The following is a 72,089-nucleotide window of genomic DNA, read 5'->3' as shown; positions in this document are numbered from 1 at the left end:
CATTTGTAATGCGATGGCCATCGGTTCGACTCCGATAGCTGACTTTTTTCTATCGATTTTTTATGTGATTGAGAGTTTCTCTCCCCATTTTATCAAAATGTTGAATAACTGATCCATCTATTATGTCGTGGTAATTTGTAACTATAAATAAAAAATAATATATTGGAAGAATTAGATCTCTTTCTACAGAACAAATCATAAAAGAACAAATTATAAAACTATATATTATTGGGATATGCCTGATGCGGGTGCGTACTAGAACATGTTTCATAAATATACGCAGTGAAAAATAAAACAATAATAATTCTTAATTATTACATCACACACACCACACGCATACAAGGATACAACATGCCAAACATGATCGCATAATTAAAATTTTACAAAAAGTAAATTTATGCTAGGTATTAATACCTTATGGATAACTTGTACGAGAAGGCCATCAACTGTATACGTTGTCAAACCTCGCTTTTGTTCATATCCACACTGAACAACTCCTTGAGTACAAGCCTTTCCTTCGGAAGTTAATAGCCATGAGTGAAGAAGAGGGATCAAGATGAAGAAGAAGAGAAGTACACAAGGGAGAATTTTTCTCCCTAGTGGTGGTCACGACAATAAAAGGGAACACCCTCTTGTTGGCAGCGAGAGAGAGAGGAGAAGGAGAGGAGGGTTGGGTTTCCAAAAGTCAATCAACAAAATAATGAAACTTATATCTAATTCTCTCCCAATAATATCTATATATAATTCTCTTCAATGAGTTATATTAGAAAGCCCAAATCCAACTCATTATCCCTTAACTAAAAATTAGCTCATTAATCCCTTAGTTTGGTTCACAACTAAAACAAATTGGTTCATGACTAATTATGATTAAACCAAATATGGTTCAACTCTACTATAAGAGATGTAGCTCATTTGTGCTTCCATCATGGTAAATATTTTCATATTTATCTTATGTATGATCCAACCAAACATTTATCTCTTGATCTAAGAATCATATTCTTTTAACTTGTTTTACGTCTTTTAGAAACTCGTCAGTGCGTGTGACTAAATAAGTTCTTGGTTTATCTTGATTATCCATAATTAACTACTTAATTATAGAACAATCATGAGTAACATCTAGTAGTACATCATGATCCCCAATTAGTCGAAAAATTCTATTTGATTTTAGAACTAACTCTAAACCCTTCAGTAGCTACAGTGAGTCATGTCTTATTCCTTTCACTCGTCTTATACCCACTTATTCAGGACATGGTCTATGTGGCTGTCCCCACTAGACTAACTACGTCACACCTAACCTAAGTAGTACTTTCTCGTTCTATGAATTCAAATTACTCGTATATGTGTATAAGAGTCTCGTATTCTTAACATGTGATGCTTTGGCCAAATATTTTGAGTAATAATCCTAATAAGTTACCATAGGATATACATCTCCTCGCAAGGAGTGGTGAATCCCAAATGGGCTATCCAAATATCTTCGAGCATTTCGACTTATACCCAATCATCCCAGGTCCACACCTCAATGAGGTGCTTTCTTAAGATGTCAAAGTATAAGTCTCTATGACCAAGATGACTTGTATACCTCAAGTCGAAGAAAACTTGCACTCGAGCTACAATAAGAGCTTTACAGACGTATCCATATATATAGATAACCATATGAAGTCTTACAGCTAGTCACTCCAATGAACTAGTTATCACAACTAGCATCCACGTTTAACTCTCGACATGCCAATATCTCCGACTAGTGAGAAAATAGTTGTTTGGCGAACTAAGGAGTATAACCCGTGCTAGTCTTACATAATTAATGATGTCTGAATGCATCAATTCGATGACTAGAGAAATTCCAATATGTTTATAATTACACATGTAGAGATAATCACTAGTTGTGATCCAATCATAATTTCTCTCATGCTATAAATTATATTATGGATATTCAGTAAATGAGTTTAAGATAATCAAACATATAATATGTACTCAAATAGTGAATCTATATTTAGTAAAAATCATAAGGTGATTACATTAGGACATCTCTCAAAATCTAACATATATATATTGTCATCGGATTACCTTTGTCCTCAAGCTAATCTAATTTCCTAATTTAATCATTCGACGCTAATGGGACCTTACAACTCTTCCCTCCTTAAAAGAATTTTGTCCGCTAAATTAAATCTTAGACTTACCAAATAGCTCAGGGTAGCAGTTGTGTATGCCCACTTCAATCTCCCAAGTAGCCTCCTCCACAATCTGATTCTTCCATAAGACCTTCATCATCTTGATCTCCTTGTTCCTCAACCTTCAGACTTGTCGATCAAGGATTTAAATCAGCGTTTCCTCGTAGACAGATTTGGTGTCGACTGCATAGACTCATGACGAGTCACATGAGAAGGATTAGAAATGTACTTCCTAAGCATGGAAATATGGAACACGTTATGAACTCCTGATAGGTTTGGTAGTAGGGCAACTCGATAGGCTTGAATTCTAATTCGGTCCAGAATCTCAAAAGGTTCAATGTATCTTAGACTGTGTTTTCCCTCTTTCCGAATCTAAGTACCCCTTTGTTGGAATGTATACTAAAAGCCTAGTTTTTTATATAAACATTTATTTAGAGAAAAGAATCACATTGGTCAAATGCTACATTTATATGCTAAGTGTAGTTGTTCAATTAATTTATATTGTAGATAACATGGTGTGTGGTGTCACACACAGAAGATCATGTTATCAGTTCCTTATAAGTTATAAATAGTAGCTCATTGGAATAGTCATACTGTAATTTGATATTAGTTTATCTTGACTATAAAATTACACTAGTACACTCTGAGTGTATTGAGCAGGACCATTTGAGGTAGTATCTTTTTATACTGACTATATAAAAGAACAATACATATGTTATTATGGAAGTGTGTACTCTTAATCATTATATAATAACAAGCACATATACTTAATATTTATTTATTTAATTTATCAAAGGGTGTGATTTAGCTCGTTAAATCAATAGGCCCGATAAGTTGGGAAATGATATTATTTATATGGTATGTTGTTGATTATAGAATGAAACTGTGTCCTAGTAATCTAGGTTGATGATGCCCCCTTGAGGAGTTCATAAGGATTGTCATATAAACCCTGCAGGTGGACTTAGTCCAACATGACAATAAGGTTGAGTGGTACTACTCTTGGAGCTAGATATTAATTAAATGAGTTGTCAGTAACTCATTTAATTAGTGGACATTCGATATCTTAAACACAGGGAAACTAACACACTCATGATAAGAAGGAGCCCATATAGTACTATGGGATTGGTGCGGTAGTGCAATAATAACTCTTTAGTGGAAGAAGATATTATTGATGAACTTGAGTTGGGTGTTCGGGGCGAACACGGTAAGCTCAAGCTCATCAGGAGATCAAAACTAATTCCTCTTCTCAGTCCCTGTCATAGCCTCTTATTTATAAAGTCTTATACCCACTTAAACCCACCTTCTTACCCATCCCATAAGTGGTCGGCCAAGTCAAGCTTGAAGCCTAAGCAAGGGTTGGCCAAGATAAGCCTTGGATGGATCAAGTGGTGGTCGGCCCTAGCTTGGAGCCTAAGCTTAGGTGGTCGACCACAATAAAAATAAAAAGGATTTTATTTTAAAATCTTTCCTAATGTGGAAGACATGATTTTAAAAGAGAGTTTTAAAATTAAATTTTACCTTTTATAGTTTCTACAAAGGATTAAGAGAAAGGTTTGATATCTTTCATTATTTGTAGATTGAAAGGAATATTTTAATTTTGGAGAAAACTTTCCTTATTGTAATCATCCACATGTTTTAATAGAGATATTTTAATTTATAAAGTTTCCTTTTATAACCAACCATGAAGGGAATTTTTAAAAGAGAAATTTTTATTTTAAAAATTTCCAGAAATAAATTAGGAAGTTTTAATTTTGTGTTTAAAACTTTCATTGTTTGGAGGACTTATAGGGGTCGATCATTAAAAGAATAAAAGGAAATTTTAGTTAAATTTTCCTTTTGTTCATTGGCAAGGGAAAATAAGGAAGTTTTAATTATGTTTTAAAACTTTTCTTATTTTCCAAGACCAAGGAATATAAAAGAGAGGGTAAAGGTGTCTCACCTGACTACAATACATCTATTTCTCTCCTCTCCTTTCCTTGGTGGTGGCCGACCCTCTCCTCTCTTCTTTCTCTCTTCTCCTTTTGTTGAGGCCGATGACACTTGGAGCTCTTATTTCATCTTGGTGGTCGGTTGCTTGTGGAGAAGAAGAAGAGAAAGAAAGCATCCCTTGGAGCTTGGTTAGTGGTCGAAGTTCTTCATCTCTAGGAGATTATTGGTGGCTGAAACTTGCAAGGAAAAGGAGGCTTGGGTGGATTCTCATCTCGGTAGATCATCGCCCACACGACGTCCGAGATAAGAAGAGGAATACGATAGAAGATCGTGAGGTTTATTGGCTACAAAGAAAGGTATAACTAGTTGTCTTGTTCCGCATCATACTAGTTTTCTTTGTACGGATTTTGAAATACCAAATACAAGAGGCTAACGATTCTAGGTTTCGAATTTATGATTCGATTTTGTGTTTCTTTTATTTTTCGATCTTGTGATTCGATTGTTCTTAATGGTTAAACCTAGGGCTACTATAAGGAGATTAAATATTGAATTTCATTGAAAGGTTTTGTCTAGGAAGTGGTGGATGATCTCATACCCAAGAAGGCCTAGTGCCTCGTCATGTTTAACCTGAAAGCCGACCTCTGAAATAAATATTTAATCAAATTTGTAACATGGGTGGATTTGGATTAATAATGTTAAGCATCGTTTGCTATTCAAGTCTAAACCTCTAAGAACAGATAAGTTGAATTTAGAATCAATAATGTTAAGTTCTGTTTACGATTCCAAATTTAATTTCTAAAGAACATAATAGGTTGTTAGGAATGACTCAGGACTTGTACAAAATTTTTGTACAGAGGAACTAGTACGATATTCCGAGTAGCAACCAACACCCTTCATTGGTGGCACCTTTAGGAAAACATGGTCTCCCACCTCAATATCCAAATCTCTTCATCGTTGGTCGGCATAACTCTTCTAGCGACTCTGTGCTACCTGCATTCTATCTCAGATCTGAGCCACTAGACTCACTATGTGAGTCACAATATCTGGACCTAAAATTGCCCTCTCACCTACCTCGTCCCAATGTAGTGGAGTTCTGCATCTCCTTCCGTACAATGCTTCATATGGAGTCATACCTATAGTAGCTTGGTAGCTGTTGTTGTAAGTGAACTCCACCAGGGGCAATCTTGACTCCCAATTTCCCCTGAAGCCAATCACGTAGGCTCGAAGCATATCCTCTAGAATCTGAATAACCCGTTCCAATTTACCATCTATCTTAGGGTGGAATGTCGTGCTAAAGGCGAGCTTCATACCTAATCCTATGTGCAAATTTCCCAAAACTCAAAAGTGAATCTTGGGTCTTTGTCTGACACTATTCGAGTCAGAATTCCATGTAGATGGGCAATCTCTCGGATATATAATTATGCATACTGCGTCATGGTGAACGTTGTCTTTATTGGTAGAAAGTGGGTTGATTTGGTCAATCGATCCACAATCACCCATATGGAATTGGATCCCCTTGGTGAGGTTGGTAATCCTACTACAATGTCTATGGTTATATCTGTTGGTGCAATCGACCTAGGTTTTGATGTGTGTGTCAAAGAGTTTAAGTTAGGCTTTCATATGTATTTGATATGTGTTTGAGTCATGCAGGACTTGGAGTGACCAAGTTCGGGAAGCTCATCCAAGGGCTCGGATCGTTGAGTCGGTGAAGGATGGTGTGGAAGACATCCAAGGGACCGCGCGGACGAGGAGAAATGGAGTGGAGCCGAAGGAAGTGGACTTCAAGGCAGCGTGAAAGATGGCACGGAGAGGAGCCGCGGGCTCGGGTGCATCTGAGGGACGAAGGCCGAGGAAGAGGACTTCAAAGGCGACTCCGGAAAGGATGAGAGGAGTGAATGTACTGGGACCAGTCGACTGGTCATGAGACCAGTCGACTGATCCAGCTTCACAGAATGCACAGAAGCATTCTGTGCTTGTCGACTAAGGGGACCAGTCGACTGGTACTAAGACCAGTCGACTGGTACATGACCGTTGGCAGAAAACGGGCTCTAAAGAGAGCCGTTGGTGTTGCCTAACGGCTAGCACCAGTCGACTGGTGCATGGACCAGTCGACTGGTGTCAGGGTTTGAGTTGATTGGTGATCAACTCTTTCCTCTTATTTAAGGGGAGCTTTGGGGCATTGAAGGGGTTACTGATACTCATTGTAAACCTTCTGAATCTTGCCCAAAGCTTCCAAGCCAACTCTCTTCCTTCTAACCCTAAGTTTCATCTTGTAAAGAGGAAGAGAACTTTGTGAGAGGTTTGCTCCACCGAGAAGGAGAAGCTTTAGCCGGAGATTGCCGGGGACTGATCCACCAAAGGATCAAGGGCTCGTCCACCTCAAGGACACGTCGTGGAGTAGGAGCAAGCAATCTCCGAACCACGTTACATCGAGCGTGTTAGCGTTTGTATTCTCGTTTGTGTTTCTTTGTTTTTAGTTTCTATATTTCCGCTTGCGCAAACTAACATATTGTAGAGAAGAAATCGATTTGGGGGTGACCTAGCTATCCAACCCCCCCTTCTAGCCGGCCACCGATCCTCCAACAATTGGTATCAGAGCAAGGTTGCCCTTCAACGGACTAATCGCCAAGAAGAGCATTTCATCAAATGGCCGGCTCAAACATTCATCCACCCAAATTCGAAGGCGACTTCTCTTGGTGGAAGAAGAGAATGGAGGTATTTTTCAATACCGATTTTGACATATTGCTAATCATGAGAAATGGGTTTGAAGAGCCAAAGGATGAACGCAATGAGACAATCGACATAACAAGATGGACCAAGAAGCAAAGAGAAGAACATGTAGCGAATTCTAAAGCCATACATCATCTACAAAATGTCCTTCCCCAACAAGAACTAACGAGGGTTGGAACCTACTCAAGCGCTAAGGAGTTATGGGAAAAGCTAGTGGAGCTTCATGAAGGGACATCGGAAGCGAAATTGGCAAGAAGAGATCTCCTTCGAACTCAACTCAACAATATCAAGCTTGAGAAAGGAGAAAAGGTATCAATTTTACATTGTAGAATTAAGGAGATTATTAATGGACTAACAAGTGTAGGTGAGACACTTTCAAATCGAGACGTGATTACGAAAGCCCTAAATGCTTTTCCAAGATCCACAACTTGGAGTTCCATTGTAGATACATATTACATATCAAAGGACCTAGAGAAATCCTCTCTAGATGAACTCTTCTCAACAATGGAGCTTCATGAAACAAGAGTTGAGGGATTGGATGGAGAAGCTCATAGATCAAGAGGAGTAGCCCTTGTGGCAAACAAGGGAAAAGGGAAGAAGAAAGCTCTATCTCCATCATCTTCCGATTCCGAGGAGTCAAGTGCCTCAATGGATAGTGACCAAGAGGCGTATATGGTAAGGAAGATGAGAAAAGCATTTAAATCTTTTTCTACTAACAAATCTCATGCTAGGAAAAGCTCAAGAAGTAAAAGTAGAACAAGGAGGGTAATTTGCTACAATTGCCAAGGAGAAGGACACATAAGAGATGATTGTCCTCTCTTGAAGAAGAAGGAAGGGAAGAAGAAGGAGGGGAAGAAGACAAAAGAAAAGGGGAAGAAGGCTCAAAACCTAAAAGCAACATGGGATGATCCTTCATCATCATCGGAGGAAGAAGAGCATCACATAGTCAATTTTGCTCTAATGGGGATTGATGATGTAGCCTCCACCTCATCCGAGCAAGAAGAAGGAAGGAGCTCAAGTGAAGATGAAGAGGGGAGCTCAAGTGAAGGGGGAGGTCAAACTTCGGATTCGGACTTCTCGGTAAGTGAGGTACATAATCTTCCTCCCCATATCTTAGTTAAAATTATTTCAAGCACAAATGATGACTTGTTCAAGGCAAAAAGGAAAAACAAGTCTTTGAAACATGACATTTGCATGCTTAAAGAAAAATTAGAATCCATGCCTATTAGGGATGATGATTTGCATGCTTCCTCTACAAGTTCAAATGATTCATGTTTAGAAGAGGAAAATAGGAAATTAAGGGAAAAGGTAGAATACCTTACCAATGCCCTTAGAAAATTTGAAATTGGCTCAAATACCTTAAATATGATCATTGGGAGCCAAAGGGCAAGTTTTAAGAAAAATGGGATAGGATACAATGAACCAAATAATGAAAAGACCTACCATTGTTTACTTGCTAGGGGGCAATCCAAGACAAAGACCATAGATAGGAAATGGATCCCCAAAGAGTACTTGGTCAACCCAATTAGAAAGAATTTCTATTGGATGCCAAAATCAATCCTCAAGGGTTAGAGGATTTTATGGCAAGTCAACCATGGAAGTCAATAATTCAAATTTTTCCTATATGGTTGACTTGAGACCTTAAGGGGGAGGGCTTAGCCTTGATAGAGATTTATGATCAAAAGGGCTAAGTAGAGGTTACCTTTATCTCACAATAATTATTTTCTAACCATGAATGTGAGATATTAGGATGATACAAATAATTCACTTATGCTTATGGCATTTTGATGAGTTATGAAGTGTATCAATGTTTAGTGATCATAGGCCAACTATGGGGAAAGCAAATGTTTAATTAATGGACATCTTGCCCAAAGATCATAGTTGGATATTTTAAATGTTTTGAAAACAATTCTATGTTTTATTTACTATGGTATAGCTATATTAAAACATATGATTGAAAAACTGAGCTTGAAATTGATACAAACTTGATTAATTTTTAAAGTGTTTGAGTTTTTATCAAAACTTCAAAAATATGATGACTTTTCATAAAAACATATTTTTCTTAGTTAAAGAATATTATAAGAAATATGTGTCCAAAATTTCATGATTTTTCGAATTTTCTGAAATTTTTTATGGATTTCTGAAGTTGGCTGCCGTAGGCTGAAATTGATGTTCAGTTTGTGCCAGTCGACTGGTGCAGATACCAGTCGACTGGTACCAGCCTTTCAGCATTCTGTTGGTCTTTAAAATCAAATTTTCGGTTCAAATTTGGTTGGAACTGATACCATAGTATGTGTACGTGTCTGGTACAATATTTTTGATGGTGTCAAAGGGGGAGAAATGGGTAGGTTTAAGTTAGAAATCTACTTGGGTGCAAATCTTTGAAAATTAAGATTAAGAGCATGTGTTAAGGGGGAGCTTGGATTTTATGCTTCATATTTACATATTGCTTATACTTTTCAAAGTTGTTATTGGTGTCTAACTTAAACATATTGCCACACATCAAAAAGGGGGAGATTGTTGGTGCAATCGACCTAGGTTTTGATGTGTGTGTCAAAGAGTTTAAGTTAGGCTTTCATATGTATTTGATATGTGTTTGAGTCATGCAGGACTTGGAGTGACCAAGTTCGGGAAGCTCATCCAAGGGCTCGGATCGTTGAGTCGGTGAAGGATGGTGTGGAAGACATCCAAGGGACCGCGCGGACGAGGAGAAATGGAGTGGAGCCGAAGGAAGTGGACTTCAAGGCAGCGTGAAAGATGGCACGGAGAGGAGCCGCGGGCTCGGGTGCATCTGAGGGACGAAGGCCGAGGAAGAGGACTTCAAAGGCGACTCCGGAAAGGATGAGAGGAGTGAATGTACTGGGACCAGTCGACTGGTCATGAGACCAACGATCCGATCCAAATGTAACGCATGTACATTCGCTTATCGATTAGATCAATGATCGTCCTAAGACCACCGATCGGGTACATGACCGCTGGCGTAAAACGGCTCTAAAGAGAGCTTGGTATTGCCTATCTAGCACCGATCGGTGCATGGACCAATGATCGGTAAGTCGGGTTTGAGTTGATTGGTGATCAACTCTTTCCTCTTATTTAAGGGGAGCTTTGGGGCATTGAAGGGGTTACTGATACTCATTGTAAACCTTCTGAATCTTGCCCAAAGCTTCCAAGCCAACTCTCTTCCTTCTAACCCTAAGTTTCATCTTGTAAAGAGGAAGAGAACTTTGTGAGAGGTTTGCTCCACCGAGAAGGAGAAGCTTTAGCCGGAGATTGCCGGGGACTGATCCACCAAAGGATCAAGGGCTCGTCCACCTCAAGGACACGTCGTGGAGTAGGAGCAAGCAATCTCCGAACCACGTTACATCGAGCGTGTTAGCGTTTGTATTCTCGTTTGTGTTTCTTTGTTTTTAGTTTCTATATTTCCGCTTGCGCAAACTAACATATTGTAGAGAAGAAATCGATTTGGGGGTGACCTAGCTATCCAACCCCCCTTCTAGCCGGCCACCGATCCTCCAACAATATCCTCCTACTTCCATGTGGGAATCGGAAGTGGTTCTCGTAGTCTCACTGACCTCTGATGTTCGGCCTTCACCTACTGGCAAGTAAGGCACTTGTGAAATACTCTGACTATGTCTTTTTTCATGCCCAACCACCAATATAGTGGTTGCATATCTTTGTACATCTTCATACTTTCGGGGTGAACAGAGTATGGAGTGGTATGTGCCTCAATCATAAGGTCTTCTCTAAGTATACCAACCTTAGGCACCCAGGTGAAACCCTTATTTTTCACAATCCCATCAACTGTCGAGTAAGTGGTGCGACCCTTAGCTTCATCTTTACATTTCCATTTCATTAGTTAAGGATCTGATGCCCGCCCCATCCAAATCTGGTTCCGTAGGTTCGATGTAACTGTCAGAGTGGATAAACTAATTTGCTCTTTTAATATAAACACTTCTAGGCTCATCCGTTGTAATTCTTATATTAGATGTTACTGGGTTGTCAACTGTGACAACATCGCAGACTTGCGACTCAAGGCATTTGCTACCATATTAGCCTTACTCGGATGATAGTTAATGTCATAGTCATAGTCCTTCACCAATTCTAGCCAGTGTCTCTGTCTCATGTTCAATTCCTTCTGGGTGAAGAAGTATTTTAGGTTTTTGTGGTCAGTGAAAATTTCACAACATTCACCATAAAGGTAGTGCCTCTATATCTTTAAAGCAAAGATGATTGTCACTAATTCTAGGTCATGCGTAGGATAATTTTGCTCATGCACTTTTAACTGACACGAAGCATAGGGGATGACCTTCTCATTCTGCATCAACACAACCCCTAAACTATTCTTGGAGGCATTTATGTACACCACAAACCACCCAATGCCACATGGTTGCAAGCACCGGTGTTGTCATCAATCTTTCTTCCATCTCCTCAAAACTCCTCTCGCACTGGTTCGTCCATTCATATTTTACCACTTTCTTGATCAGCAAAGTCAGTGGTAAGGTAATCTGCACAAAGTTCTTTATGAACATTCGATAATAACCTAGCAGCCCTAGAAAGCTTCGGATTTTAGTGTTATTCCTTGGAGTTATCCAATTTCGGATTGCTTCTACTTTAGTTGGATCCACTTCTATACCTCTTTTCGAGATGATGTGCCCCAAGAATGTAATCTATACTAACAAGAAGTCATATTTACTGAACTTTGTGTATAGGCATCTATCCTTTAGCATCTATAGCACCACAGTTAAATGCTGACGATGCTCTTCGCAGCTACAATAGTAGATTAATATATCATCAATGAAGATAATAATAAATTGGTCCAGGTATGGCTAGAAAATTTAGTTCATCAAGTCCATAAAGGCTGCTGGGGCATTGGTAAGTTGAAACGGCATAACCAGAAACTCATAGTGGTTGTATCAAGTTCTGAATGCGGTCTTATGGACACCCTTTTCTTTCACTTTTAATTGATAGTAACCGGACCTCAAATCGATTTTTGAGAATACCACTGTACCTTATAGTTAGTCAAATTGTAGGTGCAGCGGAGGTCGACAAGAGGGGGGGTGAATTGCCTGAAAAAATTAAAACTACCCTCCTCGGAATTTTCAACTCAAAAGAGCAATAGCAATAATAAAATAAATGAAACAAAGAAACAGAAATAAACCAGAGACTCAGGAGTTAACCTGGTTACAACCAAGGAGATTGTTAATCCAGGGCGATGAAGAGCGCACTAGAAAAAGTCTCCTTCTCTGAAGGTGGAGAAGCTTTTTATACTTTTGAAGCTTAGAACTATTGCTAGAAATGACTACACAGTTGATTGCTTGAGTTGTTGATTATTTTCTAGCTCTAGGGGGATTTATATAGCTCTTGGAAAGTCTATCCCTAGGGTCCAAGGCTCCTCCAATAAGGTTCAAGGCGCCTCCAACTCGGTGTAGCGGATAGAACTCTATCCGCTACGAACGGTCACATTTGACCAGGCTGAAGGCGCCTCAAAGCAGGTCTGAGGTGCCTTAATTCTTAAGGCACCTCAGACTGAGGCTTGAGGCGCCTCAGCTTGAGGCGCCTTCAACATTGGTTGAAGGTGCCTCGAGCAGTCTTCATAGCTCCGTTTCTTCTTTGCTTTGACTTCCGAGGCTCTGTTCTTTTGGGTGATTCCGGCCAACCGAAATAGGGCTCACCCGAACCCAATTTCTGGCCTTCTCCTCGAGCAGTCTTCCTCCCCGGCTTAACATCCCTCGAACGTCGTGCACATTTTTCTCGCCCACCGGTGTACTCTTCTGCAGCTCTCTCTTCCTTCGGACGCACCGAGCCCGTCGGCTCCCTTCCCGTGTCGTCCTTCTCGCTAGCTGCATCTTCCGCTCGACTTCCTGCGCTCCTAAGCTCCTGCACACTCAGACACAGGGATCAAACAAAGCAAGACCTAACTAACTTGGTTGATCACATCAAAACACCCGCGGGGTCCAACAATCTCTCTCTTTTTGATGTGCATCAACATAAGTTCAAGTTAGGGTAAAAAATAGATAAATAGTAATTTTAAAGAGAATTACTAAACTAACATTTTAAGCATAAATTTGTAATAAGTAAAATTGTAACTAAATAAAAGTTTAAGAAAATTTTTTTTTGAAAAAATTATCTCCCCCTAGACTTATACTTATCTCTCCCCCTTTGATCATAGTAAAAATGGGGTAAGAGTATGATATTTTAAAATATTTAGCAAAATTTTTTAAGTTTGAAAGATTCTGAGTAAGATGAATTTTCTAAAAATAATTTCTAAGTAAAAATGAATTTTTTAGAGTCTTCAAAAAAAATTTCTAAGTAAATTGAATTTTTTGAATTTTTCAAAAATAATTTCTAAGTCAAAATTAAATTTCAGAGTTTTCCAAAAAAATTTCTAAGTAAACTGAATTTTTAGAATTTTTTTTAAAGTAATTTCTAAGTTAAAATTAATTTTTAGAATTTTCCAAAAAAATTTCTAAGTAAACTGTATTTTTAGAAAAAAAATGTTTGAAAAACTTTCTAGTTTAATGCTTTTTCAGAAAGTTAATTAAACATTTTATTTCAATATTTCAGCTTCCAGGTCGTGGCGAGGCACTAGGCCTTCTTGGTTATTGGAGCAACAACCACTTCCTTAGGCAAAGCTTTATAAAGAAATTCTTTGTTTAATTTTCTCTCTTGAAAGACTTAATTAAATAAATTAATTTAGCACAAATTTTGGAACCCAATAGAGGTTCCTTCCTATAGGATTATTCAAAAATTTAGGAAGTATATATTTCTTGGGCATTCTTCTAAGTTGACCCTGATGGATTCTAATGTACCAATTCAATTTTCTATAAATTCTAATTTTTGATTTTGGAAATTTATTTAAACATGCATTATTTTTTAATTTTTCATTTTCTGATTTTAGATTATCGTACATCTCAAGTGGACATGCTTTTGCTAATTTCATTTTCAATTCAGTATTTTCTTTTTCTAATTTAAACAAATCTTTAGAAAGAGATTTGATAAATTTAAATGACTGAGTAGGGGTTAGAGCACGTACCTTACTTACCTGATTTGGTAATGCTCCCCCTTCATCGCTACTTTCTTCTTCTGAGGTTCCTCCCCCTTCATCTATGCTCATCTCTGAGCTTGAGTCATCTTCGAAGAGATGGTTGGCCATCGGTGCTAATCCTGAGAATTCTTCGACTTCTGATTCAGAGGATGAAGAGTCTGACCAAGTGGCCTTCAAGTTCTTGTGCTTGGAGGATTCTGGATTCTTGTACTTTACATTTTCTTTCTCTTTCTGTTTGCTCTTCAATTTCGGGCAGTCATCCTTGATGTGCCCTTCTTCATTGCAATTGTAGCAACAAATTGTCCTTCTCTTTTGATGACGTTTACTCGACTGCGATCTAAATTTATTAGATTTGAAAAACTTATTAAAACGTCTTACCATTAATGCAGCTTCGTTTTCGTCAATCGAGGCTTTGGAGTCAGAACCGTTTGCTCTTGCCTTCAAAGCAATGTTCTGACTTGTCTTTTCTACTCTAATGGGCTCTGCAATTCGAGATTCATAAAGTTCAAAAGTTGAAAATAGATTTTCTAAAGTACTTACCTCGAAGTCCTTAGAGATGTAGTACGCATCTACTAAGGACACCCATTCTTGAGTTCTCAGGAAGGCGTTGAGCGCGTATCGGATTGAGTCCAGGTTTGTTACTTCTTCTCCAAGGTTGCTTAGTTGAGTTATTAGCTCCTTAATCCTTGCTTGGAGTTGCGCTACCTTCTCGCCGTTGTTCATCCGAATGTTTGTTAACTAGGTCCGGAGGATATCGCGCCTCGCTAGCTTAGCTTCCGAGGTACCTTCGTGAAGCTTCAGGAATTTTTCCCAGAGGTCTTTCGTGGAGTCATAGCTTCCGATTCGACTTACCTCTTGTGGTGGCAACACGCTAAGTAGGTGGAATTCTGCCTTTCCGTTGGCAACAAACTCGGCTTACTCCTTCTTGCTCCACTTGTTAGTTAGAGCCCTAGAGCCAATCATTTGATGATTGTATGGACTCATGTATATCATATTCTTGTATATTAATAAAGGCATTTGTTTGGTTATTATACTTATTTATATTAGTGCCAAATAGACTAAGTATAATAGCGTCCTTGAGTAGAAGGTTCATACCTATATCAATCGATTAGTTGAATCGATAGTGAGATGATATAGGGAACACTACTCTAAATCATTCCAAGTCGAGTATTAGCATTCAGGGACAATGTTAATACAATAAGACTAGCATGTAGGTCAGCTCGATGACTTGATCTCACAAGTCATGGATATAGAGATATCAAGCTGACACATGGGTATGCATTAGAGAATGTATACTGAATGACCCGCCATGAGAAAGTATCATGGATCGTTATATGTGTGTCATATACTTTCTCATGTTGCTATTAGTATGACTATTAGTCCTTAGACCTGAAGTCACCATGGATCCCTACATAAGGAGTTATGTACTTTAGTTTCGTCAAACGTCACCCGTAACTGGGTGGACTATAAAGGCGATTACTGGGTATATAACGAATTATGTAGAGGGATGTGAGTGATGTAGATGGAATCTATCCCTCCCATATGACGGGAGCGACATCGGTATTCTTGATAGAGTGAGACCACTAAGTGCATGGCCATGCCCAAATGAGTCAACATTAGATGTTGAGCTCATTTGATCGAGTGAGTCTACTTGGAGTTCAAGATTTAGATTGATTAGAAGATGACACGGTCTATGCCTCATATTGATCAATCTAGATGTCTAGGATAGAAGGACACTTGTCATTATTTTGTGAGTAGTCACAATTGGTAGTCACAAGGTGATGTCGGATCTCGATATTCTTGTAACTTGGGTAGTAATGATGTGTTGCTAGATACCGCTCATTACTTATGCTCCTAAATGGGTTTAGGGCATTGCCAACGTTACAAGAACCTATAGGGTCACACACTTAGGACAATTAGGTGGAGATTAGGTTCATATGATGAACCAAGAGGATTAGATTCATTTGATGAATCAAATTGGATTAAGAGTAATCCTAATTGGGCTAACTTGAGTTCGACTCAAGTTGATTCATGTGTTAAATGAGTCTAATTTAGATTTTGACTCATTGAATCAATTTAATTTAATGAATTAGATTCATTATATTAAGTTGGCTCGAATCAAATGGTTGGATTAGATCTACCATGGTAGAGATTGAGTCAAGTTTGACTTGACTTGAGAAGGAAGACCAAAGGTCAATTTTGACTTGACATTTTGCCACCTCATTGGTGAGTTGGCATTAGGTGGACCAATAATGATGTTCCACATCATCATGGGTGCCACCTCATGGAAGTGACAAAGCCACTCTCTTAATGGTTTCATATTAATTGCAATTAATGCAATTAATGTGATTTTATGGTTTCATATTAATTGCAATTAATGCAATTAATGTGAATTTTGAAATGTGGCCGGCCACTTTGTTTTGGGTGAAGAAATTCATTTTTCATTCACTTGTGTGCATCTTCCTCCTTCTCCCTCTAAAGCTCTCCCTCTCCCTCTCCTCCCTTGGCCGAACCACATAGGTGCTAGCACACCTTGGTTTTTGGTCATTTCCATCTAGTGTGTCTGTGTGGATACTTCTAGAGGACCGGCGCTTGACGGTCTTGAGATCCGGTATCATTTGGACGAGCGGGAACGCGAAGGGCATCGCATCAAAGGTATAAATGGGTTATCCTTATGTAGATCTACTGTAGATTAAAGTTTTTCAAACTCGTACTCGTATTTTCGTTCGGTTTTACCTTGCACGAGATCCGTGGCTTGGGCGATTCGGGGTTTCCGCGACGCGAAAAGCGGTTTTCGCGGCCCGAAAAACCCAACACCACTGATGCTCTTCTTTGTCTTTCGGAACTTCAAAATCATATTTCATAGTTAGTAAAATTTCGAAGTCGGTTTTGAAAAATACCTCCATCCGGCGTTTCCATGTTGCGAAGTCTCCGTCAAACTTCGGGGGATGAATATTTGCTCCAGCCATCGTCTTGATCGTTGTGCTTTAGTCGGCGGTTAGTCCTTCTGAGACGGTATGACTCTGATACCAATTGTAAGTGCAGCGGAGGCCAGCAAGAGGGGGGTGAATTGTCTGAAAAAATTAAAACTACCCTCCTCAGAATTTTCAACTCAAAAGAGCAATAGCAATAAATAAATAAATGAAACAAAGAAACAGAAATAAACTAGAGACTCGGGAGTTAACCTGGTTACAACCAAGGAGGTTGTTAATCCAGGGCAATGAAGAGCGCACTAGAAAAAGTCTCCTTCTCTGAAGGCGGAGAAGCCTTTTACACTTTGGAAGCTTAGAACTATTGCTAGAAATGACTACACAGTTGATTGCTTGAGTTGTTGATTATTTCCTAGCTCCAGGGGGCTTTATATAGCTCTTGGAAAGTCTATCCCGAGGGTCCAAGGCGCCTCCAACAAGGTTCAAGGCGCCTCCAACTCGGTGTAGCGAATAAAACTCTATCCGCTGCGAACGGTCACATTTGACCAAGCTGAAGGCGCCTCAAAGTAGGTTTGAGGTGCCTCAGTTCTTGAGGCACCTCAGACTAAGGCTTGAGACGCCTTCAACATTGGTTGAAGGCGCCTCGAGCAGTCTTCACAGCTCCGTTTCTTCTTTGCTTTGACTTCTGATGCTCCGTTCTTTTGGGTAATTCCGACCAACCGAAATAGGGCTCACCCGAACCCAATTTCCAGCCTTCTCCTCGAGTAGCCTTTCTCCCTGGCTTAACATCCCTCGAACGTCGTGCATGTTCTTCTCGCCCACCGGTGTACTCTTCCGCAGCTCTCTCGTCCTTCGGACGCACTGAGCCCGTCGGCTCCCTTCCTGTGTCGTCCTTCTCGCTAGCTGCGTCTTCCGCTCGACTTCCTGCGCTCCTAAGCTCCTGCACACTCAGACACAGGAATCAAACAAAGCAGGACCTAACCAACTTGGTTGATCATATCAAAACACCCGCGGGGTCCAACACAAACAAGTCGTCAATCCTGGGCAATGGGTATTTATTTTTAACTGTAACTCAGTTTAGCTCCCAATAGTCGATGCATAGCCGCATCGTCCTATCCTTCTTGCGAACAAACAACATCAGCGCTCCCCACAGTAATACACTTGGTTGGATGAAACCCTTATCTAGTAGCTCTTGCAGTTGCTCCTTCAGCTCTTTTATTTTTGTAGGCGCTAATCAGTATAGTGCATTAGACAAAGGAGTAGTTCCAGGTATCAAGTCAATCCCAAACTCCACCTCCCTGACAAGAGGAAGTCCTGAAATGTCCATTGGAAATACCTTTGGAAAATCACGAACCACCTCCACTTCGTCTAGTCTTTGTCTCTGAGTCTCGGGGTTAATCAAGATATTTACTAGAATTCTGCCACCCCCTTTACTTAGCATATATTGGGTTTTACATGCTGTAATGATGTGAGGAAGATTCAGTTTCGAGGTCGCATTGAAAATGAAGGATTCATTGTTTGACAGTTTCAACTTGACGAAACGTTGTTTGCAATCAATGAGAGCCTCGTGCCAAGTCAACCAATCCATTCCTAAAATCACGTCAAAGTCAGCTATATCCAGCACAATCAATTCGATATACACGGTATGATTTTGCATTAGCATCCTATAGTTCTTTACCATTATATTACTGTGCAGTTCTTCTCTCGAGGGCAAGGAAATACTATACCTCATTGTCATTCTAGTAGGTGTAATACCCAGCTTTGCGACATATGCCATTGATATAAAAGAATGGGTAGCTCCAGAATCTATTAATGCATGGGCCGATAAATCAACAACAAATATCATACCTATAACGATGGCAGAATCTAGATCTACCTGCTCTTGAGTCATAGTAAATACTCTCCCTTTGATTGGTTCCTTCAGTTGAGGACAATCTTTAGTAAAATGTCCTGGCTTCTTACACATGTAACAAATATTCGAACCTATCAAACATAGGCCAAAATGAACTTTCCCACACTTGGAACATAGAGTTCTGTCGTTGACCTTAGATATAGTGCATCAGTTGATCGTGGCCCCTGGGTTCGCTGTCATGGCTAAGTCTGGTTTTGTTGCTGCTTGCCTTGGAGCTAAGCAGAAAAAGGCTTATTTCTACTTGACCCTTGTTATTCTCTTCCTTGGTAACTTTACCTCTTATTCTGCCCTTCCATTATCATCTCGTTCTTATCTCTCTCTGACATCAAGGTCTGATCCATTTCCTCCCTGAGGGTAGTAACCCGGCTTTGCCTGACATCATGTCTGATCGTAACTCTTAACCCTTCGATAAAGTGTTTTAGCTCCTCTATTGGTTGCCTCGCAATCATGGGCATGAAGTGATGCCCTCTCTCAAACTTCTTAATATATTTAACCACCGACATGTCTCTGTGACAAAGCTCTAAGAGTTCTCTTGCTAGGTGGGTTTTACTGTCAGTTGTGAAATACTTCCCATAGAATACTTCTTGAAAACCATCCCAGGTCAATGTAGCCAAGTCCACCACAGAATGTGTACCCTTCCACCAAATGCGAGCATCATCATGTAGCATGAATATTGCACACCTGACCTTGTCAACGTCGGTGAGATGCATAAAGTGATAGATCATCTCCAATGATCGGATCCACCCTTCCATAACAATTGGGTCAGTGGTACCCTTAAACTTTGTCGGACCTAGCTCCCTTAATTGTCTGTACACTAGGTTAACACTTGTAGTGGGACGGCGGAGTGCATTCTCATCCTCTCTAGCCCTCAGCAGTTCTTGGATCTGTTCCCCGTCAATTCGACTATGTTCTTGCAAGAGCACTGTAAGTCCGGTCAAGAACTGATTGTTTTATCCACCACTCTCACCGTTGTTTCTTTTGGCAGCCATACTCCTATATGTTCAAGTATCTACATCATTATTTCAAGTATATACTTAAACATAGCAAAATTTATTACTATTACTTTGGCATATAAAATCTAAATCTTACAGACTTGAAGGCAGAAGTATCCAAGTCCTTATGAGATTGTACACACATACTGTCCTTTAGAAACGACCACTATGATACTAACTGAAACAACCCTAATCACTTACCCACAAATGAACCATACAATATCAACAATACACTGCAGGTGATTTACTAGAAACTAAACCAAAAACTCCAAGCTGAAAGGAAACAACGTTACGTCATATATTTGTCCAAGGTTTTAAAAGAAAAATAAGAAAGCATATCTCCCAAGAAAAACATTTGTGATCTCCTACCAATGCAAGCCAACAAGCAGTCTCCCTCTCATACTAACATAACAAGTCAAAGGAAAAGGATTAATAACTGACACTTAGCGCCCCTGGATAGTGTGTGATGCATTCAACCTCATCTCCTCAGCTACTCCGCCTCCGTGCTCCTGGTCACTTTGGCATAGCATCTTCCACACCTGCAATCATAATAGGATGAGTCCACCGACCCAACAAGCATAATCCACTAGTAGGTGTATGACATAAATAACAAATTGGAGCAAACAGTAGGAAGTATAAAATAGAAATTTACTATACATGAATGAAAATATAAGGTTAGCTTTAGAGAAGGAAAGCTAGAGAACATGGAGCATGATTATAATAACATGAAAGAGCAAAAAAATAATAATATAGGTATAACCTAATAAACATGTACTTAACGGAAATTAGTGGTAACCGTTATTCGAGCCCATTTATTTAGTCCATGATCAAACTCTAGAGGTACCTCTTAAGAGACTTGTATCCATATGGTTTCAGTCGGCATATATCACATTATCATTTCTGTATAGAGGAGCCCTCCCCGGAGCTCATCCTAGGCACCCATCCCTACAGTTACCACATCTATACCTAATCATCCAACATTCACCATTATACCAAACAAACATAACTTAATTCATGTTATACATTCCAAGTAAACATATATTTTCAATGTATCATATGGAACCGACGAAACATCTAAATATCATAAGGAATCAACCAAACATCTGTTGGTTAGTCCTAGGAAAATTGTACCGGTTCTACTGTACAAAAATTTTGTACAAGTGTCGAACCTTTCCTTAAATAACCTATTGTGTTCTTTAGAAGTTAAATTAGGAATCGCAGATGGAACTTAACATCATTGATTTCAAATTTAACTTATTTGTTCTTGATGGTTTAGATTTGAATCACAAGCGGAACTTAACACTATTGATTCAAATCCACCTATGTTATTAATTTCATTAAATATTAATTTTCAAAATTGGCTTCCAGGACTTCATGGTGAGGCACATGGCCTTCTTGGATATGGGAGCAACCACCACCGCATAGACAAAGCCTTTTAAGGAAAGCTAATATTTAATTTGCTTAAATAACTCTAGGTTTAACCAAAAAGAACAATCGAATCACAAATTTGAAAAAGAAAAGAAAAGAAACACAACTTCGAAATAAATCTGAAAACTCTAGAATCATATGCCTCTTATGTTTGGTATTTCCAAAAATAACTATACAAAGAAAACTAGTATGATGCGGAAAACAATTACTAGTTATACCTTTCTTTGTAAGCAAATAACCTCTTGATCTTCTACCGTATTCCTCTTCTTATCCCGGACGTTGTGTGGGCAACGATCTACCGCGATGAGAATCCACCTAAGCCACCTTCTTCTCCAAGCAAGATTCGACCACCATAATTCTCCAAGAGAAGTAGAGGTCCGACCACCACCACCAAGCTCCAAGGGATGCTAGAAACAAAAACTCCTTTCTCTCCTTCTTCTCCTAGCTAGAACCGGCCACCATGGATTTCTCTTGTGTTGATGTCGCCGGCCACAAATGAGGAAGAGAAGAGAAGAAGAAGAGAAGAGACCCTAGGGCCGGCCACACTAAGGAGGAAAAGAGAGGAAGAAAAAGAATAGAGTCGTTAGCCATGAAGGCACCTCTACCCCCTCTTTTATAATCCTTGGTCTTGACAAATAAGGAAATTTTAATAAAAACTTCTTTAATTCTTTTGCCATGAAAAAGAAATTTTAATTAATTAAAAATATTTTCTCACATATTATGGCCGGCCACTATAAAATCCAAAACAAGGAGAGTTTTAATTAACACAAGAATTAAAACTTCCTAATTTATTTCCGGAAATTTATAAAAAAATTCTCCAATAATTTTTCCCTTCATGGTGGTTTGTAAAAAGGAAATTTTATAAATTAAAATCTTTCTTTTAAACATGTGGATGATTTCCAAAAAGGAAAATTATCTCTAAAAATTAAAATCTCCTTTTAATCTACAAATAAGGAAAGATATTAAATCTTTTCTTAATCTTTTGTAGAAACTTATAAAAGAAATATTTATTTTTTTAAACTCTCTTTTAAATCATGAACATGGTTAAAAAAGGAAATTTTTCTTAAAATTAAAATCCACCTTTCAATCTATAAATAAGGAAAGATTTTAAATCTTTTCTTAATCTTTTGTAGAAAGCTATAAAAGGAATGATTTAAATTTTAAACTCTCTTTTAAAACCATGATATCCACATAAGAAATAATTTTAATAAAAATCCTTTTTTATTATCTAGTGGCCGACCACCTATAATTGGCTCCACCATTAGCTTTGGCCGGCCCTAGCTTGGGCTTCAAGCTAGCTTGACCGTCCACCTTAAGGTGGTTAGAAAGGTGGGTATAGGTGGGTATAATTCTCTATATACAAGAGGCTACGATAGGGACCAAGAGGAGGAATTGGTTTTGGTCTCCCGATGAAATTAAGCTTCCCGTGTTCGCCCCGAACACACAACTTAACTTCATCAATAATAATTCATACCACTAAAGAATTATTATTGAACTACCGCACCAATCCCAAATTATATTTTGGGCTCCTACTTATTATGAGTGTGTTATTCTCCCTGTGTTTAAGATGTTGGATGTCCACTAATTAATTGAGTTACTGACAACTCATTTTAATTAATATCTCAGTCCAAGAGTAGTACCACTCAACCTTATCATCATGTCGGACTAAGTCCACCTGCAGGGTTTAACATGATAACTCTTATGAGCTCCTCTTGGGGACATTATCAACCTAAATTACTAGGACACAGTTTTCTTCTATAATCAATAACACACACTATAAGTAGTATCATTTCCCAACTTATCGGGCTTATTGATTTATCGAACTAAATCTCACCCATTGATAAGTCAAAGAAATAAATACAAAATATATGTGTTTGTTATTATATTAGGATTAAGAGCACACACTTCCATAATAACTAAGGTCTAGTTCTTTTATCAAGTCAGTATAAAAAGAACTTACCTAAAATGGTCCTACTCAATACACTTAGAGTGTACTTGTAACAACCTAAATTTCCTCATTTTGAGTCCTAATAGTAATTAAAGATATTTAGAGATGCTTTAGAAATATTCTAGAGATTTTTAAAAATTTTTAGAGTATTTTTATATAATTTTTGGAGTTCATTTGGTATTTTTACCAAAAGAAATAAGTTGCAAAAATAAAGAGGTTGAGCCGAGATTCGAACCGGAGACCTCCAGTTAAGCAAAGCCTTAAGTTGTCTCGGATGACCAGGAACCCAGCAGGGCCGTACTGATTAAATATATAGCAAAATAAACTTAAGCAGTAATAGAAAACATAAAATATTAAGTATAAAAGAGTTTCGGCTGAGGTTCGAACCCGCGACCTCCGACCCGGTCCAAGCGAAGCGCGATGGCCAAGCGCCAAAGCGGGCTGTGCTGATCAAAGAGAGGACGAAATATATTTAAGCAATGGTAGATAACAAGATACCCGAGTTATAAAGAGAGAACTTAGGTCTTCCCGTGACCTAAATTCTTTTCTCTTCTCTCGACTGCGCACGGCGTCTCTGCTCGGGCGAAAATGAAGCCGAAGCTAGGTTTCGTCTCCGGCGACCGACCAAGGGTCAAATCCGAGAGTTCTTTCTGCCATCACGATCCTCTCGTCGAGGAGAATCTGTAGACACGAAGAAGAAGCCGAAAACTTGCAAATCTCCGAAACCCTAGAAGCTTAATTCGGATTGTAAGTCCAAGAAACCAATGTAAGTGCTTCCTCACTTGCAGTAGAGTAGTTCCGGATTCTTATTCTTCTTATTTTCGAATTTTGTTGTGGAGATTTTGGTTTAGGGCTTGCTGCCATGAGATTCAAAGAAAGAACAAGAAAGAGGATGATTTGTATAGTTTGGGCATGTAATTTAAATCCTTCCACCTTTATAATTAGTACATCAAATTTAGACATGCTTTAGATTGGTTTATATTTGGCCTTTCGATTTTAGATTTGTGGTATCCTTAGTTTTGAAACATGCTGTATAGTTGTGGCTGTTGAAACTTGTAATCTCCAAAACCCTAGAAGCTCCTCCTTTCGATTGTAAGTCCAAGAAGAAAGTAAGTGCTTCTCACCTACAGTAGGAGTAGTTTCAGACCTTTGTTCTTCTTGAATTCGAAGTATGTTGTAAGATTGTGGGTTTTGAAATTTCTGCCATGGATCTCAAAGGAGGAAGGTAATTAGATTAAGCATGTAGGTATGTGTTTTTTTTATGGATCACTACCGAATAGTAATGTTTGGGTTGTATGGAAGCTAGCAATTTTCTGTTTTCTTTTGTTGTCGTTGCACATAGCAAGAAGAACAATTATGTTTTGGGTTTACAGTAGCAATTTCCATTAGAATTGTTATTTGTGACCTCAAACGGATTTAGTTTTGTGTCGAAATATTGAGCATGAACATAATAGAAGACCACGGTATTACCTTAAGCATTGTAGTTAGATTTCTCTTGTTAAAGCATGCTGTTCGATTTTCTTTGTTATTTAAATCGTTGTGACTTAGCTGTGCGTGAACAGCATGAGCGTTCAGTTGGATCTCTTGTATCTGATTCACCATGCCCAACAACCCCTTTAGATTTCAGATGTCGAATTTTGTAGTTCCAATGAGTAGGAACAATCGTGACTGGAGTATGCACCCTTAGTTTCTTGTGCTACTTCAATAAGCAGGGAATGGTTATATGTTAACATTTTAGTTTTAGAATTTGATAAAGCCTTTCAGTTTTAGAATTTGATAAAACATTTCAGTTTAGAATTTTTTTTTAAAGGCATTTCAGTTTTAGATTTCTTGTATCTGGAGTCAATTGTTGTAAGAATAGCTTCATATCTTGCTCCGGATTTTTGTACATATACCTTTATGAGTAATTATAAGTAAATGAAGACCAAGGTCTTAATTTTGATTCCAAATTCCAGCATTTGAGGATTAGCAGCACGTCTAGTGCTTGAAGAAATGCCAAGACATTATATACTAGAAGTATAAAAGATAAAAGGTATTTTATTTGAAAAGGCTAGTACCCGACTTCCGAGGTTGTCGTTAAACAAATCCAGGTGACCAATTCCGAGGTCTTGGCCCTGGTAAGACCAAGGTCTTTACCCTTGTAGAACTGGTGGCTCGCTACCTCAGTTTTACTAGGGAGCGCGCAATGGTACTACGCCTGGGCCCAAGAAAGAATTGATTATTATTTTGAAGTATAAAAGTATAAGATTTTAAACAAGTGAAATAAGCTTCACATGAGTTTAAAGTTCAGCAAGTTTACTTTCTGATATGCCGACATGTTGTTTGGATTTGCTTACATGTTTAGCATTTTAGTATGCTATGTTTCTTTTGCTGTTAGATGAGCATGAGTAGTATTTCTTCCTGAGCATTCAGTTTTAGATTTCTTCCAGTTACATGCATATTCGAGTTTTTGTGAGTTAGATAGCGCTTACTAAGCAATTTTGCTTATAGTTGCATTTCCTCTTACTGCAGATAAAGGAAAGGAAAAGTTATAGCAAAGGAAGGCGACAAGGAGGTGCGGATGGATGTGTGATGTTTGGACTATGGAAGCCTTGGGAATTAGTTTAAAGTTCATTAAGATTTTGTAATGAAGATTTTATGATTTAGAACTCTTCCTTTTAATTGTTATGAACATTAGTTTCATTATTTGAGTGGTATTATTGTTGCATGCATGATCAGATTAATATATATTTTGTTTAGCATGTTCAGATTGATGTATAGATTTAGATGTGAACATAAGCTTGAGTAATATGTATAGATGAGTTATTTATGTTTTCCGCTGTTACATACTTACATTTACATGTGAGCAACATAGTTAAGATAAGTTAGTAGTCCAGTAGCGCTCCACCCTCACAGACTAGTAGTGAGGAGGGTGGGGTGTTACAGTACTAGTGTAATTTATCAGTCAAGATAAACTAATCCCTAATCACACTATGACTTTACCGATGGTTTGTTCCTTTCCATCTTAGTCGTGAGCAACTGTTTATAATTTATAAAGAACTGATAACATGATCTTCTGTGCATGACACCATACACCATATTATCTACGATATAAATTAATTGAACAACTACACTTAACATAAATGTAGATACTTGACCAATGTGATTCTTATTTCTAAATAAATGTTTATACAAAAGCTAAGCTTTTAGTATACACTTTAACAACATCTAGGTATCATAAGGAATCATTGAAAATCTAAGCATTATAAGGAATCAACGAAGACATCTAAGTATCATAAGGAATTCAATGAGAAAGTCCACATAATTTAATCATTCTATGCTAATGGGACCTTACAATTTTAATCTAAATTGAAAATTAAATTAATTATTTCACAAAACTCATAAGGTTCCCTGATTGATAATCTAAAAAAGGGTGAGATGAATTTAGGTTAAAATAAAAATTAGTAAAATTAAATTAAATTAAATTTAAATTAAATTAAACTTAAATTAAATTAAATTTAAATCAAATTAAACTTAAATCAAATTCAACTAACATCAAATTAAACTTAAATCAAATCTAACTTAATTAATCAAATTCAACTAAAATCAAATTTAACTTAAATCAAATTTAACTTAAATCAAATTCAACTAAAATCAAATTCAACTAACATCAAATTAAACTTAAATTAAATTAAATTTAAATCCAACTAACCTTAAATCAAATCTAACTCAATTAATCAAATTCAACTAAAATCAATTTCAACTAATATAAAATTAAACTTAAATCTAATCTAACTCAATTAATCAAATTCAACTAAAATCAAATTAAACTTAAATCAAATTAAACTTAAATAAAATCCAACTTACTTCAAAGTAAATTTAAATCAAATTAACCTTAAATCAAATCAAACTCAACTAATTAAGTTAACCTTAAATCAAATCTAACTCAATTAATCAAATTCAACTCGGCCAAACTGCATAAGAGTCTGGGACATATGTGTGAGAGCATGCTCACTTATAACTCAGTAGAACGACATAAGAGTCTGGAATATAGGTGCTAGAGCACTTATAACTAGGTCGGATGACTTGAGAGTCTGGAATATAAGCGCGAGAGTATGCTCACTTATAACTCAACCCGACGACTCAAGAGTCTGGGATAGGTGCGAGAGTATACTTACTTAAACTCGGTTGGACGGCTCGAGAGTTTGGGACATTAGTGTGAGAGCACACTTGCTTATAACTTGGCCGAACTGCTCAAGAGTCTGGGGCATAGGCGCGAGAGCACACTCGCTTATAACTCAACCAAACGACACGAGAGTCTGGAATATAGACGCGAGAGCATGCTCGCTTATAACTCGACCGGATGACACTAGAGTTTGGGACATTGGCGCTAGAGCACACTCGCTTATAACTCGGTCGAATGACTCGAGAGTCTAGAATATAGGCGCAAGAGCACGCTCGCTTATAACATGATTAGATGACTCGAGAGTCTGGAATATAGGGCTCTTGAAATAAACTTGCCTGCATTTTCATTAAGTGCAAATATTCAACATGATGCATTAGTTAATTACAGGCATACTCTTAAGCCCTATAGGGCTACAGATGATTTACGCTCCAAGGCTGGTCAAATTCTTTCCATCTGCATCCTGGAGGTAATAGGAACCCGAGGCGAGCTTTTACAGTACCTTGTATGGTCCATCCCACTATGGCTCTAGTTTGTTGATATCCCTGACCAGCTTAATCTGCTTCTAGACCAAATCCCCCACCTAAAAAAACATTGGGATAACTTTTCAATTATAATTTTACCTCATTCGTTGATGGTATCCCATTAGTTGAACTGTTGTCTTGTCTTTGATCTCCTCTATCAGATCAAGCTTTATGAGGCACTGACTAACATTGCCTTCATATTATAGTTGCCTTTAATCAAATTCCATGCCAACTTTGATTGGGACAATTGCCTCACTACCATAAATAAGGTTAAAAGGAGTTATACTTGTCGCTTCTCATGGAGTGGTGCGGTAAATCCACAATGCACTAGGCAACTCCTTGACCCAGCTTCCTCCCACATGATCAAGCTTAGTTTTAAGCCCTTTGATGATTTCTCTATTAGTGAATTTCTCCTGACCATTGCTTTGGGGATAGATGACTGATGTAAAAATTTGTAAAATGTCATAACCTGCGCACCATTCTTGTATCTTCTGGCCTTGAAATTATCTTCCATTATCTGAAATAAGCCTGTATGAAATTTTGAATCAACAAATAAATATTTTGCCAGAGGAACTTGATGACCATGCGCTCGATTATCTTAGCAAGCGACTCAGCTTCCACCCACTTGGAAAAATAATCCATCGTCACTAAAATGAATTTTTTTGAGCACACACCATTGGGAAAGACCCAACAATATCCATGCCTCATTAGTCAAACGAACAAGAGATGATTGAGGTCTTCAACATTTCAGTAGGGTGGTGAGGAATGTTGTGATGTTTCTGACATGATATCAAGTTGCTATCAATTGAGCCGAGCAAGATTACAGAGTGGTCAAAAGTACATGGCCAATAAAATTTTCCTAGCAAGCGACCAAGCACCTGAGTGACTTCTACAGAAACCTCGATGAACTTCTTGTAGGATGTACTGCACATCATCCGATCTGACACACTTAAGTTAAGGAAGAGAGAAGCCCTCTTGTATAGATGATCCCCAATCAAGGTGAATCGACCGACCATTTTCTTAATCATACGTGCTTGCTCCCGGTCAGCTAGCAAGATTCCTTGCTGGAGAAATGAAATTAATGGCACTCTTCAATTAGTTTGTAATTCCAACTCGACCTCTCTTTCGATGTGAGATATTAACAGTGTTTGCTCTACAGGCTTGTCCATGCCCCCAGGGTTATGGTGCAGCAGTAGGGTATTTAAATTGTCACCCAGGCACTCGTGATTCAATCCCTATCCATGATAAATTTGTAGAAATTTTCCCTCCAAATAGGATGTCAACCAAAGGATACTAGCTTCTAGGCTGCCCACCATGAGTGCTTCTTGATTTATCCTAGTGGTCGGTGGGAAAATTCTATGGGATCGAGCTGGGGCTAGCTGGGTTTATCATTTTTTTTTCTATAGGTTGTTCAAAGTCTATGGAATTAGAGAACCAACAATTTGGCTAGCTCATCTACCTTTTGATTTTCTGATCAGGAAATCTTCTATGAAATAACTTTTTGGAATCCTGCTCTCAACTTCTCAAATACCTCCGCATATAACTTGAGTTACTTATTATTGATTTCAAAATTACCTGAAAGTTGTTGAGCTATCAACTGAGAGTCTGAGTAATTAAGACTCGGGGGCCCCCCACATGCCTTGTAGCCTATAGGCCGACTATCAATGCCTCATATTCTACTTCATTATTAGTATACCAGTAATCTAGCTGAACAAATAATTACAATCTGTCCTCCCTAGGTAAGATCGTAAGAATGTCTACTCCACTTCCTTGCCGGGTGGACAACCCATTCATATATATTTTTCAGGCTTTCCCTGACTTTGAGATTTGCATTTTAGTTACAAAATCAGCTAAGACCTGAGCTTTGATGACTGCTCAGGATTGGTATTGTATGTCATACTCACTGAGTTCAGTGGTCCACTTAATCAATCCCCCTATGGCATCTGGGTTGATGAGCACTTGGCCCAGGGTGCTACTAGTCAACATAATGATCAGGTGAGAGAGGAAATATGGGCACAATCTTCGAGCGGCTAAGACCAGCTCATATGCCAATTTTTCCAGAGTAATGTAGTGACATTCAACATTCTTTAATAAATGACTCAAGAAATATATAGACTATTATTTTTTCCCGCTCTTGCCTTACTAATATTAACCCGACGACACTCTTCGTAGTGGAAAAATATACCTACAAAGGCTCATCCACTATTGGTTTAGCAAGTACAGGTAGGGTGGACAAATAGTCTTTTAACTCCTCTAATGTCTTGTCACACTCAGCATCTCATTGAAATTTGGTGACTTAGTGTAGTATCTTGAAAAAGGATAAGCTCTGGCTGACTAATCTTGATATGAAGCAAGACAATGTTGTGATCCATCTAGTCAATCATTGTGCCTCCCTTAGATTACGTGAGGAGCCATGTCTTGTAGAGCTAGCACCTCACTCGAGTCAGCTTCGATTCCTACTCTATAACTATGTAGCCTAAGAAATATCCACTCTTGGCTCCAAAGAGATATTTACTGGGGTTGAGCTTAAGCCTGTACTCCCTTAAAATTTATCAAGTTTCATCTATGTCAGTACACAAATTGATCGCCCGGAGTGGCTTTATTAGGATGTCATCCATGTATACCTTTATATTGAGTCTGATATGCTTATAGAATACTTTGTTCATGAGCTATTGATAATTAACTCCTACATTTTTTAGTACAAATGGGATAACATTGTTGTTGGTGCAATCGACCTCCAAAGTTTTAATATCTGACAAATATGTTTAATGGAGTTTGATCAAGAAAAGTCCTAGTTGTGGCTAGGCAAGGGTGAGAAGTCAACCGAGTGACTAATCCTAACTACAATTAGGTAAGGGAAGTCTTAGTTGCGACCAGGTAAGGGAAGTCCTAGTTGCGGCTAGGTAAGGGAAATCTCAGCAGATTATGGACGCCAAGTAGAAGGATTCGATAGGTCTGGAGTGTTGGGATGTATACTATAAGCCTAACTTTTATATGAACATCTGTTTTGAAATATTTTAAAATGAGAATCACTTTGGTCAAATATTTGCAGTTGTCCATTTAATTTATATTATAGATAATATGATATATGGTGCCACACAAAAGATCATGTTATCAGATCCTTATAAATTATAAATAGTAGCTCACAACCAAGATGGATTGGGGCAAATCATTGGTACAGTTGTAGTGTAATTTGGTATTAGTTTGTCTTGACTATAAAATTACACTAGTACACTATGTGTGTATTGAGCAGGACCGTTTGAGGTTGTTTCATTTGTACTGATTACATAAAAGAACAAAACCTCTATTATTATGGATGTGCATCCTCTTAATCTTTATATAATAACAAGCACGTATACTTAATATTTATTTCTTTAACTTATCAATGGGTGAGATTTATTCGTTAAATCAATAGGCCCAATGAGTTGGGAAATAGTATTGTTTATATGGTATGTTGTTGATTATAGAAAGAATCAGTGTTCTAATTATTTAGGTTGATAATGTCCCCTTGAGGAGCTCATAAGGATTATCATATAAATCCTGCAGGTGGACTTAGTCCGACATGATAATAAAGTTGAGTGGTACTACTCTTGGAATCAAATGTTAATTAATTGAGTTGTCAGTAACTCATTTAATTAACAGACATACGATATCTTAAACACAGGGAGATTAACACACTCATAATAAGAAGGAGCCCATATTGTAATATGGGATTGGTGCGGTAATTCAATAATAACCCTTTAATGGTATGAGTTGAGTGTTCGGGCTGAACACAGGAAGGCCAAGCCCATTGGAGGCCTAAACCAATTCCTCCTCTAGGTCCCTGTTGTGGCCTCCATATAAAGCCTCGCATCCAACCATCTACGTTGTTGTTGTTGTGGTTTTTGGTTAGCCTCCTCCTTTCCTAGGGTCGACGCCACCTTCCTCCATTCCTAGGGTCGGCGCCACCTCCATCTCTTGCTAGGGCTGGCGCCACCTCCATCTCTTGCTAGGGCTAGTAGTTCCTCCTCCTTGCTAAGGTCGGTGACTCCTCCTTGCTAGGGCCGGCGGCTCTTGCTTTCCTTGGTGGGTGGCGTCTTGGAAAAGAAGAAGAAGACGAGAAGGTGCCTTATCCTAGAGCTTCTCTTGGTGGTTGGCGGTTTGGAAACAACGAAGGGAAGGGTGTTTGTTATCTTGGTAGATCGTCACCTACACGACGTCCAAGAAGAGAAAAGGAATACATCCAAAGATCAAGAGGTTTTTAGCTACAAAGGAAAGGTACAACTAGTTATTTGATTCCGTCGCGTAATTAGTTTAGTTTTCTTTGTATCGATTTTGAATACCAACACAAGAGGTCATCGATCTTGTACTTCGATCAAGGTGTGCTTTGATCCGTCAAGAACTTGCTTGATTGATCAAACACATGTCTGATAAAAAATGCAGGTTGCTAGGAAAAGTTCTATACTTATACAATTTTTGTACAGGGGAAATTGAAACAGAACGGAATTCCAGCGTCTTCATGGAGGACCTAATATCGAATCCTTGGTGGGCTGATCCAATGTTGAGTCTTAGTGAGTGAAGCCAGATGGAGAAAATCCTAAGGCGAGGTAACCTTAGGTCCTGGTGAATAAAGCTAGGTGGAGAAAACCCTAGAGGGAGGTAACTCTAGCAGTCGACCGAACCAGCAGATCTCGGTAAATCTAAGTTTAGCTTTATCATAGTATTCTGTATTATAATTATTGTTGTTGGCTAAGGTAGTATTATAGAAAAAGCCTTAGTGGTTTAAGGATCAGACACTGTGCAGAGAAAGTCCAAACAGGTATGGATGACCATGTTTGGCAGGTAGGTTGAGGTAAGCAACTGATGAAGAGCGACAGTGAGGTCGTGTTTTGAAAAGGAACAAACCCTAAGTTACTGATCCAACTGAAGAAACCGGGAAGATTTGCAAGTTGAGATCAAGATAGTTCTAATATCAAATATTATTCATGCATCTTACTACTCATACATTATACTGTGTTAACCTTTGTTTTGTAGGAACATATTTTGTTTCTCTATTTTGCAGGAACTTGTTGGTACGGGAAGCATCCTACGATCGAACCTGTGTTTTGATTATGTCAAAGGGTCTAAAGTTAAGTTGTCTTGTTATCTAACGAGATTTGTTAAGTTTACAGAAAGTCCTAAGTTGTCTTGTTATCTAACAAGATTTGTTAAGTTTGCAAAAAGTCCTAAGTTGTCTTAGGCAAAAGTCCTAGTGGATTCTAGGCAGGTGGAAAATCTTAGGGGGTGGTAACTATCACAATATGAAACTATTTTACAAAGCCCTCAGGGCCACATATACCTCGGCCAACACGACCGAAACAATAACAATAAACATAATTAAACAACCTCGCAGTTTATATATATTTCAGCCTCTGACTGACACAACTATACAGTTTATATTTGAAAACCACCTACTCCACTACAATGACAGAAATCTTAAAACCACAACAGAGAAACCAATGCAATGGAAAAAGAAGTGTAGTAGACCAAAAACTCGAAAAAACTCCTCGAGTGCAAACATACAAATCACACACATATATATGAAATGTAACAAGGAACCAAAAGACTAAAGAGTAGAAAACTGACACGACACGAAGTGAGGACTAGCGACTGGAACCTCATGGCGGCCTCAACCTGAAATAGATAAAATCAACGGGGTGAGTCCAACACTCAGCGGATACCAAGTTGACATGCATAGTAAACTATAACTAATAGTAATAGTCATGAAGTACAGTCTCCTAGACAAAAACTGGAAATGCAAAATAGAAAAGGCTGAAGAGAACTGTACTCACTAGGGCCTCCTATCAGAATAGTAAAGTCGTCAGACTGAAAATATCATGTCTCCTATATGCATGTCAATCATATGCATCCACCAAATATGCAGCAAACACAAGCAATAAATGCAATCATGCATATGATGCAAATGACATGGTCACCCCTGACGCCAGTCAGTCATCTCACACACGATGGTGAGATTGAATGGGTAGGGCTATGACAACTGTGCACTCTACCGTCACTGCTCCTGAAAGTGACAGAGTTGGCAGGATGCTGTTGGAGTACGCCTATCCTCCTACCCCAAATCATAAGTGGGGGAGTGCAATGCTCTCATCTCCCTGAGACAGTCCAGAGGAGGGATCCCTGACGTGCTACCACGCTGCGTCACGCTACCCATGAGTGGACCAGCGGAGCACTGACAGAAAAAACTGCCACACACCCTACCTGATATACCACTAACCCATGAGTGGTTGTGTGTGCAGATCCATGTAATTGGCGATGAGCTCAATAATAATGGGGCTACCAATCGCTCAGCATGTAATCATGCAAGATGGTGCATGACACTAAGCATGAAGATCCTGCCCATATCTATGTCCATAAAATATGCACCCAAAGAAAATACATGGATCAAATAAGGAACTCTGGGTACACGTGTCAGATATGGTAAATGTCTAGTCCGGTATATCATAAGGCATGGTATGTCACTACCACTATGAGCATAAATAATCAGGGTAATAATAAATCATAAATGCAAAACAGATGAAAGGATGCAATAGGTATCATGTAGTGACATACAGAAACAAAGATGAACATAATTATTACTAAAGGTTATAATCTACTAAGCATATCAACATGACATTATCAAAAGAGATAAGTAAAGGTACCCACCTCCGATATCACGCGTGCCAAAGGTAATCTCACGTAAGACAACTCGTCGCAAATCAGAGTTCTGTAATAAATCATACATGTATAGTTTCATTTAGCTTCTCCCATATATATCAAATAGCTAGCCAATTTCTTATTTACCAGAAACCCTAATTTATTCATTAAATCTCGGTTAACTAAATAACTCGGGTCTAATCTAAAGCTTAGATTAGATCCATAATTTAACCCCTAACTAAATATAACTCACAAGTTAATTAGGGTTAGTTCCATTAACCCTAACCCTTCTAAATAAACTCCAATAAGAAATGAAATTAATTCTAAAACTCACCTAAATCCTCAGCTGTAGACTCACTGCTAGAACAGTTTTGTTGACGAAACCTATTGCTGGAGTATAGCAGAGTTGCTGATTAAGTTCAAACACCCTACATCACAATCCAACTAAATGTGTATATGAAATCAACTTCAAAACTTACCCAAATACGGATGCTCCACTGTTGACCAAATCTTACCAAAACCAGATTCGTAACCTCCTCCCCAAAGCTACTGTGGTGGTGAACCAGAGCAGCGAGAAGCGGTGAGAGAAGACCGGCTGGTGTCGCGATGAAGAGACACCAAGAGTCGACGGTCTAGGGCACAGGGACGATGACACTGGGTCGGATCTGGTGGCCAGCGACAGTGCTAGGGCACAACGCGTTCTTGCCGATGAGGGAAAGAACGGAGATCAATACCGAATAAGCAGTGCTCAGGTGGTGTTCAGCGGCTTGGAGTGATCCGTTGGACTTGATTCCAGCGATATTTGCTAGGGCTCGAGTTAAGAAATAGGCATCGGGAAACCAGGGCACAGCGAGGAGGCGGCCAGCACTGTTCTGTGCGACGGTGGCGCACTATAGAGGAAGAGGGCGACACCTAGGGCATCGGCTGTGGCCTTCGGCGTTCGACAAAGAGGGCGTCTGCGTGAGGAGAACTAGGGCACAACAACGTGAAGAAAGGGGAGAAGGGTCGGTGGTGTCGCGGGAGCAAAGGGGAAGAGGAAGAGGAAGGATCGGAAGGCGGCTCGGGGCTTCCTTGGTTGAGGGGTCTTGTATGCGGGGAGAAGGAGAGGTGTCGATGGGTTTGGGGGAAGATGAAGAGGAGAAGAAGACTGTTGGTGCAATATCCCTCAGGTCAAGGGTGACCTGGTTAACCAAGCTGAGTCTTGGTTAGGGTTTAGATGTTTGACAATAAGATATTGATCGAAGAAGAGTCAAGTAGGTCAAGGTTGACCGGATACTTGACTGGGAAGTCCTAACTGGCATGTTAGGCAGAAGGAAGTCCTAGTGAGTGAAGCTAGGCAGAAGGAAATCCTGGTGAGTGAAGCCAGGTGAAAGTCCTAGTGAGTAAAGCTAGGCAGAAGGAAATCCTGGTGAGTGAAGCCAGGTGAAAGTCCTAGTGAGTGAAGCTAGGCAGAAGGAAATCCTGGTGAGTGAAGCCAGGTGAAAGTCCTAGTGAGTGAAGCTAGGCGTAAGGAAATCCTGGTGAGTGAAGCCGTGAAAGTCCTAGTGAGTGAAGCTAGGCGGATGGAAAACCCTAGTGAGTGAAGCTAGGTGAAAGTCCCGTGAGTGAAGCCGTGCAGGAAAATCCGGATGGATCAAGGATGATCGGACATCCGGTGTTGGGAAGTCCAAGTAGGTCAATGGAGGACCGGACACGGCACGACGTAAAAGTCCGTGGGTCAGGGATTGACCGGACACTGGTGGGGAGTCCCGGCAGTCAAGGAGTGACCGATGCGAGGCATGATGTACCAACAGTCAAGGTTGACCGGATGTTGGTTAGGGAGGTTTGGGACTTGGTTTTGGGCAAATAGCGTCGGATCGATCCGTGGATCGATCCAGATGTGGATCGATCGCTGGATCGATCCGCTCATGACGGAAAGCTCGGATCGATCCGTGATCGATCCAGGTCCCGATCGATCACCGATCGACGGACGATGCCGCCGCGATAGCGCCGGATCGATCCGTGGATCGATCCAGCGCCGCTTCAGCAGAGCGCTCTGGATCGATCCGTGATCGATCCAGCATCCCCGATCGATTCGAACATTTGAATCGATCGATCCACCGCTGCCGTGTTTCCGCAGCGCGTGGTCTTCTGATCTCACACGAGCTCTTCTCTTATTCATTCCAACTCCTCCACAGCTCAAAGATCAGATCGCCAGCTCTTGAAGGATCTGGAAGCTTTCAAGTCAAGAGGCGGATCAAAGGCAAGAAGAGAAGCTAGGTTAGGGTTTCAGACTCATTGTAAGCTTTGCGCTTGTATTTTGTTTCCTTTCCTTCTTCTTGTACCGAGAGTCTTGTAGGGCTTCTCCGCCCTTGATAGTTACCAAAAGGAGTGTTTGCAGGGTGTGTGAGTGTGTGGATCCTTGGACTAGTCACCTCTTGTGAGGTGGATACCAAGTAAACCAACCGTGTTGAGTGTTGTTTCTGTATTTTCCGCTGCACATCTTGAAGAAACAAGCAACGCCGAACAACGAGCACGCGACGAGCTATTCACCCCCCCCTCTAGCTACTTTTGGTCCTAACAAGTGGTATCAGAGCAAGGCCGCTCTTCACCGGAATCATCGCCGGAAGGGTCAAGCATATCAAGAAAAGCTAGAGGGTGAAGAAGTTGGAGCAAATTCTTCAAGTTCAAGACTTTATCAAGCTCAACTTCAAGATGCAATTCCAAGATGGACTTGGATTTGACACAAGGGTGGCTCCACCATACACTTCTACGAGTTTTGATTCTTGGAAATCAAGAATCGAAAATTTTCTTATGATGGAGATAGAGCAATGGTTTGCTCTAATGGAAGGCTTCAAGGCTCCAAGAAATTCAAAAGGCAAAGTTCTAAAGAAAAGCAAATGGAGCCCGGAGCAAGTCCAAAGGTGCGAGGCAAATGACAAAGTGACCAAGCTTTTGGTCAATTTATTGCCAAGCACCATCCTTTGCAAAATTGGAGAATTTGAAGATGCAAAGGAACTATGGAGTAAATTGGCCAAGCTTCATGAAGAGATCCCCTCCACTGTACAAGAGCAAGAAGAATCCAGAGAGGGTGACTCTTTGGAGCAAGACCAAGAGGAGGACTCCGAAGTTGAGAGATGCTCAACCTCCGAAGAAGAGGAAATCCAAGAAGCTTCATCCTCAAGGGAATGCACCGAAGGGAACAAGGAGGGAGCATACTCCTTGTTTCATATTCAAGATGATGAAGCCTCCACCTCTAGGATTGAGGGGGAGCAATCCTTGGTGACGCCGGATCAAGAAGAAGGAGAAGCTTCTACATCCGGGTCGAGAGAAGAAGAGGAGGAAGAAGCAACTACCTCCACAAGTCAAGAAAAATCAAATGGAGGAGAATCAAGGTCCGATCAAGAGGAAGCTTCTACCTCCGGATCCAAAGGAAAAGATGTCACCCCTACACACAAAGGTATAAATATTTCAATTAAAAATAAAAATCATATAATATGTTTTGAGTGTAGGGAAAATGGACACTACAAGAGCAAGTGTCCCAACTTGGCTAAGAAGAAGGGCCAAGTGGCACAAAAGGGCAAGGTGAAGCCCAAGGAGACCATTCCCGGAACAAAGAAGAGCAAGGAGCATATCATATGCTTCTCTTGCGATCAAAAGGGGCATTACCGGAGTCAATGCCTCAAGGGGAAGAAGATGGTCAAGGCTCAAGGAGGCATTAGTCAAGGGGGAGCCTCCAAGATAAAGAAGAAGGTAACATTTATTGAGCCTACTCCTTTACATTATGGTAAAAAGCATGATAGTTCTAATTTTTATCATTTTAATGCGATTTACCATAAGAATAGGAAGCATGAGGGCTTTAAGGAAAAGCATGTGGCCCTACATGCCAAAACTACCCAACCTAAGGTTAGGAAGGTAGATGGACACTTGGGCAAGAACACTAAGGACCATAGTTATAAGCCTAGAAACAAAAATGCTCATGGGTGTAATGAAAAATCAAAATCTAAGGATTTAATGATAGAAAATCAAGTCTTGAGGTCAAGACTTGACAAACTAGAAAAGACCCTAAAAAGGATGGAGAATATCCTTAAAGGGCAAAATGAGCAAAATCTAGGTTTAGGACAACAAGGGTCATCCAAGGGCCATAGAGGTTTGGGATACAAACCTAAAATCAAAAAGGATGTACCTACTTACCATAGGGTTTCATATAGCTATGGAACCAACTCTAAGTCTAGAAGTCAAGTCAAGGATACAAGGGAAGTCATCCCTAGAAGTATCTTTGCAACAACAAATGTGACTAAGACTTCTAAGAAGTCTAAGAAAGTCACTAACAAGGTCACAAGGGAGGCTATCCCTAGAGTTGACCTAGAAAAAGTGACCAAGGCTTCTAAGAAGCCAAACAAGGTCACTAGGAAGGTATCTAGGGAAGTTATCCCTAGTGAATACCTAGAGCATCCAAGGAGCACCAATAAGTTTTGGGTTCCTAGGAGCATCTTCTCTACCCCATAGATGGGTTAGAGAGTGTCAACTCTAAGAAGAAGGGTAGTTAACCCAACTTTGAAGAAATTGACACTCAAGGAGCATTTTCAAGGTTATTATTAACCTTTGAAAATGAAGTGGATTTATATTTACTCCTTGAAAGAGTAAAATGTGCCTAATGGTGGAAGAATTGATTTTAATCTTAAATGACACATATTGGGAAATTCATAAGAACTACCAAGTTGGGATTTTGGTATGTTCTTAGGAAATTTAAGGCAATCCGGGCATTAATTTAAAAGTGCTACTCTTGTGGAAAAATGAAATATGCCAACATTTGAGGAATATGCTTAATTTCGACTGGCATAAATTAATCAAGGGAATTAGAAATGCCAATTTAGGTTTTGGCATTTTCTTGAAGCACTTTAGGGCAATCTAGGTTTAAGTTGTAAGTTTAGCTAAGGTTTTAAGGATACTTAGATAGTTAATCTAGGTATATTTTATTTATGCTAAATCTTGCCATGATTGTTTGCCCATCATATGCCATGACATCATGTCTATTTTTGCATTCATGTTTTATTATGAAAAATCCAAAAATACCATATCATGACATTCATACATCATGTAGTTATAGGATATTTTCTTTTGAAAATTATTTCTTTTTGATGTATGCCATAACATTATCATGCATTAAGTTTAATTCCTTGTAATTAAGGACAAAAGGCATTTAACAACACGTATTAACAAGTGACATCCTAGGTGGGTGTCTAATATCTCCAAAATGCCTAGACAGATATGCATGATCCCTAGATTAGGGCAAAATCAAAATCTACATCTCACAAAGACCTATAAGATGACTTGTATGTGTTTTTAGTACACATTAGATACAAGTGAGATGTTAGGATGATGAACAAAACTCAAGATGTTGATTTAGTGCATTCTTTTGAGTTTTAGGTTCATCAAAACACATAGTTATGTGTTTTCCCATCATTGGGAAAGCTAATGTACAAGTCATGTGCATTATGCCCAAGGAACATGATGGGATATTGGTTTTGAAAATGTTTTTAAAATGTTTTTGGAAAACCTTGGTGAAGGCTATCTTTTGATAGTAATCACCATTGAATAGTTAGACACAAACTTGAAGAAAACACTAAAGTTTTTGCAAGTTTTCAAGTTTGTGTCAATCTTTGAAAATATGATGTATTTTCGTAGAAAACTATTTTTCCTTGATAATATATGCCCTAAACAATGTCTACACGAAATTTCATATTTTTGGATTTTGTAGAATTTTCTAGGGTTTCTGACCGAAATGGAATTTCAGCAACTATCGAGCTCCGATCGATCCATGGATCGATTGAGTGCCTGAATCGATCCATGGATCGATTCGGGCAATCCACGCGAGGACTCACCGGATCGATCAGCCGATCGATTCAGTCGCAATCTATCGCTGGATCGATTCAGAAAGGTTCAATCGATTGGAACCCAACTCCAATCGATCCAAGTTGCTGATTTTGGCTGGGAAAGCCTGATTTCAGCACTTTGAACCTATTTTAGTCTAGGTAACCATTCCAAACCCTTAAAATACATTTGTATACATAAAAAGGGTGTTTTCATGTGAAAACAAGGATGGATTGGTTAAGGAAGGCTAAGTTGAAGTTTAGGTTGAGGTTTGTTTCAAATTTTGAACATTTGAACCTCAAAACTTCTAAATCTGGGTTTCCTAAAGGTTTAGGGATTCCAAGTCATTGTTGGTGCAATGACAGAAGTTACCACCATGTCTTTAGGGGGAGGGACTCTTTAAAGACATGAAAATTATTTTTCATGAACCTTGGAAGGTGGTTAACCTTCTGTTGTGAAATTGCTCAAGGTTGAGCATTTAAACTTGAAATGGGGGTAAATGGGGAGTGGATATCCTCATCATTTCAAGTGGTAACTCAAGTGGTTGAAAATGCTCAAGGTTGGGTATTTGTCAACATTGGGGGAGAAGTTAAAGATAATGAAGGGTATGGGACCTTCAATATTGAGTTGATCACAATGAGTGAAATTGTGATCACGATGAGCAACTCTTCAGGGGGAGAGTCTTCAACAAATGGAGTTGTTGAAGTGTGCCCAAAATTGGAGCATAGGTTGATGTGTCCAAAGACGGGTTGATGTGTTTTTTTGGGTTGATGTGTGCCAATAGGGGGAGAATGAAAGGAAGTAAGTTAGGTTTTCATTACCTAGAGGGAGTTTGCCCTCTTAGGGGGAGAATGAAAAGCTTAATTTATGGGTTCATTACCTAGTGGCATGAAGAAGGAGGCTATAGGATTAGCCTAACTTACATGTGGGATTGTAAGTGTTATTGTGGTATTGTCAAACATCAAAAAGGGGGAGATTGTTGGTGCAACATCCCTCAGGTCAAGGTTGACCTGGTTAACCAAGCTGAGTCTTGGTTTGAGTTTAGATGTTTGACAATAAGATATTGATTGGAGAAGAGTCAAGTAGGTCAAGGTTGACCTGACACTTGATCGAAGTCCTAACCGCATGTTAGGGTGGAAGTCCTAGTGAGTGAAGCTAGGCGAAGGAAACTCGTGAGTGAAGCCGGTGAAAGTCCTAGTGAGTAAAGCTAGGCGGAGGAATCCCGGTGAGTGAAGCCGGTGAAAGTCCTAGTGAGTGAAGCTAGGCGAAGGAAATCGTGAGTGAAGCCCGGTGAAAGTCCTAGTGAGTGAAGCTAGCGGATGGAAAACCCTAGTGAGTGAAGTTAGTGAAAGTCCCGTGAGTGAAGCCGGGCAAGGAAAAATCCGGATGGATCGAGGATGATCGGACATCCGGTGTTGGAAGTCCAAGTAGGTCAATGGAGTGACCGATACTTGGCACGACGAGTAAAAGTCCAAGTGGGTCAAAGGGATTGACCGGACACTTGGTGGGGAGTCCTGGCACAAGGGAGTGACCGGATGCGAGGCATGATGTACCAACAGTCAAGGTTGACCGGATGTTGGTTAGGAGGTTTGGGACTTGGTTTTGGGCAAAATGCGTCGGATCGATCCGTGGATCGATTCAGATGATCCTCGGATCGCTGCTTCTTCGCGCGATAAGCGCTCGGATCGATCCGTGGATCGATCGAGGTCCGATCGATCGATCGGGACGATGCTGCTTCGCGCGATAAGCGCTGGATCGATCCGTGGATCGATCCAGGCGCGTTTCCAGAGCACAGAGGCGCTCTGGATCGATCCGTGGATCGATCCAAAGCATCCCCGATCGATTCGGAACATTTGAATCGATCGGGATCCGACCGTTGCGTCGTGTTTAAAGCCGCAGGCGAGCGTGGTCTTCGGCATCTCTACACGAGCTCTTCTCAGATTCATTCCAACTCCTCCACAGCGCTCTCAAAGATCAGATCGCCAGTTCTTGAAGGATCTTGGAAGCTTTCCAAGTCAAGAGGCGGATCAAAGGCAAGAAGAGAAGCTAGGGTTAGGGTTTTCTGTACTCATTGTAAGCTTTGCGCTTGTATTTTGTTTCCCTTTCCTTTCTTCTTGTACTGAGAGTTTTGTAGGGCTTCTCCGCCCTCGGTAGTTACCGAAAAGGAGTGTTTTCATAGTGGAGGGTGTGTGCGTGGTGTGGATCCTTGGACTAGTCACCTCTTGTGAGGTGGATACCAAGTAAACCAACCGTGTTAGCGTTGTGTGATTTGTTTCTGTATTTTCCGCTGCACATCTTGAAGAAATAAGCAACGCCGAACAACGAGCACGCGACGAGCTATTCACCCCCCCTCTAGCTACTTTTGGTCCTAACAAAGACGACGCGAGAGAAGGGAAGAAGAGGAAGAAACAGGGATGACGTCGGGTGAGAAACTGAGGAGAAGAAAAAGAAAAACAAAAACAAAAGAAAAAGAAAAATAAAACTTTTCCTCGTTCAATGGGGCAGCCTAAACAGGCTTCCCCTAGTCCCAATATTTATCCCCATAACCTACATCATACGACCTCCAAAAAATTCTCAAAATATTTCTAAAAATTTCGAAAAATTCTGTTAAGGTTATTCCTCTATTTAATCTTATTATTTAATTAATATTTGTTGTCATATTTTACATTCTCTCCCACTAATAAAAATTTGGTCCTCAACTTTTCATTATTCACCATCAGTAAGTACTAACAATAAATAGATAGTATGAATGCTGAACGAAAATTAACCCACATACCTCAAGTGAAAAGATGGGGGTATTGAGCTTGAATCGTATCCTCGAACTCCCAGGTAGCCTCCTCGTTAGAATGATGTTGTCATCCAACTTTAACCAGCCAGATAGTCTTGTTCCGCAGTTGACACTCTTTCTAGTCCAGAATCCATATCGGAACCTCCTCGTAGGTAACGTTAGGTTGAATGGGAACTGGTATATCTGACAGTATATGTGCTAGGTCGGCTACATATCTCCTCAGCATAGACACATGGAACATATCGTGAATGCTTGCCAGTGCCGGTGGTAGCGCTAGACGATAAGCTACCGCTCTAATCCTCTCCAAGATCTAGAAAGGTCCAATGTATCATGGAGCTAACTTGCCTCAGAGGTCAAATCTCTTCACCCCTTTTGTGGGTGAGACTCTCAAGAATACATGGTCGCCAGTAGAGAATCCAGGGGTCTATGTCTCTGATCAGCATAACTCTTTTGGTGGTCCTGCGCCTCTGACATCCTTTGTCTAATAGTGCGGACCAACTCTGTCTCCTACTGATGGGTGTCCGACAAGGCCTACCATATAATGCTTCAAACGGTGCAATCTGGATAGCCGAATGATAGCTGTTATTGTAGGTGAACTCTACTAATGGCAAGTGGTCCTCCCAACTGCCTCCAAAATCTATAACACAAGACCTTAGCAAGTCCTCTAGAGTTTGAATGGTCCGCTCTGACTATCCATCTGTCTACGGATGGAAAGCTGTACTGAAATGGAGCTGAGTGCCCAAAGCCTATTGCAGACTCTGCCAGAACTGGGACGTGAACCGTGGGTCTCTATCCGATATAATATTCAATGGAGCACCATGTAATCTGATAATCTCCCGACAATATATCTCTGCCAATCGATCCAGAGAATCAGTCTTCCAGATCACTAAGAAGTGTGTGGATTTGGTTAATCAGTCAACGACTACCCAAATCGCATCGTGGCCTCGTTGTGTCCTAGGCAATCCCACCACAAAATCCATAGTGATGTGCTCTCATTTTCACTCTGGAATCGGAATCCTCTGAAGTAATCCGACAGGTCTCTGGTGCTCAGCCTTCACCTGCTGACAGACAAGACATCTAGCTACAATTCCGCAATGTCTTTCTTCATGTCGTTCTACCAATAGGAATACCTCAAGTCTCGATACACGTGGGTCCCACCTTGGTGGATAGCAAATCGAGAGCGATAAGCCTCCTGAAGTAACTTCTCCCTGACTGGGTGAGATAGAGGTATGCATAATCGACCTCGAAAATATATAATACCCGCATCATCTCAGATGAACTTTGTCTGATGCCTGGAAGCTATCTGGCTGCCAATGGACTGTAAGTGCTGATCACCGGCATAGGCCTCTCGGATCCTCATCTTGATCGATGACTGAGCAACCATGGAAACCAAAATACCCTGCTCTGTCCATCCCTGCTCCTCAAGGCCCAACTTAGAGAAACCCTGAATCAAGTCCGTGACCACAACTTAGTGGCAAGCTAAAGTCCCTCTGGACTTTCTGCTAAGTGCATCGGTAACCACATTAGCTTTCCCCGGGTGGTAGCCAATAGTATAGTCGTAATCCTTCAGGAACTCAATCCATCTTCTCTGTCAGAGATTAAGTTCCTTCTGTGTAGATAGATATTTGAGACTTTTATGGTCAGTGAGAATCTCAAATGTAATACCATATAGGTGATGTCGCCAAATCTTCAGAGCAAAAATAATGGCGGCTAGCTCCAAATCATGTACTGGGTAGTTCTTCTCATACTCCTTCAACTGGCGAGAAGCATAAGAGACTACTCTGCCATGCTGCATTAGGACAGCGCCCAAACTCTGAAGAGAAGCGTCGGTGTAGAGTATGAATCCATCCTCTCCAGAAGGTAAAACCAAAACTGGCGCTAACACTAATCTCCACTTCAACTCCTGAAAACTTGTCTTGCAAACTTCTATCCAAGTGAATTTCATGCCTTTCCTGGTCAGGCGTGTCAATGGCATAGCAATACGAGAGAAACCCTCGATGAAACGTCTATAATATCCGGCCAATCCCAAGAAACTCTGGATCTCCTAAACTGATTTTGGCTGCTCCCAACTGGCGATAGCCTAGATCTTCTGAGGGTCTACTGAAATACCTTGGCTGTAAACTACGTGACCCAGAAAACTAAGGGTAGCCAAAAAACACACTTGCTGAACTTCGCGTATAAACGATGTCGTCGAAGAGTCTCCAAGACTATGCGAAGATGCTATGCATGCTCCTCCTTGGAACGCGAGTAGATCAAAATGTCATCGATGAAGATGACAACAAACTGATCTAGATACTCCAGAAAGATGCAGTTCATAAAATCCATAAACATCGCCGGAGCATTGGTAAGCCCAAATGGCATTACCAAAAATTCATAATGTCCGTATCTAGTACGGAATGCTATCTTCTGTATATCAGATTCTTTAACTCTCAGCTGATGATATCCAGACCACATATCAATTTTAGAATATATCGATATACCTCTGAGCTGATCAAACAAATCCTCGATCTGTGGTAAGGGGTACTTAATCCTGACGATCACTGCATTCAGCTATCTGTAATCAATGCACAACCTCAGAGTACCATCCTTTTTCTTGACAAATAATACCGGAGAACCCCATGGAGAAACACTAGGGCAAATAAATCCCCTGTCCAATAACTCCTGGAGTTGGACCTTTAGCTCATCCAACTCTTTTGGTGTCATACGATAAAGAGCTTTCGATGCTAGCGCGGTCCCCGGAATCAGCTCAATAGCAAACTCCACTTGCCTTCGGGGAGGCAAGTCTGGTAGCTCATCTGGAAATACATCCGAATACTCTCGGACCACTGGAATGTCTGAGAGCTGGGAACTACTACTGTCATCAGTATTAATCAAAGACAATAAATCCTTGACAACCATGTGATAATAGCTTCTGAGCCTGCATCGCAGAAATGATCGATATGCCGTCATCCCTAATGCCAATGAAATCCCACGAGAGTTGGTTCGGAGGTTGGAATGTGACCACCCTCATCTGGCAATCAACCGTGGCATGATATGCAGACAGCCAATCCATGCCAAGGATAATGTCGAACTCGACCATTTCCAGTACTAATAAAGCAACCATGAGTATCATATTGCCAAAGTCTAACGGGCAACCTCTGACCTCCTGAGTGACGTCCAATGTATTACCGGATGGTAGGGAGATAGTCAATCGCTCGGTCTAAGAGTAGGTAGTCTACCTATGCCCCTCATGAAGGCACGAGAAATAAAGAAATGCGAGCTACCAGTATCTATCAACATATCAGTGGATAATGCATAGAGTAAAATCATACCGTGGAAAATGGATCCGTCGGCCTGCTGTGCATCCTTTCTGGTAACCACGTGAATTCGTCCAATCTTTGGCCTACCATGCTCAGTGAATTAAATATCGATGCTGAAACTTAACTTTGTAATAGTCTGCTACAATGCATTTCAGTTGCTCCTAACCAAGATAGGTTTTCAATCCACTGTTAGAATGAGACATTTCAAGTGTCCGAGGTGTTAGTATTGGTTCCTAGCAGAACTCTAAATGGAGGAAGCCACTAAATTTTAGTGGTTGTACTAATCACCAACCCTAGACGTAGGAGGAGGAGGACTAGGCAAAGGAAGAGGAATCACATAACTCATGTAAATATGTTGTAGAGGAGGTAAGAAAGGGTAGGGAAAGCAAAGGAATGAATGGAGAAATTAAATACAAGAAGAAAAGGATATTTTAGGAAGTCCAATCGGTTATCCTTGTGGAATAGTATAGGTACAAGCCCATACCAAACAGACCCAAATGAATGCATGGTCCATTATTCTATATTTATATGATACTGTATGAGTGGATACGATGGACGACGAGTACGGTCGGAGCAGGTACCTCTGAAACCATCTGAGTTTGAGAGCTCGACGCGCCCGCATTACCATGTGGAGTCTGTCCCTGACCAACAGGCTCGACTCCAGTAGACATCTCTGGCGACTCGATCGCCAGGGATTCCAATGTCCTCTTACGTGGACGTCCAGCACCACGTCTTGGAGCGGGAACACGTGCATTTCGCCTCATATCTGTTAAATTATTACCCGAATATTAATACAAGTACCAAAATTATAAAATGAATTATCGTACCTATTTGTCATCTGGAGATGTTTTGTCGCTGTCCAGTCCCCATTTATGACCTTGGAACTCTGAAATAAGAAAATCAACAAAAATCCATAACGAAATTCCAAAACATGAACATAACGAAAATCTATATAAATCCGGAAATACCTAGATTGACTCATAAAACTGGGCTCTGATACCAAAAATATTGATATCAGATTAACTTAAAAATCTAAAACATGAAGAACAGAACCCGCTAACCTAGCTCTGATACCAAAAATATTGTCACGCCCCAGGTAGTCCCTGCCAGAAGAAATTTCGGTAGCATCTCCCCTGTACGGGTGACAATATGAAACTATTCTACAAAGCCCTCAGGGCCACATATGTTGGGGCAATTTTCTTAGGTCAAGTTTGACTAGTTTAACTAAGCTTGAGTTAAGTTAAGCTTGAGTCAGGATTTGAGTTTTGATGTTTGACAATATAAGGAGATTACTGAAGCAATCGCCCGATTATGGAGATGGTCAAAGGGTTGACCAGGTTGATGAGAATACAAGTCAAGTAGGTCAAGGTTGACAGGAAACTTGACTAGGAAAGTCTTAACTAGAGGTTAAACATATGGAAGTCCTAACTGGAGGTTAGGCGTATGGAAGTCCTAAGTGGAGGTTAGGTGTATGGAAGTCCTAATTGGAGGTTAGGCGTATGGAAGTCCTAATTGGAAGTTAGGTAGTGGAAAAGTCCAGTGAGGAGCTAGGCAGGGGAAAGTCCTGGTGAGGAGCCAAGCAACGGAAAGTCCTAGTGAGGAGCTAGGCAGGAGAAAGTCTTGGTGAGGAGCCAGGCAATTGGAAAGTCCTGGTGAGGAGCCAGGCAATTAGAAAGTCCAAGTGTGATCTTGGCAAAGGAGAAAGTCCTGGTGAGGAGCCAGGTAATTGGAAAGTCCAAGCATGTGGTCTTGGCAAGGTAAGTCCTAGTGTGACTTGGCAAGGAGAACTCGACAACTAGGATGAGGCCGAAGAAATCTCTTGAAGGCAAGGCGTGAAGGATGGAGAGATATCCGAGGGATGCAAGGCTGATGGAGGAGGCTAGAAGGCTAGTTCGAGGTTGGTCGGGTGTGACCAAATGCTAGGCATGGAGACCCAACAGGTCACAGTTGACCAAGAGTTGGGTTGGAGATTTTGGACTTGAGTTTGAGTCAAGTTCAGGCTGGTCAATCGATCGGGCGATCGATTGAACTAGGGTCCAATCGATCAGTGGATCGATTGGAGTGTGCTGCGAAGGAAGGAATGACCCAATCAATTGGTTGATCGATTGAGACCATAATTCATGAGCACAGAGGCCTTCCCAATCGATCGGGCGATCGATTGGGAGCTGTCAATCGATCAGCTGATTGATTGGGCAGGGGAGTTCTTGCGCCATCGCGAGAACACAGAAAGCTTCTGAATCGATCCACCGATCGATTCAGATGTTCCCAATCGATCGGTTGATCGATTAAGATTCGATCGTTGGGCAGGATGCAGGTGATGGACAAATGCGATGGATCGGTGCTGACATGGCAATCGATTGGGGATGGATTGGATCGATTGGGAGCACTGTTTAAAGCTTGGGCGGAGCATTTTCTCTGCAGATTTTTGTGATCTATTTTCTGCGAGCTTACAACGATCTTCAGCGACTTTCTCCGATCTTCACCGCTAGTTCTTGAAGGCTCTTGGGAGTGTTCTCTCAAGGTTCAAGAGGCAACAACAAGCACAAGTAAGCAAGAAGAGAGTGTCTTTATGTGTATTTATATTTCGTCTTCTTGTTTTTGTGTTTGTGTTGTGGGTGAGTTTGTACGAGGCTTCTCCGCCTTCGGCTACGACCAAGAAGGAGGTTTTTGTTAGAGTGTATACTAAAAGCCTAGCTTTTGTAAACATTTATTTTTGAAATAAAAGAATCACATTGGTAAATATCTGCATTTATTTGTTAAATGTAATTGTTCAATTAATTTATATAGTAGATAACATGGAGTGTGGTGTCACACTCAGAAGATCATGTTGACGATTCTCTATAAATTACAAACAGTAGCTCACGACTAAGATGTAAAGAAACAAACCATCAGAATAGTCGTAGTGTAATTAAGTATTAGTTTATCTTGACTAATAAATTACACTAATACACTTTAAGTGTATTGAGTAGGATCATTTAGGTAAGTTCTTTTTATACTGACTTAGTAAAAGAACTAGACCTTAGTTATTATGGAAGTGTGTACTCTTAATACTAATATAATAACAAGAACATATATTTAATATTTATTTCTTTAACTTATCAAAGGGTGAGGTTTAGCTCGATAAATCAATATGCCTGATAAGTTGGAAAATGATATTACTTATAGTGTGTGTTGTTGATTATAGAAGGAATCTGTATCCTAGTTATCTAGGTTGAGAATGTTCCCAAGAGGAGCTCATAAGGATTGCCATGTTAAACCCTGCAGGTGGACTTAGTCCGACATGACAATGAAGTTGAGTGGTACTACTCTTGGAGCTAGATATTAATTAAGTGAGTTTTCAGTAACTTATTTAATTAGTGGACATTCGTAATCTTAAACACAGGGAGACTAACACACTCATAATAAGAAGGAGCCCATAATGTAATTTGGGATTGGTGCGGTAGTGTGGTAATAACTCTCTAGTGGAATGAGTTTTTATTGATGAACTTGAGTTGTGTGTTCGGGGCGAGCACGAGATACTCAAGCTCATCGGAAGGCCAAAACCAATTTCTCCTCTAGGTCCCTGTCGTAGCTAGCCTAATTAAAGTCTCAAGCCCATCCAAAGAAAGGCCCGTCTTGGTGTCCAAGAAGGGGGCCGACCCATTGCTTGGTGACCAAGCAATGGCCGACCACATCTCCTTTTAATAGGGCCGCCCCTATTGCTTGGTGACCAAGCATGTAGGGTCCGACCATAATTATTTCAAATAGGAGGGGTGTTTTGAATTTTTAAAATCTTCTCTTGATAGAAAACTATAAGTTTTAAAAGAGAGATTTTAATTTTTAAAACTTTCTTTATTTGAATTAGGCCACATGTTTTAATAGAGAGTTTTAAAAGTTTTAAAACTTTCATTTTTTAACCATCCTCATGGTTTAAGAAAAAAAAAAGGAGATAAGTTTTAAAATTAAAATTTTCTATCATCATGTTAAAAAAAGAAATTTTATTAGAGAAGTTTTAAATTTTAAAACATGGTTTTAATTTTTAGAACTTTCCTTTTTGAACTCCTACTTTAGGAAAGAGAGCTTGTAAATTTTATAAGAGGATTTCTTCTTATAAAATTTTTAAAAATTATATTTCCTTTATTCCCATGATGAGGTGGCCGGCCACCTTGCTTGGTGCCCAAGCAAGGGGCCGGCCATAATAAAAAAAATTAAAATCATCACAAAATCAAATTTGGTGATTGATTCAATCAAGAGGAAAGAAAAGGAAAAATTAAAAGGAAAAAGGAAAAACTCTTGGATAATTTTATTTTTTGTAAAATGTTTTTCCTTATTTGCCATGGGCAAGTAATATAAAAGAAGGGGTGAGGGGGCTTCATGAGATACAACTCTTATTCTCTTGCTTGGAGATCTCTTGGTGGCCGACCCTCTCCCTTCTCCCTTTCCCTTTGCTCTCTTCTCTTTGGTGGTGGTGGTGGCCGGATTTTAGAAGAAGAGGAGGAAGCTTTTTGGTGGTGTTCATCTTGGAGGATCGTCGCCTACACGACGTTCAAGGCGAGGCGAGGAATACGGCATAAGATCTCGAGGTCATTAGCTTACAAAGAGAAGGTATAACTAGTAATTTTCTTCTGCATCATACTAGTTATTTTCTTTGTAAGAATTCTAAATACAAGAGGTAATTAGATCTAGTTTATCAAATTTATTTTTCGAGTTTGTGTTTTCTTCTTTTTCGAATTTGTGATTCGATTGTTCCTTTTGGTTAACCTAGAGTTATTTAAGGAAATAAATATTAGCTTTCCTTAAAAGGCTTTGCCTAGGCGGTGGTGGTCCATATCCAAGAAGGTCATGTGCCTCACCATGCAGTCCTGGAAGCCAATTTTGGAAATTAATATTTATGGAATTAATAATTTAGGTAGATTTGAATCAATAGTGTTAAGTTCTGCTTACGATTCAAATCTAAACCATTAAGAACAGATAAGTTAAATTTGGAATCAATGATGTTAAGTTCCGTTTGCGATTCCTAATTTAACTTCTAAAGAACATAATAGGTTATTTAAGGAAAGGTTCGACACTTGTACAAAAATTTTTGTACAGTGGAACCGGTATGTTTTCCTAGGACTAACCAACAATTGGTATCAGAGCTAGGGTTTACCTCTGTGTGTTTAGAATTCAAATAGTTTATGCACATGTCATACATAATTTAGGCAGGAAAATAGTAGGATGTGTTAACTCTTTGGTTGCAGGCTCCAACTATTATGACTTATTGATATTATGTGTGATTGGACCCTTGGACATGTCAAGGGCATTATTTGTGTGCATGATTGTATGTATAAAATACAACAGGAGCTGTATTATTTTTAGAATTTTATTTTTTTGTTCGATCTAGAATACATGTACATTCCCTCGTGGAATATAGGATCGATATATGTAAAATTCTATTTTTGGCACGGATCGGATTCTTGCGAGGCGTGGTACTTTTGGAGCACCAGAGGCGCAGCGGAATAAAAAGCAAGATGGATGCGATGACTCGACCCGATGGCAGTGGCTAAAGATGGCAGCAGCTAGGGTTGGAGCACATGGAGGACAGTAACAGAAAAATGCCATAATAGTTGGATAATAATTTTCATATTTATTGCTTTTATTTACTGTGATGTGTGTATATGCATTTGATGTATGCTAGGATAGTTTAAAATTCCTCACTTTAAATAACTAAGTGGGAGAGAGATTTATTTTAGTAAATTCCACGGTCTCCATTACTAGTTTGTAAGTGATGCAAACAAACTTGCGCGTTGGCTCTGAGTGCCTTCCTCCATATCGGATGAGTTTGTTTACGGATCACTAGATCAAACTTCCATTTTGGGTGACTATAGGAAATTAATTAAGAGTGTGTGATCTTCCCCATCGGAAGGGACACAATCTTATTAATGGACTTAGTGTTAAGTAATGGTATACACTTAGGCATGTCTAATAGTATCCTCCCCATCGGAGTCACTGCTATTATTTGTGTGACCGAAGGAAACCAACTATTAATTTTATTTGTCAAAAAGTTAGGTTGAGAAGATAATAAAATTAATGGGTTACACCCTCCTTTTACAAATGTTGAATTTATATACGTCCACACTATCGTAACATACAAAATTCATGGTGTTTTGAGGTGTTGGTTAATTTAAAATAGTATTGTTTGAGGAATCAATATTATTCTAAATTTAGAGTCCTGACCAAAGTTATTTTTATGATTCTTAGGATGACTTTCAACCCACTGGCCATTATACTGAAAGAAAACAAACTTACTGGACCCAACTACATAGATTGGAAAAGAAACTTGGACATTGTCCTTACTGCTGAGAGCTATAAGTTTGTTCCGACTGAGGCTTGCCCTGATGCACCTGACGGTGACTCTACCCCAGAGGAGATTGAGTATCATAAGAAATGGGTAAAAGCTGATGAGATGGCACAGTGTTACATTTTGGCATCAATGTCAAATGTATTGCAACATCAGCATCAAGATTTACCAACAGCTTATGATATAATGAATAATCTCAAAGAACTCTTTGGGAACCAAAGTCGGACCACTAGGCAAGAGGCAATGAGAAAGCTAATAACAGCCACCATATCTGAGGGGACACCCGCAAGGGATCATATCCTCAAAATGATGGTTTATCTGAATGAAATACAAGTCCTTGGAGGAGAAATCGATGGGGAAACCCAGGTTGATATAATTCTCCAAATGCTACCCATAAGTTTTGAGCAGTTACGCCTGAACTATAACATGAACAAAAGAGAGTATACGTTGGTGGAACTTCTGACAGAACTACAAGCAGTAGAAGGAATATTTTGTCACATTTCTTAGATTCACTATGCTGAAAATGGTTCTACTTCTAAGTCGAAAGGCAAGAAGAAGAAGAAACAGGTCTTTTCAGCGAAGAAGGTGAATAAACCTCAAGGTACAGGACAGAAAGCTGGAATGAAGAAGTCGAAGGGCAAGTGCTTCATCTGCAAGCAGTCTGGACATTGGAAAGTGGACTGTCCTCGTAGGAACCAGAACAATAAAGGTATATCTCATACTCTAGTAGTTGAAACATGTTTAGTGGTGTTATCTACCAGCACATGGTGTATAGATACGGGAGCCACTGATCATGTCTGCAATTCTTTGCAAGGGTTCTAGGAAACCTGGTGACTATTTGATGGAGAGATAACTATCTACAATGCTACTAAGGTGGCGGCTATTGCAGTGGGAGACATCTACTTATCATTTGATAGGAATAGGAAATTGGTTTTAAGAAATTGTCTTTATGTACCCAGTTTTAGAAAGAATTTAATTTCAGTTTCTAAACTGTATTTGGATGGATATTCAGTTTCCTTTAGTAACAATGTGGTTATAAAGAGAAATAAAGTGATTATCTGTTCTGGTGCATTGGTTGTCAATTTATATACTTTAAATCCAATTTCTCGCACAAGGAAAATATGGAAATTAATAACACATCTTCTAACTCTAATAAGAGAAAAGAACCTTCGGAAATGAACCAAACGCATCTTTGGCATCTAAGGCTTGGTCATATTAACTTAAGTAGAATTCAAAGGCTTATAGCCGATGGACTCTTGGGTCCATTAGAGTTGGAAAACTTTCCAACATGTGAATCCTGCTTGGAAGGTAAAATGACCAAGAGACCTTTTAAGGCCAAGGGGTATAGAGCCAAAGAAGCGTTAGAATTGGTTCATTCTAATTTGTGTGGTCCTATGTCTATCCAAGCTAGAGGTGGTTTTGAATATTTTGTCTCTTTTATAGATGATTATTCAAGATATGAATACATTTACCTAATGCGCCGTAAGTCTGAGTGCTTTGATAAGTTCAAAGAGTACAAGGCTGATGTGGAGAAACGTCTAGGTAAAAGTATCAAGACACTACGGTCTGATTGTGGTGGCGAATATCTCTTAGGAGAGTTTAGGAATTATTTATCAGAGGCCGGGATTCAATCCCAATTGTCCGCACCTGGTACACCCCAACAGAATGGTGTGGCAGAACTAAAGAATAGGACTCTTATGGAGATGGTTAGATCAATGATGAGTTATTCAGAATTACCGAATTCGTTTTGGGGATACGCTCTGAAAATAGCAACGCACATTTTGAACTTAGTACCTTCTAAATCAGTATCTTCTATTCCCACAGAATTGTGGAATGGGCGGAAGCCCAGTCTAAGACATATTTGGATTTGAGGTAGTCCAGCACATGTGCTGAAACCAAATGCTGATAAGTTAGAATCTCGTACAGAAGTTCGTGTGTTTGTGGGTTATCCCAGAGGAATGAAAGGTGGTTTATTTTATAGTCCTAAAGACCAGAAGGTCATTGTTAGCACCAATGCCCAGTATTTTAGAAGAAGACTACATAATGGATCACAAGAACAGTAGAAAAATTGTTCTAGAAGAACTTAGAGAGGACACGTCTACTTCAGTACCAACAGTACAAGATGAAGTACCACAAGAGACTGCAACACGTGTCACACATGATATAACCACAGACGGTGCCTCGTCGTAGTGGGAGGGTTGTAAGGCAACCTGAGAGATTCATATTTTTGGGAGAGTCTTCGGACTTGATCCCAGGTAAACATGAACTTGATCCCCGAACATATGACGAAGCACTCCAAGATATAGATGCAGTATCTTGGCAAAAGACAATGAATTCCGAAATAGAATCTATGTATTCTAGTAAGGTCTGGGGGCTTGTAGAACCACCTAATGGTGTAAAAGTCATTGGATGCAAGTGGATCTACAAAAGGAAAAGAGGGATAGATGGGAAGGTAGAAACCTGCTGGTTAATCCTAGGAAAACATACCAGTTCCACTGTACAAATTTTTTTTGTACAAGTGTCGAACCTTTCCTTAAATAACCTATTGTATTCTTTAGAAGTTAAATAAGGAATCGCAGACGGAACTTAACATCATTGATTCCAAATTTAACTTATCTGTTCTTAATGGTTTAGATTTGAATCGCAAGCGGAACTTAAAACTATTGATTCAAATCTACCTAAGTTATAAATTCCATAAATATTAATTTCCAAAATTAGCTTCCAGGACTGCATGGTGAGGCACATGGCCTTCTTGGATATGGGAGCAACCACCACCGCCTAGGCAAAGCTTTTTAAGGAAAGCTAATATTTATTTCCTTAAATAACTCTAGGTTAACCAAAAGGAACAATCGAATCACAAATTCAAAAAATAAAATAAAAGAAACACAACTTCGAAACAAATCCAAAAACTCTAGAATCATATGCCTCTTGTGTTTGGTATTTCCAAAAATAACTATACAAAGAAAACTAGTATGATTCGGAAAACAATTACTAGTTATACTGTTCTTTATAAGCAAATAACCTCTTGATCTTCTACCGTATTCCTCTTCTAACCTCGGACATTGTGTGGGCAACGATCTTCCGAGATGAGAACCACCAAGCACCTTCTTCTTCCTTCTAGGTTTCGGCCACCAAAAGCTCCTCCAAAGATGAAGAGATTCGGCCACCACCAAGCTCCAAGGGATGCTAGAAATATCACCTCCTTTTCTCTCCTTCTTCTCCAAGCAAGATCCGACCACCACAAGAACTCCATGGATGAGATGAGGTTCGGCCACAAGATGGAGAAGAGAGAAAGAGGAGGGGCCGACCACACCCAAGGAGAAAAGAGGGGAGAAAAATAATAGAGTCGTTCACCTATGAAGGCACCTCTACCCCCTCTTTTATAATCCTTGGTCTTGGCAAATAAGGAAATTTAAATAAAAACTTCTTTAATTCTTTTGCCATGAAAAAGAAAATTTATTTAATTAAAAATAATTTTCTCTTCTCAATTTACAATGGCCGGCCACTTTAAAAACAAAAAAGGAGGGTTTTAATTAATTAAAACTTCCTAATTTGTATCCGGAAATTTATAAAAATTTCTCCAATAATTTTTCCCTTCATGGTGGTTTGTAAAAAGGAAATTTTATAAATTAAAATCTTTCTTTTAAATATGTGGATAAAAAGAAAGTTATCTTTAAAAATTAAAATCTCTTTTAATCTACAAATAAGGAAAGATATCAAATCTTTTCTTAATCTTTTGTAGAAACTTATAAAAGAGAATATTTAATTTTTAAACTCTCTTTTAAATCATGAACATGGTTAAAAAAGGAAAGTTCTCTCAAAATTAAAATCTACCTTTCAATCTACAAATAAGGAAAGATTTCAAATCTTTTGTAGAAAGCTATAAAAGGAAAGATTAAAATTTTAAACTCTATTTTAAAACCATGATATCCACATAAGAAATAATTTTAACAAAAATCCCTTTTTAATATGATGTGGCCGACCACCTAAGCTTGGGCTCCAAGCTATTGGCCAGCCACCTTAAGGCTCAACCTTTAGGCTTGGCCGGCCCTAAGCTTGAGCTTCAAGCTTAGCTTGGCCGGCCCCTATAGGTTGGGTAAGAAGGTGGGTATGTGGTGGGTATAAATCTATATATACAAGAGGTTACGATAGGGACCGAGAGGAGGAATTGATTTTGGTCTCCCGATGAAATTAAGCTTCCCGTGTTCGCCCCGAACACACAACTTAATTCCATCAATAATAATTCATTCCACTAAAGAACTATTATTGAACTACCACACCAATCCCAAATTACATTTTGGGCTCCTTCTTATTATGAGTGTGTTAGTCTCCCTGTGTTTAAGATGTCGAATGTCCACTAATTAAATGAGTTACTGACAACTCACTTAATTAATATCTTAGTCTAAGAGTAGTACCACTCAAGCTTATCGTCATGTTGGACTAAATCCACCTGCATGGTTTAACATGACAATCCTTATGAGCTCTTCTTGGGGACATTATCAACCTAGATCAGTAGGACACAGTTTCCTTCTATAATCAACAACATACACTATCAGTGATATCATTTCCCAACTTATTGGGCTTATTGATTTATCGAACTAAATCTCACCCATTGATAAATTAAAGAAATAAATATCAAATATATGTGCTTGTTATTATATTAGGATTAAGAGCACACACTTCCATAATAACTGAGGTCTTTGTTTCTTTATAAAGTCAGTAGAAAAGAAACAACCTCTAATGGTCCTACTCAATACACTCTAAGTGTACTAGTGTAATTATATAGTTAAGATAAACTAATACCTAATTACACTACGACCTTCCAATGATTTGTTCCTTTCCATCTTGGTCGTGAGCTACTGTTTATAATTTATAAGGTACTGATAACATGATCCTCTGTGTGTGACACCACACATCATGTTATCTACAATATAAATTAATTGAACAACTACATTTATCATAAATGTAGACATTTGACCAATGTGATTCTTATTTCTAGATAAATGTTTATACCAAAAGCTAGGCTTTTAGTATCTTGGCCAAAGGCAATGAATTCCGAAATAGAATCTATGTATTCTAATAAGGTCTGGGAGCTTGTAAAACCACCTGATGGTGTAAAAGCCATTGGATGCAAGTGGATCTACAAAAGGAAAATAGGGATAGATGGGAAGGTAGAAACCTTCAAAGCAAGGCTTGTTGCGAAAGGGTATACTCAGAAAGAGGGAATCGATTATGAGGAGACTTTTTTTATCGATAGTCATGCTTAAGTCTATCCAGATACTCTTATCCATTGCTGCTCATATGGATTATGAGATTTGGCAAATGGATGTAAAGACAACATTCCTTAACGGAAGTCTTGAAGAAAACATCCATATGAAGCAACCAGAGGGATTCATTGAAAAAGGCAAAGAGCATCTAGTGTGCAAGCTCAATCGATCCATTTATGGACTGAAGTAAGCTTCAAGATCTTGAAACATCTGGTTTAATGAAGTAATCTAGTCATATGAATTTATTCAGTGTCCGGATGAGTCTTATGTATACAAGAAGTGTAACAGAAACGTGGTGGTATTTCTTGTACTATACGTAGATAATATTTTGTTAATTGGCAACAATGTCAAGGTATTATCTAACGTAAGGGTATGGTTTTCCAAAAAATTTGATATGAAGGACTTAGGAGAATGTGCACACATTCTTGGGATCAAAGTTATAAGGGATCGCAAGAAAAGAATATTGTGTCTATCCCAAGCTTTATATATAGATACAATCCTTGCTCGTTTTAGCATGCAAAACTCCAAGAAAAGTTTCTTACCTTTTAGGCATGAAGTAGCTTTATCTAAAGAGATGTCTCCGAAGACATCAAAGGAGATAGAGGACATGAAGGCAGTTCCTTATGCCTCGGCTGTAGGAAGCCTTATGTATGCAATGCTGTGTACGAGACCTGATATCTATTTTACCGTGGGCATGGTTAGCAGATATCAGAGTAACCCTAGACAAGGACATTGGACTGCGGTAAAACATATATTAAAGTACCTGAGAAGGACTAGAGACTATATGCTAGTTTACCAGGCAGATGATTTGCTCCCTGTGGGTTACACGGATTCGGACTTCCAATCAGATAGGGATAATAGTAAGTCTACATCAGGCTATGTGTTTACTCTACGAGGTGGAGCCATTGCATGGAGGAGTGTTAAGCAGAAATGCGTCTCGGACTCAACCATGGAAGCTGAGTATGTGGCAGCCTCTGAGGCAGCCAAAGAAGTTGTATGGCTAAGAAATTTTCTAATGGACTTAGATGTGATTCCAGGTTTGCCCAAGATCATCACAATTTATTGTGATAATAGCGGTGCAGTTACAAACTCGAAGGAACCATGAGCTCATAAAGCAAGTAAACATATAGAGCGCAAGTACCACCTGATACGAGACTGTTGGAGTGTATACTAAAGGTTTAGCTTTTGTATAAATATTTATAAGAATCACATTGGCCAAGTCAAGTGTCTACATTTATATATACCAAATGTAGATGTTCAATTAATTTATATTGTAGATAACATAGTGTGTGGTGTCACACACAGAAGATCGTGTTATCGATTCTTTATAAATTATAAACAGTAGCTCACGACTAAGATGGAAAGGAACAAACCATTGGAATAGTCGTAGTGTAATTAGGTATTAGTTTATCTTGACTAATAGATTACACTAGTACACTCTAAGTGTATTGAGCAGAACCATTTAAGGTAAGTTCTTTTTATACTGATTTAATAAAAGAACTAGACCTTAGTTATTATGGAAGTGTGTGCTCTTAATCCTAATATAATAATAAACACATATATTTGATATTTATTTCTTTAATTTATCAATGGGTGAGATTTAGTTCGATAAATCAATAAGCCCGATAAGTTGGGAAATGATATCACTTATAGTGTGTGTTGTTAATTATAGAAGGAAATTGTGTCCTAGTGATCTAGGTTGATAATGTCCCCAAGAAGAGCTCATAAGGATTGTCATGTTAAACCCTGCAGGTGGACCTAGTCCGACATGACGATAAGGTTGAGTGGTACTACTCTTGGACTAAGATATTAATTAAATGAGTTGTCAGTAACTCACTTAATTAGTGGACATCCGGCATCTTAAACATAGGGAGACTAACACACTTATAATAAGAAGGAGCCCAAAAATGTAATTTGGGATTGGTGTGGTAGTTCAATAATAGTTCTTTAGTGGAATGAATTATTATTGATAGAATTAAGTTGTGTGTTCGGGGCGAACACGGGAAGCTTAATTTCATCGGGAGACCAAAACCAATTCCTCCTCTCGGTCCCTATCGTAGCCTCTTGTATATAGAGATTTATACCCACCACATACCCATCTTCTTACCCAACCTATAGGGGCCGGCCAAGCTAAGCTTGAAGCTCAAGCATAGGGCTGGCTAAGCCTAAAGGTTGAGCCTTAAGGTGGCCGGCCAATTGCTTGGAGCCCAAGCTTAGGTGGCCGACCACATCATATTAAAAAGGGATTTTTTCTTAAAATTATTTCTTATGTGGATATCATGGTTTTAAAAGAGATTTTAAAATTTTAATCTTTCCTTTTATAGCTTTCTACAAAAGATTAAGAAAAGATTTGAAATCTTTCCTTATTTGTAGATTGAAAGGAGATTTTAATTTTGAGAAAACTTTCCTTTTTAACCATGATCATTGATCCTATCCGAATGCTGAATCAACGGACGCTAGGCACGTGGCACTCTCCGATTCGCTGATGGAGATCCCCGGCTTATCGTACGAAGCTCCGGCGAACCTGCACAGAGGTCGGGCCGGGAAGGGGTTCCCGACGGTGACCCTCCGACGCTCAAGTCAGGCAAGCTAGCAGTAAAACAAGTGGCTCCAAAGTTGTATCACCCGTACCTCCGGCGAAGTATGAGGCTCTTTATATAGAGTGGTGAGAGAGCTCCTGCACGTCCACCGAGGCACCTCCATGTCCGCAGCCCATACCTCGATATGTGTCTGTCAGAAAGCTTACCTGACGCCATACTGCTACAATCCAAGTATGTCCTCGATGGGACAACAGAACACCTCGTTGTCAGACTTAGAGTATGGCCTAGCTATAGGACTTGACAGCTGTCATAAGATGTTCTGGTCCTTCTCTACCGACCACAGGCCGGGGCGTCCGGCAGGCCGGCTGGACGGCACTCACATCCCGTCCGGCCTTCCGTTGGTATCGATATGCTGAGGATATTTTCGGTAGGGTACTATGTAGGGACTGTTAGCAGTATGTCACCTTCTCTTAGGCCTTCCGCTCGGCTCCTTGTTACTGTTCCATTGAGCGTCGGAACCCGAGTTCTGTCGGGGCACTTTTTGCCTTCGGCTATTCACCGGTCGGCCGGCCGGGGCCGGTTGGGAGGTCGGCCCCTCCTTCTCCGGTCGACCCCTTGGCCTTTTGACTCCAGCGTGACATTGACCCCTCAAAATGGGGGTCCCCTGTTCTAATCGCCGGATCAATTGCCTCCCCTTCAAGTCTAGTCGAAGGAGGCGAAGTCCGACTGACTGGGCTGCCGATCTGACTGAGTAACAACCGCTACATTAGTCCGCTCGGCCAGGCTTGGGGATGTTCATCCGTTCGGCGGTATCTTGTTCGTGCCTTGTATTCTCTTGGAATCCATGCCCACTTCTCTCCCCTACTACTCATCACGTGTGCTGCACACGGTAAGGGGCGCTCATTAAATGCGACCAGTATCCTGCTGACACATGGCGATCATGCGCTTGTCAGCGTATGGCGGTGGCGTCACGTCCGATGGGACAGCCGCCATTTGAAATGAACGGCTGGATGATGGCCTCGTTCTTTACGACCTGGATCGGACGGTGGAGATTGCTCCCGGGCGGCGATATAAAGTCCGCGACTCCTTTTCCGCCGCATTGTTGCTTCACCCTCCTCCAGTGCCCCTCGGTTCGTTTCCTTCTCCGGCGACCTTGCCCCTCAACTCTTCGGCAACCCCCAGGCCCCAGTCGATCATCTTCTTTGCTCGTAAGACCCCTTTTCTCACTCCCTACGTTTTCTTCTTTCAATTAATCATTTCATTCAGTCGGTTTCCCTCCATTCCTTGCTCGAACCTTCCCTTTTGGTCCCGTATTCTTGTCTTTCGACCATGACTAGCACCTCGCAGTCGACCGGTGGCGCTCCTGGTCTATGGTACACGACCATGGAGAGCCGTTTTGACGAGGAAGACGCGTTGCGTCTCGCTCGGACTTATGACATTCCTTCCGACCACCACATAGTACTAGCCACACCGGCCGATCGGCCTCATGAACCGCCGCCCGACACCGTTCTTTTTTTCCGAGACCAATTTTTGGCCGGGCTACGCTTTCCACCCCATAAGTTTTTCTTGCAAGTCTGTAAATACTTCCGCATCCCGCTCGGCCAGCTAGTTCCGAATTCCATACGGTTGCTGAGCGGGGTGATAATCTTATTCAAACTGAACGACATTCCCCTAGACCCCAAAGTTTTCCATTACTTCTACTACCCCAAGCAGGCCGAGTGGGGGACTTTTGTTTTTCAATCTAGGATAGGTTTCGTTCTTTTTGATAACATGCCTAGCTCCAATAAACATTGGAAGGAACACTTTTTCTATGTGCGTTTCCCCGAGCCGCCGACCTTCCGTATCAAATGGCAGACGGCGATGCCAACGCAACCGGAGCTCGGCAAGTTTAGAGGCGATGCGACCTACCTTCATGCAGCCGATCGGCTGGTCGGCCAGCGATATCACATCGACAAGCTGCTCCTCCCGGGAGTAATGTATATATTCAGCTTGTCTTCTACCTCGGCCGATCTGCCCTGCAGTATGAGTAAGTTCCCTTATCATCCCGTTTGTTTTGTTCTAACTGATTTATTTTTTACTTCTGCAGCTGAAGTCATGTGGCGCGCCAAGGCTACCGAGCGGCTGAAACTGCGAGCTGCCGAGATCGAAGCGGCAAAAAATAGGGAGGTCGCCGAGCGGGGCTCGGCTTCAACTGGTCCGACCAGCGAAGAGGATGAGGGGACGCAAACCGTCCCTGAAGCCTTAGACGCTCCTGCTTCCCACGACGAGGTCGCGGGCGATATAGAACCCTCTGCTCCAGCCGAGGTAGAGGGCCGTTCGGCCGACGACGTTCCTCTGGCAACTCAGAAGTGCAAATAGCCGGAGTCAGCATCTATACCATCTCCATCTGATGAGCCACAGTCTGAGCGGGGCGATGAAGCTCTGGTGTTATCCGGGACGGTCTCTATAGAGAGTACCCCTACGCCACTCGGCTCTCCAAGGGCTACCTCTGAGCGATTGGGCGACCGTCCTTCTTCCTCCACCGGTGAGCCGTCCGGTAAGGCCGCTGCTTCGAAGGGTGATCCGAGGGGCCCAAAACTGATAAAAACCATCCTGCGCCTCCCGTCTGAAGAATACATGGCGGCCGCTGATCGGCCGGTGATCCCCGAACAGTAAATCACACTCACGGGTCCCCTCGCCAAAGCTTGGGAGGATGCTCGTCTTCGAATCGCCATGATGACTCCTGGTTAGCTTGGCGACAGCAATCTTCAACAGGCGATCGGGGTATGCCGCTTTGCCTTGTTGGTTTTTTTTTTTTTTGGATCGAGCCTCTAACTTGCTCATATTCGTTCGCAGAACTGGGTGGAGCAGATTGCCATCAGCAATCGCCTAGCCGAACTGGAGGACGAGCTGAAGAAGCTCAAGGCCGCAGGGGACAGCAGACAATCGATGGCCGCTCTGGAGAAGGCCAAAAGGTTGTTGGAAGACGAACGAGGTAAATCCTCTGGCTTGACGAGCGAAGTGGCCCGCCTAGAAGCCTTGGTCAAGCAGCGGGACAAAGAAGTAAAGACCGCTACCACCCAGAAGCTCAAGGCCATTGACGACATGGACCTGATGAAGGTAGAAAATCGGGGGCTGGAGCAGTGGGTGAAAGAGCTGGACGCCTCATTGACTGCCGAACGGGAGGGTCGCTCCGCCGATCAGACAAAAGCAGAAGGGGCCTTGCAAAATCTTCAAGCTGCTCTGGACGCTTCCAAGACTACTCTCAAGGAGTATCAAGATGGAGAGCCAGGTCGATCGGAGGGGGTGCACAAAGCCTTCGTCCGCTCGGATGAGTTTGGTGAGAAATTTAGCGACAAGCTCTCCTTAACTTTTGAGGAGGCAATCAAAGTGGCGGTGGAATACATGAAAAACAAGGGTCATGTTCCTGCCGATCTGTCCGTCCCTACCGAAGACCTGGCGACCATGATGGGCTCCATCCCTGACCATCTTTTTAATTTTGATGACTAAGGATGAGTGTCAGTGAGGTTATTTTGTATTTTCTGTATGCATGCCGTTCGGGGCAAACATTATAAATTTTGTCTATCCGCCGGTCGGCGTGCATGAATTGTCTCCTTTTGTTATTTGCTCGTTCTTCCAGCGTCCAATTTTCGATTTTTGCTTTAGTCTTAGGTTTTTTGTGCCCCAAGTACATTTTGTAAAGGAGTCGCTCGACCATACAATGTTACGGCGGGCCCGACCGAGGTTTACGCAGGAAACCATTCGTCTGGCGGCCTTATAGGCTCCGGTTGCCCGTTAAATTTTACCGTCGAAACTAGACTACCTTCCGATCGAAGGGTTTATAGACGCCGATTCGTCTCTCGATATTTAACGTCGGAGCTCGACGGTCTTCCGCTCGGAGGGTTTATAGACGCCGGCTCGTCTCTCGATATTTAACGTCGGAGCTCGACGATCTTCCGCTCGGAGGGTTTATAGACGCCGGCTCGTCTCTCGCTATTTAACGTCGGAGCTCGACGGTCTTCTGCTCGGAGGGTTTATAGACGTCGGCTCATCTCTCGATATTTAACGTCGGAGCTCGACGGTCTTCCGCTCGGAGGGTTTATAGACGCCGGCTCGTTTCTCGATATTTAACGTCGGAGCCCGACGGTCTTCCGCTCGGAGGGTTTATAGACGCCGGCTCGTCTCTCGATATTTAACGTCGGAGCTCGACGGTCTTCCGCTCGGAGGGTTTCTTGACGGCGGCTCGTCTCTCGATATATATCGCCGGAGCTCAGCGGTCTTCCACTCGGAGGGTTTATAGGCACGTCTCTCGATATTTAATGTCGGAGCTCGACGATCTTCCACTCGGAGGGTTTATAGGCCGGCTCGTCTCTCGATATTTAACGTCGGAGCTCGGCGGTCTTCCCTCGGAGGGTTTATAGACGCCGGTTCGTCTCTCGATATTTAACGTCGGAGCTCGGCGGCTCGGAGGGTTTATAGACGCCGCCTCGTCTCTCGATATTTAACATCGGAGCTCGGCGGTCTTCGGAGGGTTTATAGACGCCGGCTCGTCTCTCGATATTTAACGTCGGGCTCGGCGGTCTTCCGCTCGGAGGGTTTATAGGCACTTCGTCTCGATATTTAAGCGTTGGAGCTCGGCGGTCTTCCGCTCGGAGGTTTATAGCCAGCTTGTCTCTCGATATTTAACGTCGGAGCTCGGCGGTCCTCGGAGGGTTTATAGACGCCGGCTTGTCTCGATATTTAACGTCGGAGCTCGGCGGTCTTCCGCTTCGGAGGGTTTATAGACGCCGGCTCGTCTCTCGATATTTAACGTCGGAGCTCGACGGTCTTCCGCTCGGAGGGTTATAGACGCCGGCTCGTCTCTCGATATTTAATGTCGGAGCTCGACGGTCTTCCGCTCGGAGGGTTTTTAGACGCCGGCTCGTCTCTCGATATTTAACATCGGAGCTCGACGGTCTTCCGCTCTGAGGGTTTATAGACGCCGGCTCATCTCTCGATATTTAACGTCGGAGCTCGACGGTCTTCCGCTCGGAGGGTTTATAGACGCCGGCTTGTCTCTCGATATTTAACGTCGAGCTCGACGGTCTTCCGCGAGGGTTTATAGACGCCGGCTCGTCTCTCGATATTTAACGTCGGAGCTCGGCGGCTCGGAGGGTTATAGACGCCGGCTCGTCTCTCGATATTTAACGTCGGAGCTCGACGGTCTTCCGCTCGGAGGGTTTATAGACGCCGGCTCGTCTCTCGATATTTAACGTCGGAGCTCGACGGTCTTCCGCTCTGAGGGTTTATAGACGCCGGCTCGTCTCTCGATATTTAACGTCGGAGCTCGACGGTCTTCCGCTCGGAGGGTTTATAGACGCCGGCTCGTCTCTCGATATTTAGCGTCGGAGCTCGACGGCCTATTAAGGCTGATTCTTATTATATACTCCCGGACGACATGGGGTCTTCGTCATTGAGCCTACGACTCGGCTAACATACTCCTGGCCGAACGGCGCGGGATCTTTGCCTTCGAGCATTTGGGTTTTATGATTATACGCCCGGCCGAACGGCACGGTGTCTTCACGCAATAAGCCGTTCGGCGGATAATGCTCAATGCGTTTGTATCTTTTTGCTTCCTGCATTTCAAGGACATAGGAGACTAGCATATACACAAAAAATGAGTTACATCAGTGCACCTCTCATCCAGCTCGATAAGGCTGGAGATGATTCGCGCTCCATGGCCGATCCAGCTGCCGTCCGTCTTCATCCTCCAAATAGTAAGCGCCCGAGCGGAGCTTTTCGATAACCTTGAAGGGGCCCGCCCAGGGAGCTTCCAGCTTGCCGACGTCGCCGACCGGCTTGACTTTCTTCCAGACAAGGTCACCGACCTGGAACGATCTGGGGATTACGCGGCGGTTGTAGTTTTGCTTCATCCTTTGACGGTACGCCATCAGCCGGACGGATGCCTTGGCTCTCTCTTCTTCGACCAAATCCAGCTCCATGTTCCTCTGCTCGGCGTTGTTGTCATCATAACTCTGGATCCGAGCGGACTTGACGCCAACTTCGACATGAATAACTGCTTCACCGCCATACACCAGGTGGAAAGGCGTGACGCCCGTCCCTTCCTTTGGAGTCGTTCGGATGGCCCATAAGACGCCCGACACTTCATCCACCCAACTTCCTCCCAAATGGTCGAGCCGAGCACGCAAAATACGAAGAATTTCCCGATTAGCTACTTCAGCTTGACCATTGCTTTGGGGGTATGCTACGGACATGAAGTGCTGCTCGATGCCATAGTTTTGACACCAATCTTCGAGCAACTTTCCTGTGAATTTCCGCCCGTTGTCGGAAATCAGTCGGCGAGGGATGCCGAACCGACAGATGATGTGCTGCCATATGAACTTTTTGACCATTTGTTCGGTGATCCTGGCTAGCGGCTCGACCTCTACCCACTTGGAAAAATAATCGACCGCCACTAGCAGAAATTTCCGTTGTCCGGTCGCCATAGGAAATGGACCGACGATATCCATTCCCCACTGATCGAACGGACATGAAACTGTTGATGCCTTCATTTCCTCTGCCGGTCGGTGGTATGAGTTATGGTACTTCTGGCATGAAAGGCACGTCGACACGGTCCGAGCGGCGTCTGCTTGTAAGGTTGGCCAGAAGTACCCGGCCAACAGGATCTTCTTAGCCAGCGATCGTCCGCCCGGATGCCCTCCGCATGATCCTTGATGTACTTCTTAGAGGATGTAAGCCGAGTCCTCCGAGCTCACGCATTTCAACAGCGGGCGTGAGAAAGCCTTCTTGTAAAGCTGATCGCCGATGAGTGTGAACCGACCGGCTCTCCTCCTTAGCAACTGGGCTTTATTCTGATCGGACGGTGTGGCGCCCGAGCATAGAAACTCCGTGATGGGTGTCATCCAGTCGCTCAGAAACGTAAGGCCTTCCATACGGTCGACGTGCGCCACCAACAATACTTGTTCAATTGGCTGCTGAATGGCGATCGGCGTTATTGAGCTCGCTAGTTTGGCTAACTCATCGGCCGCTTGATTTTCTGTTCTGGGTATTTTCTGGACAATGACTTCTCTAAAATTGGCTTTAAGCTTCTCAAAGGCTTCAGCGTAGAGCTTGAGCAGAGCATTGTTGATTTCGAAGGTACAAGAGAGCTGCTGAGAAGCCAACTGGGAATCCGAATGAAGCGTTACCCGACCGGCACCCACATGCCGTGCTGCTTGCAAGCCGGCTATGAGGGCCTCATATTCTGCTTCGTTGTTCGTAACTTTATAATCCAGCCGGACGGATAAGTGCATTTTTTCTTCTTGAGGGGAGAGCAACAGTATTCCAATCCTGCTTCCAAGCCGAGTGGATGATCCGTTCACAAATATTTTCCACATAGCTTCCGGCTCTGAATTCTGCACCTCAGTCACAAAATCTGCCAAGGATTGCGCTTTGATTGCCGAGCGGGGCTGGTACTGGATGTCAAATTCACTTAACTCCGTTGTCCATTTGATGAGCCGCCCGGACGCTTCTGGATTTAGTAATACACGTCCGAGCGGGCTATTGGTTTTGACAATGATGGTATGCGCCAGGAAGTATGGACGAAGGCGCCGAGCGGCGAGGACCAGAGCGAAAGCCAGCTTCTCGAGCCCAGTGTAGCGAGATTCAACATCTTTTAAAATATGACTAAGGAAATACACAGGCTCTTCTCCGCTCGCCCTCACTAGTGCGGAGCCAATTGCTTGCTCGGTTGAAGACAAGTACATATAAAGTGGCTCACCTGCAGTCGGCTTGGCTAATACCGAGAGAGAGCTCAGATATGCCTTCAAATCTTCGAACGCCCAATCACATTCTTCGTCCCAATGAAACTTATTGGCCTTGCGCAAGATTTTGAAAAAAGAAAGGCTCTGGTCGGCGGTTTTGGAGATGAATCTGGACAGAGCAGTTATCCGACCGGTCAAACGCTACACTTCCCTTGTATTTCTTGGAGGCGGCATGTCTTGTAGAGCTTTCACCTTGCTGGGATTTGGTTCGATGCCCCGCTTGGTCACTATGTACCCCAAGAAACGCCCTCCTTTTGCTCCGAACAGGCACTTCTGGGGGTTTAGCTTGACTCCATATTTGCGTAGCATTCAGAAGGTTTCCTCCATGTCTTTAAAGAGATCGGCCGCTCGGACGGACTTGATGAGAATGTCGTCCACATACACTTCCAGATTTCGCCCGATCTGCTCTCTGAATACTTTATTCATCAAGCACTGATATGTGGCTCCTGCATTCTTCAATCTGAATGGCATCACATTATAGCAATAGGTGCCGTCGGCCGTCACGAAGCTGACTTTTTCTTGATCTTCGCGGGCGAGCGGCACTTGATGATGGCCTTGATAAGCGTCGAGCATACATATTAATTCGCAGCCGGCCGTAGAGTCTACCAGTTGATCGATTCGAGGCAAGGGGTAAAAGTCCTTTGGGCACGCCTTGTTAAGGTCCCGGAAATAGATACACACTCTCCACTTGTTGCCGGGCTTGGAGACTAGCACCACGTTCGCCAGCCAGCTCGGGAACTGGACCTTGCGTATATGGCCGGCCTCCAAGAGTTTTTCCACCTCCGCTTGGATGATGGAATTCTGCTCGGCGCTGAAGTCCCTTTTTCTTTGCTTTACTGGCCGTGCGTCCGGTCGGACATGTAGCTCATACTGCGCTATGCTCGGCGAAATTCCGGGCAGCTCATGCGTCGACCAGACGAAGACATCATGGTTTCTTCGGAGGCATTGGATCACCTCCTCTTTCTGATTCGCCTCCAGATCGGACGCGATGAATGTCGTGGCCTCCGATCGGGTCGGGTGTATCTGCACTTCCTCTTTTTCTTCATAAACTAAAGAGGGAGGCTTTTCAGTTATAGCATTCACCTCGACCCGTGGCGACTTCCGAGCGGAATTTGCTTCTGCTCGGACCATCTCAACATAGCATCGTCGAGCTGCCAGTTGATCTCCTCGTACTTCTCCCACTTTGTCTTCGACGGGGAACTTGATCTTCTGGTGGAAGGTGGAGACGGCCGCCCGGAACTCGCTGAGCGCCGGTCGTCCCAAAATGACGTTGTATGATGAGGGAGAGTCGACCACCACGAAGTTTGTTGTACGCGTCCTTCTGAGCAGCTCTTCTCCCAGTGAAATAGCCATCCGAATTTGTCCGACCGGCAGGACTTCATTGCCCGTAAACCCATAGAGGGGGGTTGTCATAGGCAGCAGCTCGGCACGGTCAACTTGTAGTTGATCGAACGCCTTTTTGAATATTATGTTGACCGAGCTTCTTGTGTCAATAAAAATACGATGAATAGTGTAGTTGACTATTACCGCTTTGATGAGCAGAGCGTCGTCGTGGGGCACTTCAACTCCTTCCAAGTCCCCAGGCCCAAAACTGATTTCGGGTCCACTCGCCCGCTCTCTGCTGCAGCCGACTGCATGGATCTGGAGCTGCCGGACGCTTGCCTTTCTTGCTCGATTGGAGTCTCCTCCGGTTGGCCCACCAGCTATAATGTTGATTTCGCCTCGGGAAGTATTGCTTCTATTTTATTCTTCCCGAGCGGATGGTCGGGACCGTTCTCTTGACATTCGGCGATTCTCCAGCCTCGGGGAGCGATGCCGATCGGGAGTCCGTTGTTGTCGCCTGTCGGCCTGCGTCCGATCGGCTTCATGAGTTCTCTGTCGCCTGTCGACTGAGGGAGACCGTCGGCCGCCATTCCGGGGAACGGGATGAGCCACGAAGGGAAGACTTCGACAATCCCTTGTGTTGTACGTATCCGTCCGGTGGAAGGAGCAGAACATCGGGGTCTATTTCTTCTTTGGCTTGGGCCGGGCGGCAGGTACCTCTTGCACGTGGGACCTGGCATGGGGGGAGCGGATTGCTTCGGCCCTTGGTCCTCTGGGCGGCTGATGAGCGGCGTGCTGTTTTCGCTCGGCAGGAGGAGCCCGCTCGGTTGGAGTTTCTTTTTTCCTGGCCGCTTGTGCTTCCTCCACGTTGATGTATTCGTTGGCCCGGTGTAGCATGTGATCATAGTCTCGGGGCGGCTTCCGAATGAGCGATCGGAAGAAATCCCCATCCACGAGGCCTTGTGTGAAGGCATTCATCATGGTCTCCGAGGTGGCCGTTGGAATATCCATTGCCACCTTGTTGAACCGCTGGATGTAAGCTCGGAGCGATTCACGGGCTTCTTGTTTGATGGTGAACAGACTAACGCTGGTTTTTTGATAGCGCCGACTGCTCGCGAAGTGGTGGAGGAAGGCCGTTCGGAAGTCCTTGAAGCTTGTGATGGATCCGTCCGGCAACCTATGAAACCAACGTTGAGCCGATCCAGATAGGGTGGTGAGGAAAACCCGACACTTCACCCCATCTGTGTATTGATGCAGGGTTGCCGTGTTATCAAACTTGCCCAAATGATCATCCGGATCAGTGGTTCCATTGTATTCGCCGATCGTCGGAGGCACGTAGTGCTTGGGCAGAGGGTCTCGTAGAATAGCCTCTGAAAATTGGCGATTAATCCGCTCGGGCGATGAGTCCGCTCGAGGGGCTTTTCCTTTTCTGTCATCTCGTCTCGACATTTCATCTGAAGAAGATCCCTGATCTTGCCGAGCTGCTGCAGCTTCGGGGGTGCGGAATAGGGGCCGATGAAATGCAACGGTGGCCTGCGGTGCTTTCGCTCGGCCACCAGACACAGACGTTGCTTGCTGCTCCGGCCGCTCAGCTGATGCTTTTTATTTTTGCTCCACAAGTTTGGCAGCCCTCAACTCGACCAGAGCGTCGAGTTCCTCCGTAGAGAGCGTCACCGTGTGTTGTCGTCCAGTCTCGTCCATTGCTTCTGCTCAGATGCAGGAGCGTTCCCACAGATGGCGCCAATTTGATCCTGTCTGAATGCTGAATCAACGAATGCTGGGCACGTGGCGCTCTTCGAGTCGCTGATGGAGATCCCCGGCTTATCGTACGAAGCTCCAGCGAACCTGCACAGAGGTCGGGCCGGGAAGGGGTTCCCGGCGGCGACCCTCCGACGCTCAAGTCAGGCAAGCTAGCAGTAAAACAAGTGGCTCCAAAGTTGTATCACCCGTACCTCCGGCGAAGTATGAGGCTCTTTATATAGAGTGGTGAGAGAGCTCCTGCACGTCCACCGAGGCGCCTCTATGTCCGCAGCGCATACCTCGGTATGTGTCTGTCAGAAAGCTTACCTGACGTCATACTGCTACAGTCCAAGTGTCAGACTTAGAGTATGGCCAAGCCATAGGACTTGACAGCTGTCATAAGATGTTCTGGTCCTTCTCTACCGACCACAGGCCGGGGCGTCCGGCAGGCCGGCTGAACGGGGAGTCCGTCCGGCCAGCCCTCATCTTACGCGCCAGACGGCACTCACATCCCGTCCGGCCTGCCGTTGGTATCGATATGCTGAGGATATTTTCGGTAGGGTACTATGTAGGGACTGTTAGCAGTATGTCACCTTCTCTTAGGCCTTCCGCTCGGCTCCTTGTTACTGTTCCATTGAGCGTCGGAACCCGAGTTCTGTCGAGGCGCTTTTTGCCTTCGGCTATTCATCGGTCGGCCGGCCGGGGCCGGTTGGGAGGTCGGCCCCTCCTTCTCCGGTCG

The 72,089-nt window shown here is 41.8% G+C and overlaps 1 long non-coding RNA gene and 1 other non-coding gene across 2 annotated transcripts in view; one reads left to right on the top strand and one right to left on the bottom strand.

The window, feature by feature from the left end:
• TRNAT-UGU overlaps positions 1-44 on the top strand; it is a 73-nt gene extending 29 nt beyond the window's left edge. Inside the window, exon 1 of the tRNA in view lies at positions 1-44. This exon is cut by the window's left edge and continues 29 nt beyond it. This is a non-coding gene — a tRNA (tRNA-Thr).
• Positions 45-19,980: 19,936 nt separating this feature from the next.
• Positions 19,981-33,422, bottom strand: LOC122022554. The gene is made up of 2 exons (XR_006123012.1): positions 33,373-33,422; positions 19,981-20,245 (listed from the first exon to the last, which is right to left on the bottom strand). It is a non-coding gene; the product is annotated as an uncharacterized LOC122022554 (long non-coding RNA).
• Positions 33,423-72,089: the final 38,667 nt, after the last annotated feature.

The sequence above is a fragment of the Zingiber officinale genome, chromosome 9B (genome assembly GCF_018446385.1).
Source record: "Zingiber officinale cultivar Zhangliang chromosome 9B, Zo_v1.1, whole genome shotgun sequence".
Classification (NCBI taxonomy): domain Eukaryota; kingdom Viridiplantae; phylum Streptophyta; class Magnoliopsida; order Zingiberales; family Zingiberaceae; genus Zingiber; species Zingiber officinale.
This window is presented reverse-complemented; position numbering and strand designations above follow the sequence as displayed.